Source organism: Triticum dicoccoides, chromosome 3B, assembly GCF_002162155.2.
Source record: "Triticum dicoccoides isolate Atlit2015 ecotype Zavitan chromosome 3B, WEW_v2.0, whole genome shotgun sequence".
NCBI classification, from domain to species: domain Eukaryota; kingdom Viridiplantae; phylum Streptophyta; class Magnoliopsida; order Poales; family Poaceae; genus Triticum; species Triticum dicoccoides.
Genome location: NC_041385.1, coordinates 374,495,343 through 374,566,973, shown reverse-complemented (window position 1 = coordinate 374,566,973; position 71,631 = coordinate 374,495,343). Strand labels below are relative to the sequence as shown.

The 71,631-nt window shown below is 47.1% G+C and overlaps 1 protein-coding gene across 1 annotated transcript; it reads right to left on the bottom strand.

The window, feature by feature from the left end:
* Positions 1-33,957: 33,957 nt before the first annotated feature.
* Positions 33,958-40,073, bottom strand: LOC119276101. The gene is made up of 4 exons (XM_037557088.1): positions 39,684-40,073; positions 39,055-39,160; positions 38,395-38,538; positions 33,958-34,456 (listed from the first exon to the last, which is right to left on the bottom strand). The coding sequence occupies exons 1-4, from the start codon at positions 39,941-39,943 to the stop codon at positions 34,202-34,204; spliced, it is 765 nt and encodes a 254-aa protein (XP_037412985.1). The 5' UTR covers positions 39,944-40,073; the 3' UTR covers positions 33,958-34,201.
* Positions 40,074-71,631: the final 31,558 nt, after the last annotated feature.

Sequence of the window (71,631 nt, the reverse complement as noted above, 5' to 3'; positions counted from 1 at the left end):
TAATTCTTTGCCACATCAGCATGTTTTCTATTCCCGTGTGCATGATACCAGCTAAGATACCACCATTATGGCCAGTCTTAATCATCACATGCAATAATTTAGTGCACCTTGAAATATGAACATGTGTGGGGCGTGTATGTTTTTAATGACTTGAGACTATACCTAGCCCGGCATGCAAGATGACTTATTATGCATGGTTCCTCGTACCTGCAGGAAGCTTGTTCGTCTCCAAATCTTTTCCTCTCCATGTGTGGAAACAATATGCCTGCCAGACTCTCCTTCTCCCTCCGGCAGTCCCACCATTCCACCCCGTGTGGAAAAAATCTGCATGCATGACTCTCCTCCCCCTGCGCTCGTCCAATCCGTTGTGACCAGCAATATTTCCACCCCTTCCCTCCCCCGTAATTTACTCCAACAAATATGCCCACGTAGCTGTTACGTTAATCACGCAACATATCTTACGGGACGCTGCTTCTGTTACTGAACTGCAGGTGCATTGGGTCACTGACATATGGGCCCAACAGGGGTCTGGCCCACATGTCAGTGACGCAACTGGACCTGCAGTTAAGTCCGTGCAGCTCAGTCCATATCTTACGTAGGTGTGCCATTGCTCGCTATAAATACTACGCCTCCCACGACATTCGGAAGAACACTCACGTTCATCGCTATCTCCTCCCCCTCCCTCTCACGTCAACCACCATGGCATCACCCCTCCCAAGCCCTAGGCGCCCCTTGCTGCACCGCCTGGACGGTCACACGTTGCCGTTCCGTTCCTCGCCGCCACTAGTCAAGGAGGACGCATCGGCGTTCCACTCCTTGCCGTGACGCATCAAGGTGGACGCGTCGGTGTTCCCAATCTCGCCAGCGCGCGCGTCGGAGGGCGCGTCGGCTCCTCGCTATGAGGAGAATGCCGCACCGCCCGCCGAGCACCCCAGCCTTGAGGAGCTTTGGAAAGAAATGGATGTCGCCATGTGGGAGGCTTTGCCGCCGGTAGAGCACGCCAAAATATAGGCGGAGAAGAAGGTCGAGGAAGAGAAGCGCGCCACGGGGCAAGCTGGCTGGCAGGTCTATGTCGCGTCCAAGAGAGTTAGGCAATTGGCTCTTTGGAAGAAGGCTCGTGCAAGGGCCGTGAGGGTGGCGGAGGACGCTCATGCGAAAGCCCTGCGTGCAGTCGGGCCCAAGCGCCTCATCTAGGCTTGGCGGTACATGGACTGGGTGCACGCTTCCAGCAAGGAGGAGTACCTGTTGGCGCCGGATCACCACACCAGTGAGATCGCGCTCGCCCGCCGGCAAGCCGCCAATCAGCACCTCGCGAGTTGTGGGGCTGAGGAAGAGGCGTTGTGTCGGCACGCTGGGAAACGGCTGCGCACCAGGGAAACGCTACGAAATGCACGTTTTAACATTACGATGCGGTTTTTGTAAAAGTAGAAAAACAGCACTAGTCAAGCTTGTGAAACGATTCAATGCAAAACAAATGCAAACATGCTCCTTTGATTGTTTACTTTTAGCTTCCCTCTCCGGTTATTTCTCCATCGTACTTTGTACAGAGTATCTCACTGGTCGGACTGGTCGGCAAGGCATGCAAATTCCCAAACTGCTTCCTACACCTTGTATCAATTTTTTTGCCTAACAAGTTGTGCCGTGCAATTGGAATTCCAACTTGAGTACTAGTACTACTAGTAGGAGTACCAGGGACCAGTTCGTTTAGGCTTCTAGTAGGAGTACCAGGGGCCAGTTCGTTTAGCTCCGTCCTGGTTTATTGGTCCCCATTGTAATCTGTGTCAAATTTTGATCATAAATTTAACTAATGAAATGTGTGTGCATGTCACATGCACTAACATTTTATCAGTTAAATTTGTGGTCAAAATTTACCAAAAATTACAATGGTGACAAATAAACCAGGACGGAGGTACTAGTAGTAGTTTAGAAGCCCAAATAAATGAGTGAGGCGCCTTAATGTTACTCTCCACTCTAACTAGTCTTATGGGAAAAGTTGGGGAAGAGATGGCTTATTTTTTAAGCCGCCAAAAGAACTGGCCCTAGGAGTAGTAGCTAGTGATACTAGGAGTAGCATCTAGGGATCGAGTGTGCGAGATGAACCGGAGAAAGTCAATGCAGAGAGATGAAATGCAAAAAAGACGGAGGGATGTGATGGTTGCTTGTCCGTTTATTTTACCAGGCCACTTATTACTGGCAGTGGTTGGGTTTTGTGATATGACGGCTTTACTGCCGCACCACGAGCAGGGTGAGACTCCCATGCAGGGTCGCCCTCTACACTTGTACTACATCGGTCGTGGTTTATTAGTCCCCCATTGAATTTGACTGAAGATTTAACTGACAAAATGTTAGTGCATGTCAACAAAAACTATATCGTTGTATTCGTATTTGAACATAGTTTTCAATGATATAATTTTAGGTGACATGCATCCGCATTTATCCTACTATATATAATATTAGTTCAATTTTTGGTCGTACTAATCTATAGTAATGTGCCCATGCGTTGCATGGAAGAGTGAAATGCATTGGTCGGGGAGTTGTTTATTTTGACAAAGGATGTGGGGGTCATCTCATGTGTAATGGGTATCGATAGGTTTCTTCAAATATTATTTCATCTCTAGAGCTCACAAACATCTGGGTGAAATAGATAAAAAGGTATCTTTTGCAAACAAAAGTGTTCAACGGTTCAACCTGCATCCAAAACTTGTGAAGAAATAAAACTCATTGTGCTTTGCAAGAAATGATCTTTAAGAATTATTTTTTGAGTATCGATTGTTATACATGTTGGCTACAGATGACATGGCACTTTTGTATAGTCAACAGTTGGCTATACTATTAAGTATTAACCATGCCCTTATACACCTAGACGGAGGGATTAAATCAGGATGACCTGGAAGGGGCAGAGGAGATGTAAGAAATGGTTCATAGTAAGTCTTTCACCAGTACTGTAGTAAAAATTCATACATGGAAGATTCTAGACTAAACCATAAACGGATACACTTTTATTCATGCGCGATACTCCAATAGAGCAAGATCATGCCTGGAAGGCTGGAAGTCTCCACATGCTTAAACAGCGGATTACATTGAGCGAAGACTAATGATCAACATTTAACTTGATAATGCACATGTCTGGGTAAACCTCCTTGGAGTCCCCATGCACCGCGTTGGGGAGTAAATAATACCATGCGCCTTCCATGTCCACATTGGTGGGAAGGCCCCAGCTCTGCAGAGTCCTAGTCAGTTTGATGTAGCCGGTGTCCCCTCCCACGTAACTCGGAGGGGTAGTAACAGTGAGCACGCATCCGTACATCAGCCTCGTGTCAGTGTCAGCGTCAGCGGCGTCGCCCCTGACGCACACTACATAGACAGGGTGGCGGCCTGTGCAGTCCTCGCCGGTGCCCACGATCAAGAGGAAGACGATGTCGTCCTCCTCCGAGACTAGTAGGCGGTGATGATCCTCCAGCGACTCCGGCACGGTGAACGGGTAGCACGTCTCGTACTTGATGTTCTCCACCAAGGGCCAGTAGTGACCACTGCACGCATCCGTGAGGTGATGCACGATGTCCGCCGGCAAGCCCTAAAACGGCATCTGGCACTCATAGTAGTAGACGAAGGGCTCCTTGGAGGCATCGACCAGGCCTTCCATGAAACGGGAGTGGCTGTAGGGGACGTTGCGCCAGATGAATATATGAGCAAGTTACTACGAGATATAATCCGAATAAGCACAAAATAAATCATGACGGCTATAAAAAGATTAAACTAATCATGTGGACTAGCATAGTGGATGAACAGATAGAATCTAGTAGGATACAGAGTAGAAACATGAATTCTACCACGATTTCGAATAGGAAGGACAGAAACACATACGGTGCAACGGGAGTAGCACCGTTGGCGTTGAGGTTGTCGCCCATGTCGTTGAGGAAGAGGTTGTCGAGGTCGGGGAAGAAGTCATCATCGGTGAAGTCGTGGCTGACAGCAGTCATGAGAGTGCGCTCCCCAAATTTCAACAATGCCCGCCGAATGGAGCGCAGGAGGGAGTGGCTGTAGGGGATGTTGTGGCCGCCGAATGGAGCACAGGAGTAGCACACGAAACAGTAGATGGTGCTCCTCCCTAAGTCTCTATCTCTACTACTATTCTTTTTTTTATAACAAATCAAATAGTATTGCGTTGTCCGCTGCATGCTCGGCTGAACACGCCTCCTCGCCTCCATCATCACCAACTGAGTCTTTCATAGGAGTAGGAGTAGAGAAAAAAACCGAGTTGGTGATGATGGTGTACCGTGCAATGCACGGGCATCTTGCTAATTTTTTTGCATATAATTCCAAAGACCACGTAGACACAGTCTTTGACCATTTTACAACTATGTTAGTATCATTCTTAGTGGTCAGTCAAAGCAAGTTATAGCCCCGGGTGTTTTAACCTTTTTTTAGTAATGATATCTGGCGATTGTTCGGCACGAGCTCAATCCTGGTGAATCCCACGTAACCGTCAGATTTCCATCTGACGATGGCCTGTTTTTAAGCCATAGTATTTGACAAAACCGCCACCCTTACACATGTACTATAACTGTGTCGTGGGCGTTTGCAACTTCCATGTCTCCCAGTGAACATTTGCTGGGGATTGGAGTTAGCACCGATGGCGGTTCGTAGTCGTTCCATGCTCGGGCATTGAAGTTTGTAACTATTTTAGATTAGAATATACTACTCCTCCGGTGCTAGTAGTAGAGCAGAGTCCTACTCCACTACTACTCTACTCAAGCAAGTTACGGCCTAGTAGTAGGTACTGTAGGGAGTACCAGTACTGTGATCACTCAAACAAGTTGTCTTCCTTTGATATGACCCTACGTTGTTGGTATGTGTCTCGTAAGTCAAGCGGCATGCTATAGTAATCATCACATGTACTCTTACCGCAGCACATATTTGCTTCTCCATCTTTGTCTGCACATAATCTCGTCCAATCTTCCATCCCCGCTAAGGCGCCTCCCCCCCTCGTCCGAAACCCAAGCACTAAAAATGGCAGAACCGAGCAGCGTTTGCCGAAAGAGTGGCTGGAATTTTCTCCCAACGGAGGTAATCAAGCTCATTGTTTCGCGTGTGGACAATCTCAGTACCATGCTGCTCGCCGTGTGCTCGTAGGGGTTGTACCGTTTACTCAAAGCCCTCAGGTTGGAGCTTTTAAGCCAGCTCCTTGGTTGATGATGCCGCCTGATCTTCAGAAATGGCATGTCACACAGCATAACGATCGTAGGGTGGCGAGCATCAACCCTCTTGACAGCGATCCGATCCCCGTCACCCTCAACTACATTAACAGTATGTACTGGGTCGGCATGAACACGTCTTGGATGGTGCTCGTCGATGGTCGTGGCAGCTGGATGCTCGTGGAGGTCTACACCCAGCGATTGATCCCCCTTCTTCGATTAACACTGCACTGCTTTGGCACCGCGGCCCAGAATACTTGGAATCTTACAGTAGCCGACATGATACCAAGTTTTATTTGCTCAAGGTTGTAATCTGCCAAGTGCCCACAAGATCTGCTAATTATAAAGACTTCAGGCTAATTGCGTTCTTCAACCGCGGTCTCGCCTATCTGACAGGTCATTGCGGTAAGTGGATAAATCTGCACGTCCATCGCAGGATCATACATCCTCCATGGTTCTCTGATGCCATTGAATACAAGGGCTTCATTTACGCTGTCGACTCCTTCTATGGTTGGACGTATTGCTAGCCTACTCCAGTCATCGCTACAAATGGTTGTTACAACAGTATGTTACTTTCCTATGATATCATGATTGCTTGCTTATATTACTGTCAACATTTACTGAAAAAATATTCATGCTCATAACATGTTGTTCTTAAGATTGACTACATTAAGAGCCCTTTTTATTTGACTCCAACTTGATATGATGTTGTAGGCCGCCTGGTGTCCCTACCCTTCCTAATCCCAGAACCTTTCAAAGAAAAGCGCCATGGCAGTTGTAGGTGGTTCCTGGCTCGATCATACGACAGCGAATGATTGATGATAGTTCGCATGTACCGGACTTCTTGTTTCGTGGAATACAATCATAGCCACTGTAAGGTCTCTGAGCAGGATCCCAGCTTCTTTGGGCCTTCAGGAATTTTTGACTGGAGGCTGGTAAGTAGCATTGGTACACGCTCTCTGTTTGTCGGACTAAATTATCCGATTAACCAGGAGATAACCAACGGCAAGGATCATGATGGCAGTGCGGTTTCGTTCATCAGGCAAAACTGTGTGTACACAGCGTACCATGCGTCTCTCATGCACCATACCCTGATATGTGCCGCCACGCTCTGCAGCCCAAAGTAGGAGAGAGGGTCACAAGTATCAGACTTTGACCTGCTGGCTGGAGTTTCCACCATCAGGCACCCATCTGGTTCAAGCCGTCAGCCAATCTCCACAGCTTAATAAATAGTAACATCTAACTGAGCCAGTTAGTTAGATGCGTACACTTGGTGTAGTAGGATCTTTATTTAGTTTGATGCATACACTTTTTCTTTTTTGGTAGCCTTTTGTAATGATGGCTGATGTTTGGTTTGGAAGAGAGAGCTGCGTCTTTACTCTTCTGGCCTGCTTACTGCTTCTGTTGCACCCCCGGCCCTGGTTGCTGCTGATGCTGTTTTCAATGTACAATCAGTAGTATATTTCGTCTGTTGGTTGCATAAATGTGTTGTTAGAACGATAAACACAATGTTTTGGAAGTCGTTGCACGGTCTGATCCTTTAGTGCCCCGTATCGTACGTAGCACATACTATTTTTCGTACGGAACACATTTTTCACTTGTTGATAACATGCAGCCCACTCATGAAGGCCCAATAGAGGAGCCCATAATTAACTGGAAGGGAGGCTCTCACATGAATCCAGCCCAGGTACATGTTCATGGTCCCCTAAACATAAATAAGTAAATAAATAAATAAAGCTAAATGTTCATGCACCAGTTCTTTAAATTCATGATTTAACAGGAGGATATTATTTCCTATCATAGTGTCGTTACATGCAGTCGATATTATTCTTAGGCAAAGATAGCGACCAGCCTTATTTCTCCCAGCATTTTCTTCCTGCAACCAGCAGGCCCATGCAAATCATAGTCAACGTCGTAAATAGTTCCAGTCCATTTTTATTTTTCAATAAGAATGTCCAACCCAGCCCAGCACATTGGCGATAGCACTTTATCCTCCACCTTGGTGTGCTCGCCGTGGCGCCGCTGTCCGGCCCTGTCAACATAGTTTTTTTTAAAAACGGTCCCTGTCAACATAGTGAATTGGGAGAGGACTGTAGTTGTGAGTATGACAGTACGGACCCACCAGGTCCACTCCCGAACACAAGCAAGCGCCTCTTTTACTACTCAGATGCACCCCTCGTTTTTTACTCTAATCCACCCTGCTGATATCTGGGACCCACATCATTTTCAACGTATAGTCAATTAGCGACAGAATTGGACAACTTTTTTGAGTAGTAATTTGGAGGAGCAGGCTATAACTGGGTTGTGCGGTCTCTGTGGCCCGTCTAACAACATGACCAGCCCGACAGTTTTTTCTTTGGGAAAATAGGTAGCCCAGTATTTCTTTTTGAAGAATACCCAAGCTAGGCCTATTTGTTTTCTCCGACTTACTAGGTTGCAAATCTTTCAAGACGAGGAGGGATGCATTCCGGCCTGGCCAAAGTGTATGGTCAGTGTCTGTTAAAAGTAATATCAAAGGGGTTGAAAATTCCAAAAAAATTATAGCAAATGGAATATTAGTTTCTTTTTTTGTTTTTGTTCTTCACTGATATTTTATAGTATTTCATTGGATTTAACATGACATAGTACTAATTTATTTTTAAATTTGTTTTAGTATGGCTACTAATTTTTGGATTAAGAATATTTTGTTCCCCAGCAAAATTTGCGAATTTTCAAAATTTCGCACATATTTAGTTAAAAAAATTAACCCTGGTACTGACCAGAAAATGGGCAGCAATTCTAAAAATGGAAAACGGGCTGCAATAAATTCCATATGAATTAGAAAATGAGTAAAAATTATAAAAATAATAGCAAATGGGCTCTACACACCATAGATTTCGAGGCTAACTTGTTTATGCAAGGATTTGTCAGTCAATACACAATTCTAGCAGCACTGACTGTTGCATGTCCATCCAACGGTCGACGTGCTTCTTCAATCTTTGATCTTCCTGCTCCAGCCGCCTAAACTAGCATCGGCGGGACTGCCTGCTCCCTCCTCTTGTGGCCTGCAGTGATGTCGCGCAGGCTTCATCGGCCCACCCTACTCGCTCCGCTGGCCTGGCCGTCCGCAATCAACTTCCTCCTTATTACGCGAAAAAAATGATTCCTCCCACTGACATCTGGGGCGCACCGGTTGGGAGGCTGTACTGTGGGCCTACTAAGTTGACGCGTACGTAGGGCTTGTCAACTTAGTCAACAAATGATTCTAGCAGCAGCAACCGTTGGATTTGAATCAAACGGTCCTGTTGCTTCTTCAATCAATGCTCTTCTTGCACCAGCCGCCCAAACCAGCGCCGGCGAGACCTCCTGCTCCTGCCTCCAGTGGACGGCTATGCTGCCCTTGAGGCCTCACCGCCCCCTACTACTCCCACCGCTAGTCATGCCCTGCAGCGATGGCAGACTCACACCATAGCCGAACCAGTGAACCCTCATACTCCTTTCCGCGTGGGCATCCACTGCCGCGTCTTCCCCGGCTCCGCGTCGTCCCCTTCCTAGGCCTCGCCGTCGTCCACCGCCCTGGTGCTCTCGGCGCGGTGTGGTCAACATGGTCAAGGAACGACTTCCATCGGACGTGGACTGTACGTGGAGAGGCTGACAGCTGGGTCCATGGCCGCAGCAAGGAAGTGCCTCCTTATTACGCGGAAAATAATGATTCTTCCACCTGACAGCAGGGACCCACCAGACGGGCCACCGTATTTCGCAAAAAAATGTTTCCCCCTGATTGTTGGGACCCACCGGATGGGCTACCGTATTTTGCAAAAAAAAACGTTCCCCCCATTATCAGCTCGGACCCACCGGAAGTGCCTCCTTAATACGCACAAAAAATGAATACTCTCCCTGCTAACTGGGACCCACCTTGGTGGGAGGCTGACTTGTGGGCCTACTAAGTTGATGGGGACGGAGGTCTTTGTCAACTTAGTCAATATGAACGATTCTAGCTCCAGTGACCGTATGATGTCCATCCAACGGTCGTAGTGCTTCTTCAACCTCTGGTCTTCCTGCTCCAGCCGCCCAAACCAGCGCCGGTCATGCCGCATGCTCCTACCTCCCGTGGACGGTTGTGATGCCGTGGAGGCCTCACCGCCCCCTACTACTCCCACCGCTGGCCAGGCCATCCCTCTACTCACCCACACCCCCTGTTATTCTGCGGCGACGGCAGCCTCACACCGCAGCCGAACCAGTGAACCCTCATACTCCTCTACGCGTGGGCATCCACTGTGGCGTCTTCCCCGGCTCCACGTCGTCCCCTTCCTACGCCTCGGCATCATCCACTGATACGTCTCCAACGTATCTATAATTTTTTATTGTTACATGCTATTATATTACCTGTTTTGGATGTTTATGGGCTTTACTAAGCACTTTTATATTATTTTTGGGACTAACCTAATAACCGGAGGCCCAGCCCAAATTGCTGTTTTTTTGCCTATTTCAGTGTTTCGCGGAAAAGCAATATCAAACAGAGTCCAAACAGAATGAAACCTTCGGGAGACTTATTTTTGGAACAAACACAATCCAGGAGACTTGGAGTGGACGTTAAGAAGCAATCGAGGAAGCCACGAGGCAGGGAGGCATGCCCTAGGGGGGTGGGCGCGCCCCCCACCCTCATGGGCCCCTCGTGGCTCCCCTAGCCGACTTCCTTTGCCTATATATATCCACATACCCTGAAAACATCCAGGAGCACCACAAAACCCTATTTCCACCTCCGCAACCTTTTGTACCCGTGAGATCCCATCTTGGAGCCTTTTTCGGCGCTTCACCGGAGGGGAAATCAATCACGGAGGGCTTCTACATCAACACCATAGCCTCTCCGATGAGTTGTGAGTAGTTTACCACAGACCTTTGGGTCCATAGTTATTAGCTAGATGGCTTCTTATCTCTCTTTGATTCTCAATACAAAGTTCTCCTCAATCTTCTTGGAGATCTATTCGATGTAACTCTTTTTGCAGTGTGTTTGTTGAGATCCAATGAATTATGGGTTTATGATCAAGTTTATCTATGAGAAATATTTGAATCTCCTATGAACTATTCTATATATGATTGGTTATCTTTGCAAGTCTCTTCGAATTATCAGTGTTATTTGTCCTACTAGATTGATCTTTCTTGCAATGGGAGAAGTGCTTAGCTTCGGGTTCAATCTTGCGGTCTCCTTTCCCAGTGACAGCAAGGGCAGCAAGGCATGTATTGTATTGTTGCCATCGAGGATAAAAAGATGGGGTTTATATCATATTGCTTGAGTTTATCCCTCTACATCATGTCATCTTGCCTAATGTGTTACTCTGTTCTTATGAACTTAATACTCTAGATGCATGCTGGATAGTGGTCGATGTGTGGAGTAATAGTAGTAGATGCAGAATCATTCTTATCTACTTGTCACGGACGTGATGCCTATATACATGATCATGCCTGGATATTCTCATAACTGTGCACTTTTCTATCAATTGCTTGACAGTAATTTGTTCACCCACCGTAATACTTATGCTATCTTGAGAGAAGCCACTAGTGAAACCTATGGCCCCCGGGCCTATTTTCCATTATATAAGTTTCCGATCTACTTTATTTGCAATCTTTACTTTCCAATCTATATCATAAAAATACCAAAACTATTTATCTTATTATTATCTCAATCAGATCTCACTTTCGCAAGTGGTCGTGAAGGGATTGACAACCCCTTTATCGCATTGGTTGCGAGGTTCTTGTTTGTTTGTGTAGGTACGAGGGACTTGCGTGTAGCCTCCTACTGGATTGATACCTTGGTTCTCAAAAACTGAGGGAAATACTTACGCTACTTTGCTGCATCACCCTTTCCTCTTCAAGGGAAAACCAACGCCAGTGCTCAAGAGGTAGCAAGAAGGATTTCTGGCGCCGTTGCCGGGGAGGTCTACGCTCAAGTCAAGACATACCAAGTACCCATCACAAACTCTTATCCCTCGCATTACATTATTTTCCATTTGCCTCTCTTTTTCCTCTCCCCCACTTCACCCTTGCCATTTTATTCGCCCTTTTTCCGTTCATCTTTTCATTAGCCTTGATGTCTTACTTGGTTCATTTGCTCGTTTGGTTGGAATAGTTGTGTATTTATTGCTAAACAGAGAACCTAAGATCTATGGATCCTCATCCTCTTGCTAATCTTTTTTAGGGATCCAATTATGATGAACCAATTTCTAGTTATTTGAGTGCACTACATTATCTTTGTGAGGTTTTGCTTGAAATTCGTGAATCTGAAAATTGTGATGAAGAAATATATGAAGAGATTCATGATAGCTCCTTGAATAAAAAGCATGATTGCAATGATTTTAATATAAATTCTATTAATGTCAACTGTGTTAATGATATGCAAAACCCTAAGCTTGGGGATGCTAGTTTTGCTCTGTCCACTACTTGTTGCAATGATCATGATTGGGGTGATTCTTCTTATAATCTTGAAATTTTATTTAAGCCCCATGATGAATATGAGATTGATAATAATGTTTGCAATAATACTGAAAGTGGGTTTGGAAGAGTGTCAACTTTAGATCCCACATATTTGGATAATGTTCAATCTTATGAAGTTTTTGATAAAAGTGGGTTTGGAGAGGTCGTGACTTTAGTTAATGATAATCCCACTATTTTGGAATAGTGTCAACTTTGCATGCATGTGGATCGTGTTGAAAATATTTTATGTGATAGCTATTTTGTTGAATTTTCTTATGATCCCACATGTAATTATTATGAGAGAGGAAAATATGGTTGTAGAAATTTTCATGTTACTAAATTACCTCTCTTCATGTTGAGATTGCTATTGTCTTGTTCCTTGCATATGCTAGTTTTTGCTTGCCTTGATAATTTGTTTGCTTATAGAAAACCTATGCATAGGAAGTATGTTAGACTTAAGTGTGTTTGTCACATGTTTTATGATGCTCCCTTTATGCTTCAATTCTTGTCTTTCATGTGAGCATCATTGAAATCTCAATGCCTAGCTAAAAGGCTTTAAAGAAAAGCGCTTATTGGGAGACAACCCAATATTTTTCCTTGCTATTTAGTAATAAATAATTCATCTAGCCTCTGGTTAGATGTGGTTTTATGTTTTGATTAGTGTGTGTGCCAAGTATAACCTATAGGATCATCTTGGCTGAAAGTTAATTTGATCTTACTGAAAAACAAAAACTTTTGCGCGCACGATAATAATTTTAATAAATCACAGAATCGTGCTTTCAGATGATTCTTTTTGCAGTTGATTAATATAAAAATTTCCTAGGACATATTTTGGTAGGATTTTTAGAGTTCTAGAAGTATTCGAAAGTTACAGATTGCTACAGACTGTTCTGTTTTTGACAGATTCTGTTTTTCGTGTGTTGTTTGCTTATTTTGATGAATCTATGGCTAGTATCGGGGCGTATGAACCATAGAGAAGTTGGAATACAGTAGGTTTAACACCAATATAAATAAATAATGAGTTCATTACAGTACCTTAAAGTGGTGGTTTGCTTTCTTGCACTAACAGAGCTTACGAGTTTTCTGTTGAGTTTTGTGTTGTGAAGTTTTCAAGTTTTGGGTAAAGATTTGATGGATTATGGAATAAGGAGTGGCAAGAGCCTAAGCTTGGGGATGCCCAATGCACCCCAAGGTAAAATTCAAGGACAACCAAAAGCCTAAGCTTGGGGATGCCCCGGAAGGCATCCCCTCTTTCGTCTTCGTTCATCGGTAACTTTACTTGAGGCTATATTTTTATTCACCACATGATATGTGTTTTCCTTGGAGCGTCTTGTATGATATGAGTCTTTGCTTTTTAGTTTACCACAATCATCCTTGCTGTACACACCTTTTGGGAGAGACACACATGAATCGGAATTTATTAGAATACTCTATGTGCTTCACTTATATCTTTTGAGCTAGATAATTTTGCTCTAGTGCTTCACTTATATCTTTTTAGAGCGCGGCGGTGGTTTTATTTTGTATAAATTATTGATCTCTCATGATTCACTTATATTATGTTGAGATTCTTTTAGAACAGCATGGTATTTGCTTTGGCTATAAAATTAGTCTTAATATGATGGGCATCCAAGATAGGTATAATAAAAACTATATATAGAGTGCATTGAACACTATGATCAATTTGATACTTTATAATTGTTTTGAAATATAAAGGTGGTAATGTTAGAGTCATGCTAGTTGGGTAATTATGAAATTGAGAAATACTTGTGTTAAAGTTGGCAAGTCCTGTAGCATGCACGTATGGTACATGTTGTGTGACAAATTTGTTGCATGGGGTGTTCTTTGATTGCCTTCCTTATGAGTGGAGGTCGGGATCGCACGATGGTTAACTCCTACCAACCCTTCCCCCAGGAGCATGCGTAGTAGTACTTTGATTCGAGGGCTAATAAACTTTTGCAATAAGTATATGAGTTCTTTATGACTAATGTGAGTCCATGGATATACGCACTCTCACCCTTCCACCATTGCTAGCCTCTCTTGTGCCCCGCAACTTTCATCGGTATCATACACCCACCGTATACCTTCCTCAAAATAGCCAACATACCTACCTATTATGGCATTTCCATAGCCATTCCGAGATATATTGCCATGCAAATTTCCACTGTTCTGTTGTAATTCTTGAGTTGTAAATAAATAAAAGTGTGATGATCTTCATTATTAGAGCATTGTCCCAAGTGAGGAAAGGATGATGGAGACTATGATTCCCCCACAAGTCAGGATGAGACTCCGGACTTTATGAAAAAAAAGATGCCAAAGAAGCCCAAATAAAACAAAAGAGGCCAAATAAGCCCACCAAAATAAAAAAAAGGAAAAAATGAGAGAAAAAGAGAGAAGGGACAATGTTACTATCCTTTTTCCATACTTGTGCTTCAAAGTAGCACCATGATCTTCATGATAGAGAGTCTCCTATGTTGTCACTTTCATATACTAGTGGGAATTTTTCATTATAGAACTTGGCTTGTATATTCCAATGATGGCTTCCTCAAAATGCTGTAGGTCTTCGTGAGCAAGCAAGTTGGATGCACACCCACTTAGTTTCTTTTGATGAGCTTTCATACATTTGTAGCTCTAGTGCATCCGTTGCATGGCAATCCCTACTCACTCACATTAATATCTATTAATGGGCATCTCCATAGCCCATTGATACGCCTAGTTGATGTGAGACTTTCTCCTTTTGTTGTCTTCTCCACACAACCTCCACCATCATATTATATTCCACCCATAGTGCTATATCCATGGCTTACGCTCATGTATTGCGTGAGAGTTGAAAAAGCTGAAGCGCGTTAAAAAGTATGAACCATTGCTTGGCTGAAACCGGGGTTGTGCATGATGGGAGTATTTTGTGTGACAAAACTGAAGCATAGCCTAACTATATGATTTTGTAGGGATAAGCTTTCTTTGGTCAATACAAAAATGAAGCATAGCCTAACTTGTTAGTATGCTTGAAGTATTACTATTTTTATGTCAATACTAAACTTTTATCTTGAATCATTGGGATCTGAACATTCATGCCACAATAAAGAAAAATACATTGAGAAATATGCTAGGTAGCATTCCACATCAAAAATTCTGTTTTTATCATTTACCTACTCGAGGACGAGCAGGAACTAAGCTTGGGGATGCTTGATACGTCTCCAACGTATCTATAATTTTTGATTGTTCCATGCTATTATATTACCTGTTTTGGATGTTTATGGGCTTTACTAAGCACTTTTATATTATTTTTGGGACTAACCTATTAACCGGAGGACCAGCCCAAATTGTTGTTTTTTTTGCCTATTTCAGTGTTTTGCAGAAAAGGAATATCAAACGGAGACCAAACGGAATGAAACCTCTGGGAGAGTTATTTTTGAAACAAATGCATTCCAGGAGACTTGGACTGGATGTCAAGAAGCAATCGAGGAAGCCACGAGGCAGGGAGGCGCACCCTAGGGGGGTGGGCGCGCCCCCCACCCTCGTGGGCCCCTCGTGGCTCCCCTGACCGACTTCCTTCGCCTATATATATCCACATACCCTGAAAACATCCAGGAGCACCACAAAACCCTATTTCCACCTCCACAACCTTCTGTACCCATGAGATCCCATCTTGGAGCCTTTTCCGGCGCTCCGTCGGAGGGGGAATCGATCATGGAGGGCTTCTACATCAACACCATAGCCTCTCCGATGAGTTGTGAGTAGTTTACCACATACCTTCGGATCCATAGTTATTAGCTAGATGGCTTCTTCTCTCTCTTTGATTCTCAATACAAAGTTCTCCTCGATCTTCTTGGAGATCTATTCGATGTAACTCTTTTTGTGGTGTGTTTGTCGAGATCTGATGAATTGTGGGTTTATGATCAAGATTATCTATGAGAAATATTTGAATCTCCTCTGAACTATTTTATGTATGATTGGTTATCTTTGCAAGTCTCTTCGAATTATTAGTTTGGTTTGGCCTACTAGATTGATCTTTCTTGCAATGGGAGAAGTGCTTAGCTTTGGGTTCAATCTTGCGGTGTCCTTTCCTAGTGACAGCAGGGGCAGCAAGGCACGTATTGTATTGTTTCCATCGAGGATAAAAAGATGGGGTTTATATCATATTTCTTGAGTTTATCCCTCTACATCATGTCATCTTGCCTAATGTGTAACTCTGTTCTTATGAACTTAATACTCTAGATGCATGCTGGATAGCGGTCAATGTGTGGAGTAATAGTAGTAGATGCAGAATCGTTTTGATCTACTTGTCGCAGACGTGATGCCTATATACATGATCATGCCTAGATATTCTCATAACTATGCACTTTTCTATCAATTGCTTGACAATAATTTGTTCATGCACCATAATACTTATGCTATCTTGAGAGAAGCCACTAGTGAAACCTATGGCCCCGGGGTCTATTTTCCATTATATAAGTTTCTGATCTACTTTATTTTGCAACCTTTACTTTCCAACCTATATCATAAAAATACCAAAAATATTTATATTATTATTATCTCTATCAGATCTCACTTTCGCAAGTGGTCGTGAAGGGATTGACAACCCCTTTATCGCGTTGGTTGTGAGGTTCTTGTTTGTTTGTGTAGGTACGAGGGACTTGCGTGTAGCCTCCTACTAGATTGATACCTTGGTCCTCAAAAACTGAGGGAAATACTTACGCTACTTTGCTACATCACCATTTCCTCTTCAAGGGAAAACCAACGCAGTGCTCAAGAGGTAGCATCCACCGCCCTGGTGCTCTCGGCGCGGCGTGGTCAACGTGGTCAAGGAACGACTTCCATCGGAAGAGTACTGTACATGGAGAGGCTGACAACTGGGTCCACGGCGGCCGCAAGGAAGTGCCTCCTTATTACGCGCAAAATAATTATTCCTCCGCGTGACAGCAGGGACCCACCGGACGGGCCACCGTATTTCACGAAAAAAAATGTTTCCCCCTGACTGCTGGGACCCACCAGCTACATCTTCGCACGCAAGGAAGTACGTCTGGGCAAAAAAACGATTCGCCCCCCTGACTACTGGGACCCACCAGCTACATCTTCGCACGCAAGGAAGTGCCTGACAGTCGGGACCCACCTGGTCGAACCTTATGTAGCATTGTCATTCTGGTCGCGAACGTGTACGTACATACTGGTCGATGTAGACGCGCATGTGTCGTAGTAGAGGCGCGCACGTAGCATGTACACGTACGTACAACGGCCAGGGTGCAAGAAAGTAAATACACCCATGTACGTACATACGGGCGGGGTCTTGAATGCCAACCCGCGCATACATACGGCCAGGGCTCATGTACATGGCTGGGTCGGAACGGAGAAACTGCGTCGTCGTCATGTTCATGGGGAGCCAACAGAATGCGTCGTGTTCATTGGGAGGCAACAGAACGTGTGGGAGCCAACCGGCTTGGACGGAACAGCCCATGGAAACGAGGCCTGGCATACCGCAAAACGGAGGAAACGGCCTTGTGTTCGACTGGACACGTTCAAAACGGGATCATGTTCATCGGGAGGGGCCTGGCGTACCGCAAAACGAAGGAAACGGACTTCTGTTGGACCTCCTACGGTCGAAACTGGGTCTTGTTGATCGGGAGGGGTGTGGCATACCGCAAAACGGAGGAAACGAACTTGTGTTGGAGCGCCACGGTCAAAACGGGGGTCATGTTCATCAGGAGGGGTGTGGCGGACCGCAAAACAGGACTCCACGGGATACTATTCATCTCCATCGTTGACCTCCTCCAGCCTCCACGGGCTATTGTTCATCCACCATCGACCTCCTCTAGCCTCCACCTGTGACTGTTCATCCACGGGCTCATGTTCATCCAGCCTCCACCGCGCGCTACTCCACCTGCTACTGTTTAACCAGCCCTTTCCACGGGCTCCTGTTCAACCACCCCTCCACGGGCTACTATTCAACCAGCCCTCCACCGGCTTCTGTTCGACCATCCCTCCACCGACTATTGTTCAACATTCCCTCCACGGGGTCATGTTCATCCAGCCCTCCATGGGGTCCTGTTCATCCACGCCCAACCGGCTCGACCGATTGGGGTCTTGTTCATCCAGCGGCAACACCACGGGGTCCTGTTCATCCAACCCCCACTGCGAACTGTTCATCCAAACCCCCCAACAACGCTCACTGTTCATCTAGAGGCAGCATCAATCGGCTTCAGTTAGCAGCAGTAGCGAAGGAATCGCTCGATCGGGTTCAGTTAATAGCCATCGATCGATCGCCCGGGTTCAGTAACGCGTAGCCTGTAGTGCAATTGCTCGAGTTCAGTAGGCGAATGCCTCGCTCGGGTTCAGTTAGAGCCCAACGCGTCACACCTACTTGTGTGCGTGTATGAGAGAAACGCGCAAACCTCCATGCATCACTCAGCCCGACCACCCACCTTAACTGGGATCACCCTGATATTTTCCTCGCCCTCGCTTCTACCACGGTTTTTTCCGTCATGGACGGCCCAAATAATGTCATGCAGCTGCGTCTCCGGCCCGCCCAGGACGAAAAGCCCATTTTTTGTCATGATTTTTTGTCATAGAAGTAGGAGCCCACCACATCTATGATGATACCGGATTCTGTCACAATTATCGTCACAGAAGTGTCATAAGTATGACAGGAAAAAAATTCGTTCAGCCCAAAATGTCATGGATGTATCTTTTTTTTTGTAGTGATGATTGCCATGGCCCTCCTTTTATAGATCAAGGGGTCACCACAATGGCAAATCATTCATTGTGTACTAGTTAGATAGCAAATAGTGCTATCATACCTAACTCTGCAGACAAGGCAGAGTCCATTAAATGCGTTGCTTAGTTTCACATCATGGCGTGCCCGGCAAGCCTTGCCGGGCTGTTTGGCCACCTTCTTGTGTGTCTGTTCGACACTTATCTGGACGGGTGTCGTTTGGAGGTGATTTCCTTCGGAAGTGGATGTCATGTGTCAAGAAACAGCCACCTAGTCACTTTGGGGCTTGACACCGCACCGATCAGTGACTTACATCGTTGTGAGGTGGAGCGGTGGAGCCTTGGCGGGGTGGTCCACCCTTGGCGTCCCCAGCAACCTTGTCGGGGCAATCTTGAGACTTGTCTTCGGAGCAACCTCGACCTCGCCAGGCTCGCCTGCCCGGCAAGGGAGGCTTTCCCTTAGTGGTGTCTTGCTTCCTTTGGCTTGACTTAGTCTTCTTGATCCGCCCTCTGATTTCTCAAAGAGCTATCTCTTCTGCTTGGTCTAGTCCTAGACGATGAGGGTTGCTGGACTGGTGGTCTGCTGTCCGGGCACAAGTCAGGGGGAAACATACACCCCTGTTTGTGTACCCTGACAGATGCGTACGATGAAGATGGTCTCTCTCAAACAACCCTGCAACCAAATAACAAAGAGTCTCTTGTGTCCCCTACACACCCAATAAAATGGTAAATTGTATAGGTGCACTAGTTCGGCAAAGAGATGGTGATACAAGTGTAGTAATGATAGTAGATATTGATTTGTGTAATAGTAACAATAAAAAAATCAAGGTAGCAAGTAACAAAAGTGAGCACAAACGGTATTGTGATGCTTGGAAATGGCCTAGGGTCCGTACTTTTGCTAGTGCAATCAATCAACTATGCTATATAACTGGATCATATAACCATCCCTCAACATGCGACAAAGAACCACTCCAAAGTTCCTATCTAGCAGAGAACATAAGAAGAAATTGTTTGTAGGGTATGAAACCACCTCAAAGTTATCCTTTCGGATCGATCTATCAATAGCTCGTACTAAGATAACAGCAAGTTATCCTTTCTGATTGATCTATCTAAGAGTTTGTACTAAAATAACACCATATGATACACCATATGGTTTTTCGTGGCTACAGAGGCTTGTGGCGGCGAAACTTCCGATCTAGGGTTATTTCTGGGGGTTTTCGTATTTATAGGATTTTTGGCGTCGGTCTCACGTCCAGATGGGCTTCAAGTGGCCCACCACCCACCAGCACACTGGCAAGGCCCTTGGGGCGCCCTGGTAGGTGGTGGCCACCTCCTTCACCTTCTGGTCCTCCCATGAAGCTTCTAGTGCCTCTTTTGTTCCAAAAACAATCGTCAAAAAGTTTTGTTGCATTTGGAGAACTTTTATTTCTGCACAAAAAACAACACCACGGTAGTTCTGCTGAAAACAGCGTCAGTCCGGGTTAGTTCCATTCAATACCAAAACCATATAAAATTATTGTAAACATGGCACGATACTTCATAAATTATAGATACGCTGGAGAAGTATCAGCATGACTACCCAAAAGGAAGTAAGGGGCGATAGGAAGTGCCAAGAAAAATCGGAACAAATGAAGGCCTACATGGAGCTCCAAACGAAGAAGCTCGACGTGGAGGAGGCCATCAAGAAGAGGAGGCTCGAGATCGAGGAGGCCATCCAAAGGAAGAAGCTTGATATCGAGGCCCCAATTGCAAACACCAAAGCAAAATATATGGCGCTAATTTTCATGATCGTGGACTTGAGAAAGATGTCCCTGAAAAAATGAAGTTGGTTCAAGAAGAAGCAAAAGGACATGCTCAATCAAGATGATTCAGCCGGCTTCTGTGCCAACATGAACTAGGGAGGCCGCGAGACATGAACTATGGCCATTTTTTCTAGGCTGGCATGTGTGCGGCGGTCGCTGGCTATGTTTCCTAGCGTGAAACTATGGGGGTGTTCATTTTGTAGGTTGGCATGTGTGCTGGCCGCTGGCGCTCTGGCCGGCATGAACTATGGTCGCAGCACCTAAATTCTATAATTTTCATTTTCTTTGTCCAAATTCCAAGCGGGCAGAGGAAATGCGTCTGCACCTTGGCCGCACTGCCAATACAAATGTAGAAACGATCGGATGATGCCCCTTTGTCTGACCCAAGCGAATAGAATCCAGACAAAACAGATGTTCGTTTGGGGTGGCCAACTCCAACCCATCGATGCAAACAGACACAAAATGGGTTCGCTTTTCTCGTTTAGGTTGACTAGGCGGACGCCGATGTCCGTTTTTAGCCGCGGGCACGTAGGTGCGCTCAACACGGCCGACGAGGAAAGTCCACTTACATTAGTTTAAAAGTTGAATCATTAAAATAAAACTAAAAAACAGCCCCTCGGCCCTAGGAGGCATACATCGTCATCGTCCTTGGTCAGGTCAACGAACGTCGGTGCCTCCATCCACGAGAAGGCCTATTGGTAGGCCGCTAGCGCTGCCGCCTGCTGCTACTACACTACATGCGCCTACCACTCAGCCACTATCTCTTGCTCCACAACTTGTCGCTCGGCCTCCAATGCCCGGCGCTCGGCCTCCATGACGCGCAACTCGGCCTTCCCATTGGCGGCGCACAGCCAAACAGGCATGCACGACATGTAGACCGCTACAGTGCTTGTCCACTCCAGGACTGCACACTGGATGCTGGTGGTGGTGTGGGCGTGTTGGCGTCCACGCCATGCGTAGGCAGTGGTGGTGGTGGTGGTGGTGGTGGTGGTGCGTTGGCCTCAATGCCGACCGTTGAATCTACCAGAGCCTCGGCAAGGCCCGACCACCTAGGCAGCTCCTTGAGCTTCGCTTCCTCGTAGGCCCGCCTATTGGCCTCCTCGAGGGTCGCTCGTTAGGCATACTCCTCCTCCTACTCCTAGTCCTCCTCCTTCACCACCACCGGTGATGGTGGATCACACACAACCGGCGGACCTCGTGCTCATTTGCAAACCAAGCGTCCCAGTTGGGCGAGTCCACCGCGTGGCTATGGAGCTCGGGTGGGAGCTCAACACGGTGTCGGCGGATCTCCGCCATCTATGCACGGTCGACTTCAACAACGCCGACACAGGCACCTGCCAGGGTTGAGGTTCCAGTCGTGCGACAAATTAATGTCTGGCCACGGCACCAGGATGTAGTGGACCTAGAAGTAACGAGTGCGATGGACGGGGAGGTAGAGCCGCTGGTGTGCCAGCCGGGGTGCATTTTCCGGCCAGCACCCGGACGACAAGTCGGCCTTGTGGTCGTGCTTGCCATCGTGCTTGATGAAGAACCTCGTGGCAGAGGCTAGGGCTTGGTTGTCGGGCAGGTGGGGGCAAGAGGAGATGAAGATTGGGGGAGAAGTGGACTGGACTAGGCCCCCCCCCCCCACGTCGGCATTAAAAATGAAGGGTGTGAACTACATTGTCTCGCAGACATGCAGGTCCAGATATAGGTATGCATGGGCAGATGCTTCCGATGACAGGTGGTTCGTCGCCATTGTTGCCAAGCCCTTAGGCTCGAGCCGTGGAGATGGGGGCTGATTGTGTTTTTGTATTTTGATTAAAGGGTGTTTATGGAAAATACCAGTGACTATTTCATAAATTTAGATCAAACCTTGCCTAACTATGTCCCCGTGGACCGTTACACCACATCAGCAAATGCAGGACCCACATGTCATAAAAGTGATCAAAATGCCCAAAGCCGCCAATGTTTTCTGCACACACAAAAATCCATGAATCAGGACGTGTTTGGTTGCCATTCCACCCCAGCCTGGCTCAATGAAGCTTGTCTTAGTAGAAACAGCCTAAAACCAACATTTACAACTTGTTTGGTTACCTACATATTGCTTGCCTGCATTAGGTGATAGCTTTGCGCATGTTCTTTGGTTGCCTGCATTGTATGAACTCACACATAAGCACATTGTTTGGTTGCACACAGGGTGCGAGGTGTGCTAACCTTGTACCCTATGTGGTGAGGTTACCTTACACACGATCACAGCTACCACACCAACACCACAGCACTGCAATGGAGATGAACTACACGATGATGATCAAAGTCTTCACCCCAAATTTTGGCGCCGCCTTGCCAACTTCACCCTTGCATGCCTGCTTTCCCACAAAATTGGCATAAGCATCTTCTGCGGCCTGCCTAGTCTTAAACCCTCTATGGTTGTTGTCATTGTACCCTAAAACTTGTTGGTTGCAAGCTTCCCATGAACTATAAACCCCTGGTGCCCTCCGGACGAACACTGCATACCACTTGACCTAGCAGTGCACAAAGAGCAAACAGTTGAAGTAGCAAGCAATGGAGCAATCAAGCAGCAAGCAATGGAGCACATAACAAGCAATGTAGTACTCTCTCCATCTTAAAAAACTTGTCCCTCAAATGAATGTATCTAGAATCAAGTTAATGCTAGATACATCCATTTGAAAGACAAGCTTGAGACAAGCTTTTTCGGATGGAGGGAGTAGTAGATAAATAGTAAGCATGCATGATCATATGGCATAGCAAGTTCAACCTAGCACTACTATGGTGTCATCCTACCACCACCACATCCAAAAGAGGGTGTCGTTCTACCACCGCAAGTTCATGATCACCCTGAGGATCACTGTGAGGGGTTACTATATACCACCTCACCAAAATATACAGACCATCAAATTGTTTTCAAGACCTAGCTACACAAAATATATGTCATCATCGTCGTCCTTGTCGCCATAGCCGTCAAGGATCATGCACGCGGTAACCAGGAGCAAGCTCTAGTAGTAGTGCTTGCCCAGCCACCTCCTGAGCCAGAGCACCCTGTGGGCGTCTGCCATGGCAACAAACCCAACACCCAGGTCATTGTTGTCCAGAAGGTGGCTTAGAGCTACCATGAGAGCCTCATCGCTGAAGCCACCTTACTCCATGATGGTGTTGTACAGGTCAGGGTGGACGTCGATGGACTTGCTCTCCCAAATGGCGGTTGTGACCTCCGTCATGCTGGTGAAGACACTGATCTCCTCCTCCATCAGGCCACCCCTCTTCGTATCGAGCACAGGGACATGCTCAAATGCTTGTCAGTGCCATCAAGAACTGCCTCTACATCCGGGGTGCCTGGGAACTCTGGCATGGGAGAAACGAGAGGCTGACCGGAGCCCATGGCATGCTTGCCGGTTGCCATCCTAAAGGAGAAGATGTGCTGCATCTGGTTGTAGTTCTGGATGGGTGTGTTGAGAAACTCAGCGTCTTTGGGATGGTCCTAAGAAAGAAGCACAAGTGTTGTTAGTTGCGAGTAGGCAATGGTAATCAGTGTGAAAAGCAAGGGGGTAGTGAGCTAACTGCGACATGGCCGGTGTAGTGCCCTGCCTCCAGAACGACCGAGCAAGTGTTCTGATCGCATGAGGCGCCGCTAAGGTCTCTAATCTTGGACACTTGGATCCATCAAAACTCTCCACTTTTTGAGGTGGTTGTACACGTGGGTGGCAGTCACCTCCTGACCACAGAACTCGAACACCTACTTCGCAACGGTGTTCAAGTACACCTCCTTGAAGCCCTTGTCAGTCCTAACCCCACTAGAGATGAGCTCACACATCTTGTTCAGCACGAACATGGAGATGAACGATTGCCACTTCATATTGTTCCCCCTACCATCCTTCTTTGCCTTTGTGGCTGCCGTTAGTGGAGCACAGCAGTAGTAGCAGCAGTTTGCTCGACGAGCACAACTGGCACAAAAAGAGAACCAATGGGTGATACCTCGAACACATCTGAATTAGGAGGCATCTGCCCATCGAGGGGGGCTGGGAGTCCTCGACGTAGGACGCACCGTACTGGCTGTCGGAGAGGACAGGTGCCTGACTAAGATCTTGGGTGTGAGTGGTCATGCCCTGCAATCGTAGCATGCATTGACAGTAAGCATATCACACACAATACCGACGATCTATGAAAGGAGGAGGACGCATTGACAGTAAGTATAGCACACAGAGTACCAGACGATCTATGAAAGGAGGAGCATACATGACAACTAGCTATGAATGTGTTCATCACTATCACACTACTCTACCATGCTACAAATCCACCACCAGTAGCTACCACAGCATCACAATCTACCGCGTTGACAGTAAGCATAGCACACGAATTGCACGAATCAACCCGACCACATGCTTGCACATCAAACCCTACGACCACATGCTCTTAGATCTAGCTACAATGAATAGAGAGAAGAGGGTGATTGAACTCACAGAGGCCATGACTGCAGCTCGAGGTGGATGCGGGAACGGTCCGAGAAGTTAAGGATAGGAGTCGCCGCCGCCGTGAACTGCCCGCCGGTGAAGAAGCGCCACTTACCTCCTCGTCGGTGCCGATGCGCGTCGACGAGAAAGCTCGACATGGGGGAGAAGGGTAGCGGGACTTTGGGTCCTGAGAGGAGAGGGCTAAATAGGGGCGACCGAATCGGCGGGAGGTGAGCCGAAATCCTCCCGCTGATTTCTCGGAGACTCGCGCGAGCTCGCGGCATCTCCCTAGTCGCACGAGCTCAACATCGTGTTTCTCTCCCTTGCTTAGGTCGAGCCTGGCTCTCTAGAAACTGCCGATTCGGGCGTAGCTGTTGGGCCTGGCTAGGAGGTTCTTTAAACTTTGTGTGATGCAGCCGAACAGTATATGCGAGCTACCAAACAGGCCCGATTCTTCCCGCGCGGGCCTGGTTGGGCCAAATGCAGGCAACCAAACAGGCACTCGATGTTTTGACACAAATCGGTAGACCGTTGTTCCCTGCAAACCTAGCCTCCAATGTGGTGATTTTTATTTTTATTTGCAATTAACTCTATTTTGCGTGGTTTTATGCTTACGTTGATGAATACAACCAAGTATTAAGGTGCCAAGAATAAGATGGGAATACGAGGAGTCTCAGTGGGGTTGTATGCACCGCTAAGTACCAACTGCATTGGACATAATTCCATCTATTGTCATCTATTCCCTCCGTAAACTAATATAAAAGCATTTAGATCACTACTTTAACAATCCAAACGCTCTTATATTAATTTACAGAAGGAGTATCACTTATCATATGTAGGTAATCATTCACTGCATATCATGCCAATTTTGTGCCGGTCATTTATATATATAATTGAACTATACAACATGACAATCGAAAACCGGGATAGCGTATGCACGCCGGCTCACATGGCAGGCTTTCCCCTGCTACAGTAACTGATTGGCGATTTGGGCGATTTGAGTCTCTTCTCCCCTGATGGCGGCGGCACCGGAAATTGAGGGCTCTACGGCTCCTCGAGGGGTGGGGATCGAGTACGATGCGGTTGAACTAGTTGACTGGACCTCCTTCAGAAAGCAGGGGTCAGAGTTGCTCAAAGAGGTCCAAAGATCCCCTGAAATGTTTGGGTCGGATGAGAGAAAGCGCTAGGGAATTCCTTGGGCATGATTTTGGAGGGCTGGAAAAGGTTTCTATAGTAAATAAAATCGAATTGATGACATATAAGGTGGGGATTTTGCCCTATCAAGGTGAGGAGCAGATGCAGGATTTCATATCTATGAAAGGGGAGCAGAATTGTGAGGTGAAGGAAAGGCCTTGCATCATTTTCCAAGGGTCAGTCCTGGCCTTTTCGGGAGATCTCGCAACAACCACTACTGAAGGCGCTCAGACCAGGAAGAACTGGGTTACTGATGGCCCGGTGGAGGCGGATGTGATGACACTTTTGCTGGATGGGGATCAGCTTCCTGTTCCTATGGATGATGATTTTGGGAGGAGTTTTCGAATCGAAGCTCAGTCTAATTCTGTAAGATGTACTGAAAGTGAATTTGGGAGAGAATGACGAGGTTGCTGGTGTGTGTGCACATGTTCAGGGACCCATTCATATGTGTGCTAATGTCGATCTTGGAGTTCATCTAATAAAAGAGCAATCTTATTCCGATCATGTCCGTCTTAATTTCAATCCTTTTGAGAAGCCAACTGAACTGAAACGGAACTATGCATCGAAGTTCATGAATAAGGAGATATCTACTGTTCGCTTTGATTATGGAGTCTCAATGGAGGAGGATCCAGATCCAGGGGGTAGTTGGGTACTGCGAAATCATTCAGTACAACTAAAGGAAGAAGTTGGTTCTACTGAGCCAAGAAACATGTCTTCTCTTCAGTACGCATGCTACACTGGTATAAATAAGCATCTATTTTTTTACTGTTGGTACAGCAGTTTACATTGTTAACTTGTCTGATGGAAGCAAGGGTTATAGTCTAGCTGTGCCATACCAGAAAAATACGAACAAGAAGAAAACCGTAGGGGCAGATGGTGAGGCACTGGATAGCTCTGTTTTAGGTCATATACTAGATGAATCGGCGGCATCCCTCGAGGATGACCGCCGGGAACAATGAATATCATGTGTTCGAATTCTTAGGGTTGTGGGCGGCCCGAGACAGTTCATGAGATTAGTAACCTGATTAGGTTGCAACGCCCTGGTCTAGTCTTTCTCTCAGAGACCAAGATGTCTGACAAGAGAGCACGAGGGCTAAATTGGAGATTTGGGTTCACAAATGCCTTTGGAGTTAACTGTGTGGGATTAAGTGTAGGACTTTGCCTATACTGGAATAACAACTCAATCATGACTTTGAAATCTTTTAGCGGGTCACACATTGGTGTCATGGTTCAGGATGATAATGTTGGAGATTTGGAGTGGCGATTCACCGGATTCTATGGTGATCCGAAGAGAACAAAGAGGAAAGATGTTGGGACCTATTGAAGTTCATGAGAAGGGAATATAATAACCCGTGGGTCTGTGCGGGTGACTTTAGTGAAGTTTTGCATGCCTCCGAGCAACTAGGTGGTAATGAGAGGCAGGAGTGGAAGATGGAGGGGATAGCAACATCAAGGTCCGGCTTGGGCTACTTTGGCTACCTTACACTTGGGACAATAGACAACAAGGGGATAGCAACATCAAGGTCCGGCTTGACCGAGCTTTGGGGGATGATAGATTTGCGGAGTGTTTTGATAATACAGTGGTTAACCATGTCCAGTGCGCCGAATCTGACCACTGTGCTCTCCTCATCTCTTAGGAAGTCTGAATGGTTGGAGGAAGCAAGGGAAGGTAGACCTTTTCGATTCGAGAATGCTTGGACTCGACATGATCGGTATACACAAGTAGTAGAGGATTCGTGGCACGTTAATACTAGTAATCTGCAAGGGATAAGTGAAGCTTTGGGTGGGGTGCGGCAGAGACTACAAAATTGGAGCAAATCTAGGTTTGGATCGGTGAAAAGACAGTTGAAATCCCTTCGGGCTCGGCTGGAGTATGTTCGACAAAATTTGCTTCTATCCGGACCGTGCAGAGAGGAGATGGAACTCATGGCCAGAATTGTAGAGTTGCTATCTAGGGAGGAAGCTTTGGAGAAACAGCGTTCAAGAGCCCTTTGGCTAGCTGCTGGAGATTGCAATACGTCTTTTTTCAGGCCAAGGCTAAGGAACGTGCACGTATTAACAAAATTAAGTCACTGAAGAGGGAAGATGGATCAGTTGCTAATTCTCAACCTGAGCTAGAAGCAGAGATTCTCAATTATTATCAGGGACTATTTACTGCTCAAGATGGAACCAACCCAGATCTGGTGACTTCTTGTGTTGATCGGAAGGTGGATGATGCAATGAACAGTAGACTTTGTGCACCGGTTACAAACGATGAAATAGAGCAAGCTCTTTTTATGATGCACCCTGATAGATCACCAGGCCCTGATGGATTTACCGCTGGCTTCTACATCCGTCATTGGAACATTTTAAAAGACACGGTATGTGAGGCAGTGAGGGATTTCCTAGAAGGTGGTCAAATGCCTGAGATGGTTAATTCCACGGTGTTGGTTCTCATACCGAAGGTTAAAAACCCTCAACATCTCAGTCAATATCGACCTATTTCTTTATGTAACGTGCTTTACAAGTTAGCATCGAAGGTGTTAGCCTTGAGATTGAGACCGTTACTGCAAGGATTAATCTTTGAAGAGCAGAGCGCTTTCGTTCCGGGCCGACTGATTGCGGACAACGTACTCTTGGCATATGAGTTTATCCATTTTTTGAAGAGGAAGACAGGAAAAGCCAGGGCTTGTGCGGTGAAGCTTGATATGGCAAAAGCTTATGATCGTGTAGAATGGTCATACTTGACAGATATCATGAGCAAACTTGGCTTTGCAAATGCATGGATTAATAGAGTTATGTCCTGTGTGGAAACAGTTTCTTTTTCAGTTAGGGTTAATGGCAATTACTCTGAAATATTCAAACCTTCGAAGGGTATTAGGCAAGGTGATCCAATTTTTCCGTATCTTTTTCTCCTATTTGCAGAAGGCTTCTCTTGTATGTTGAAGAAGTACGGAGCTGGACATTTATCTCGTGGAGTGAGAGTTGGTATTCACTGTCCATGGATTTCTCACCTTCTTTTTGCAGATGACTGTATGGTATTCACTCAGGCGACAACTGAAAGTGCTAATAGATTAGAAGAAGTTCTGGAAAGATACCGTATTAGATCGGGCCAAATGGTTAACAAACAGACAGCTATACTTTTTAGCAGGAATTCGGATGACAATATGAAGGAGGCTATCCATCAAGGCACGGAGATTACAGTTGAGGCACTAGTTGAGAAATATTTGGGTCTCCCTACAGCTTTGGGAAGGTCCACTGATGAGAATTTTCAACATATTTTGGCTACTATTAAGAGACTTGTGGCGGGATGGGCACCTAAACTTCTTAGTAGAGCTGGACGTGAGGTGCTTATTAAGTCTATATGCCAAGCTATCCCAACTTACTCGATGAGCTGTTTCAAACTTTCCAAGAAGTTATGTAAAAAGATCACTGCAGCAGTGGCTCAGTTCTGGTGGGGAGGAGATGAAACCAAAAGGAAAATGCATTGGTTTAAATGGAAGGATCTCGCTATACCAAAGGTTTGTGGTGGTATGGGGTTCAAAGATCTTGTACTCTTCAATAAAGCTATGTTAGCAAAGCAAGGGTGGCGATTGATTTGTAATCCCGACTCGTTGTGTGCTCAGGTCTTGAGAGGTAAATATTATCATGAAGGTAATCTATTGACAGCCGGAAATAAGAGGAATGCTTCTCATACTTTGAGAGCGATTTTGTATGGTCGTGAAGCTCTAAAGTTGGGTCTAATTAAATGCATTGGTGATGGTGCAAGCACGAGAATTTGGGATGATCCTTGGATACCTTCAAACCCAACTTTAAAACCAATTGTAAGGCTTCCTTCATCGGATGTTACCCTTGTGGAGGAATTGATGAACCCGGTTACGGGAGAATGGGATGAAGAAGTATTGGAAACAAATTTTGTTCCGGTCGATGCCCAGGCTATAATGAGAATTCCAACTGGGCGCCTTGATGGAGACTTGTGGGGATGGCATTTGGAAAGGAACGGTAATTTTTCAGTCCTCTCTGCTTATAGGGCGCTTCTTGTAGCAAACACTACTATCAATCCAGTGATGGGCTCAAGAGGATCTGAACAAGTTTTCTGGAAGAAGCTACGAAAGATGAGAGTGCCTCCTAAGGTTCATAATTTTTGGTGGCGGGTCATCAAGAAGTTTATTCCATGCCGTCAGGTTCTGAAGGATAGACATATTGAGGAAATTTTGTTTTGCCAATCATGTGGGCGAGATGAGACTATTAGGCACGCATTGTTTGAGTGTACATGGGCAAAACTTTTCTGGCAAGAGCTGGAGGCTGTTACTTCATTCAAGCTACCTGACCTTCATCCGGGTACTTGGGCCATAGACCTTATTGACAGTGAGATGATTTATTTAGATGATGCAGTTGTTGTTCTTTGTGGAGGATGGGTTGTATGGTCGGAGAGGAATGCTAGGCACCATGAGGAGCAAGTTAGAACGGTGGCTCAATCTGTTAAGTGGACAACAGATATTGCTATGGATCTCTGCGTTGTTGCTGGAAAGAATAAAGTGTGTGGCCCAAAGGTGCAAGTTAAGTGGCAGCCGTCGCAAGAAGGAAGTCTGAAGATGAATGTGGATGCTAGCTTCCAGGTGAACTCGGATGAGGGAGCTACGGCCTACGTGAGCATTCTGGATCCTTGATCAGAGGCCAAGCTTTATGGTATGAGCAAGCTGAAAATGTTTTGATTATGGAAGCTTTTTCTGTTAGGGATGGAACTAAACTGGCTTGCGATCTAGGCCTCGGCAACATCACAATTTTTTTCGAGGGTACGCCAAAGGCGTACCATAGCTTTATAGAAGGGGGAACATATGTACAAGAGAGGTTTGTAGCTAGTCACGTAGTCACAAGTCGACCCGGACATCGCCTCCACTCCAAACTCAACACTCTATGTGCTACTCAACTACATGCTCCACTCCAGTTGCTCCGGCCTGCATCCGGATGGCCAAACCCTGAAGCGCCTCTTCATGCATGCATGCATGGGACGTAGTCACCTCCGTGCCAGGGCCCACGGGACCCAAACCCTGAAGCGCGTCAGGGCTCGTTTGCCCCCCGTCCTTATCATGTGGCGCGGGATCCACCTTAGGCGCATCGGGATCCGTTCGCTTCCCATCCTTGTCTTGTGGCACAGGATCCACCTCAGGTGCGGCGTGCAGGGGATCCAAGGCTGGGCCCCTCTCATCTGCAGCGCGCAGCACCAATGAATTGGGCACTGCCCGCACCAGTGGCCCCGCCTCCATGGTGGGCACCGGCGCGGCATCTGCACCAACCGCCTCCCCCTGGCCCCGCACAGCTGGCAAGGCGCAACTATCTAGGGCCTGGGTGCCCTCCCCCTGCCCCGCAGAAGGCGGCACCAACGTGCACACCTCGGGATCCCCGGATCCATCTGGAACAGCCCCGAAGATCGTGATAGGCCCCGTCCCGGCTGGCTCCAGAACTGCGTGAACCTCCTGGCACGTGTCGCTCATCTCCTCATACCTGGTTTGAATTAAAGGCGGCTGCGGGCCCAAAACTTGGTCAAAAGGCACCTGGTCGGCAGCAGGCTGCGCCCCATCCTGCACATGTGACCGCGAGGCGGGTCCCACCTGTCTGCTAGGCGCTGGCTCCACCTCCTCCGTCCCAGGCTTGCCTTGCGAACTCCCGGCCACCGTAGTCACCACCGCAGCGCCCGGCGACGGCACCGTGGCCGCCGGAGCAGCAGCACGTGGCCGCGCGATGGTAGCGCCGCCATCCACCATAGGGGGGATGCGCCAGTTGGAGGGCCCGATGCGCCCCAGCAGCGCCTGCCTGTACGAACCTCCATGGTGACCATTGGACGGGCCGCGGTGATCACGCACTCCCCGCGCCCAGGGCAAGGTTCTCCATTCTCCACGGCCAGAGAAGTCGCCTGAATCGTCCGGCATGCCGCTCTGGCCGCTCCCGTCAGGGCTTGGAGGCCATAACCAAGTGCCCAGTCCCTCGTGCTCCCTGATCCGCCCGATATGGATGAGCGCTTTGTACTCCAAGAGCTGCCGTGAAGTCGGCATCCTCGTCGCCGGTCCCTCGTCAACCTCAGGCTCCGGGACCCAAATAAGCTTGTCCGACGGCAGCGCGTCCGAGTCAACACACCAAGCGCGAACCTTAAACAGAGACAAATCCTCCCTGCTTACTGTCTCCGGCGCGAGGTTGTCAACGAGACACGCCGTGCCCAGCAGCTCCATCGTCGTTTCCCTGGTCCAGACATGAGATGGGACTCCCTCAATCATGAGATCAACCTGCGTGCGCATCATCCTCGACACGGCCTGCGCTTGTCGCAGCCATGGCCGAATAAAGAGCTTGAATGGCCCAGGATCGACAGAGCCCGCAGACAGTGCCCTGTTTCGCCAGATCGCCGAAGAGAAGACCACAAGAAAGTCCTCCGGGTGGTACTTGTGTACCGAGAAACAGTGTCGCGGGATGCTCAGCTCCATCGCAATGGCCTCCGCGGCATCCAAGCACGAAACCGGCGGCCGAGGGCCACCGACATAAGCCACCACGGCGAGCTTGAGCCGCGCTTCAAGGTCGTCCATCTCCGGCGAGCGGCGAAGGATGCAAACACCTCCTACAGCAGCATGCGGTGCCAGGCTGAGCCCCACAGGTGCGGTGTCGGCCGGCACTGGCGAGGGCCTCTCCACCGGAGCGGCCTGCCGAGCGACCGGCGATAGCCTGTTCGCAGGCCCAACCGGCAGCATCTGCTGAGAGGAGCGCGCAACCTTGGCCATGGCCTCACGCCGGAGATCTTCCTTGGAGCGAGGGCTCCGCGGCCTCTTACACTCCGGCGAGATGTGGCCTTCGAGCCCGCAGCGAATGCACAGAGGCGGAAAGGTGCAGTCTTCCCTCTGATGCCCCTCTCGAAAACACTTGAAACACAGGCCAAATAGATCTGCCGGCACCTCCCGCTCGCAGGGGAAGAAGAAGGCGAGCGCGAGCGAGGACCCGACCTGCCTGCCGCGGACTGCTTCTGCAGCGCCTTGCGCCGGCGCCACATGGCCTTGAGGGAGGGGCCAGGACGGCGCCAAGGCGCAGTCGCGCCCGCCGCCGGCACCGGCACGGTGCCGCACGCGGCGGCAGGAGCCCGGGCCGACAACCCAGCAGAACCCGGCGATTCGACAGACCCAGGCCCGAGACGATAGGCCGCAGGCGGGACGAGGCCGAAGGGGGGCTGCTGCCACCAGAAGCCATGGCAGACCGCACCGGAGCGAGGAGAAGAGCAGGGGAGGAGGGGACGCCGGGGCCGGGGTGGCCGCCGACGGAGAGAGGTGGACGCCGGGGCCGGGGTGGCCGCCGGCGGGGGGGAGGGGGCGGAAGCAGCTCACCTTGGGGGCGGGAGGGGGGCAACATCACAATAGAAACTGATGCGAGAGAGGTAGTCAACCTCTGGAGGAGTCGAGAGCAGGGAAGATCTGAAATTGCACCGATTCTCTAAGAGATTGAAGAGCTCAGTAGCAACTTGGAATTTTTCCAACTGAACTTCATTGGGCGTGGAGCTAATGAAGGGGCACATCTTTGTGCTAAGCAGGCTTCTTCGACTAGAAGGAGATGTTTATGGATCAACTTTGTTCCTAGGTTTCTAGTTGAATGCCTGCAGAATGATTGTAATGCTACTGTTTAATGATAGCTCTTGTTTCACCAAAAAAAACGCAGTTTGCTTCTAGTAATGACATAGGTTGAAGTCCACGTCAATGGGGCATATCTGATTCTTCATCTTCTTTTTTTTTTGCGCGCGCGCGGTAGATTCTTCATCATTGTTTATGGGCGCAGCAAAAGTGTGGCCTTCTAGTATGATTCAATCCTAAATCCTACAAATAAATTTACAAAAAAAAAAACTTTTCAAACCTACAAACTTCCTACGAAAATCCATTCAATAAAACACCATAAGATTAGCGGTGAAATGGCTCATCCAGAAATTTAGCCAAATTCAAGACTTAAACAGGACCTCGCTTACCACACGGTAGGCGCGGTTGGCAATCTTCAAATCAGGACCTCACTTATTAGCTCCCACAAAGCTACACTAGAACTGGGGAAAAAAATGCCGATATTGGACCAACGACCAGTCCTACTTGTTGAGCCTGGCGCCATAATGCATATCCAAACCCAGCTAGTACTCAGGAGTAATACATCCTTAAAATGAACTGGACAGTTGTAAAACCATAGTTTTCATTCAGCACTGAATTTAGGCTCAATATTGTTCGTACAACTTCCACTCCTAGCAGCAATAGAACTCATCAGTTGCTGCATATTTGCATGATTTACTGCTCAATCACACAAGGGGAAAAAGGGGAGTCCTTGGGAAAGAAGGTCGCTTCACCGCAAACATACATCGACCCTCTTCCCTCGCATTCTGCAATCTTGCTTTCTGAGCAGGCAAAACCTTTGGAATACTTCAATTTTGTGGTTGTTCTTCTTGTATCTCTCCATCTTCAAAAAGATCATCATAAGCAACAGGCACACGAATCCTGTCGGCTACTGGTTTACGAGGTTCAGCTTTATCAACAGAAGGAGGTGCTTCCTCTGCATCGACCAAGTGCTCAGGGTCATCATGTGCTTCAATTTCCTCGTCAACTAGCGCGGTGCCCTGTGAGCTTGCATCTTCATTTCTGCTCATCTGTGGTCTGCCTTTCGTATACATGAACTGCTTCTGAAAGGAGAAAGTAGAAAAATCAATTAGACATAATTAAACATGGTAGTGGTAGCAAAGACCATTCAGATCGAGTAAAAGTGCAGTAAAATGGTACTTCACCGTACCAATCAGCACCATCAGTTGTAATGTTGGTATATAAAAAGAGAATGAGAAAAATGTAGCACAAAGTCCGCCTATGTTGTCTCAACATAGCCGGTCCCAAGCCCGGGTAAAGGAGAAGGGTTGTGATAGGCTTGGCAAGCCAACGTAAAAACTCGGCCACTCTTATGGAGATGAAACCCAAAAGATTTTCGTTGGGGCGTAACCCTCTCAGCGACGCACTACATCGGAACCCAGGTGTGGTGTCAAATGGGCAAGGCCCGGCCGTCACCCCCTGGTGGCGCGCCGTATCTTGATCCGGATACGGTGGCAAGTGAGCGAGGATCGGGTCGTCGCATCCTTAGTGGCGCGCTACATCGGCACCCGGATGGAGTGGAAAATGAGCAAGGGTCTTTGCATTTGACTCGACGAGTGCGAAGGGTAAGGAAGCTAGCCGAGCCTAGGAGGATTCGCTTAGGTAGCTAGAACATAGGGTCTCCGACAGGGAAGCTTCAGGAGCTAGTTGATGCAGCGGTGAGGAGAGGTGTTGATATCCTTTGCGTCAAGGAAACCAAATGTAGGGGACAAAAGGCTTCAAGCTGTGGTACATGGGGACGGCTGCAAACAGTAATGATCAACAAAAGCCTCAAGTATGGAGTGGTAGACGTCAAGAGACGTGGGGACCGGATTATCCTGGTCAAGCTAGTAGTTGGGGATTTAGTTCTCAATGTTATCAGCGCGTATGCCCCGCAAGTAGGCCACAATGAGAACACCAAGAGGGAGTTCTGGGAAGGCTTGGAAGACATGGTTAGGAGTGTACCTGTTGGCGAGAACCTCTTCATAGGAGGAGACCTCAATGGCCACATAGGTACATCTAACACAGGTTTTGAAGGGGTGCCTGGGGCTTTGGCTATGGCATCAGGAATCAAGAAGGAGAAGATGTCTTAAGCTTTGCTCTAGCCTATGACATGATTGTAGCTAACAACCTCTTTAGAAAGAGAATCACATCTGGTGACTTTTAGTAGTGGCCAACACTCTAACCAGATTGATTTCATCCTCTCGAGAAGAGAAGATAGGCGTGCGTGCCTAGACTGTAAGGTGATACTTGGAGAGAGTGTTGTACCTCGGCATAAGCTGGTGGTTGTTGACTTCCGCTTTCGGATTCGTGTCCAGCGGGATAAGCGTACCAAAGTCGCTAGAATGAAGTGGTGGAAGCTTAAGGGGGAGGTAGCTCAGGCATTCAAGGAAAGGGTCATTAAGGAGGGCCCTTGGGAGGGAGGGGATGCAGACAATGTGTGGATGAAGATGGCGACTTGCATTCGTAAGGTGGCCTCGGAGGAGTTTGGAGTGTCCAGGGGAAGGAGAAGCGAAGATAAGGATACCTGGTGGTGGAATGATGATGTCCAGAAGGTGATTAAAGAGAAGAAAGATTGTTTCAGACACCTATACCTAGATAGAGTGCAGACAACATAGAGAAGTACAAGATGGCGAAGAAGGCTGCAAAGCGAGTTGACAGTGAAGCAAGGGGTCGAGCGTGTATGAGGACCTCTACCAACGGTTAGGCACGAAGGAAGGCGAAAGCGACATCTATAAGATGGCCAAGATCCGAGAGAGGAAGACGAGGGATATTGGCCAAGTCAAATGCATCAAGCACAGAGCAGACCAACTCTTGGTGAAGGACGATGAGATTAAGCATAGATGGCGGGAGTACTTCGACAAGCTGTTCAATGGGGAGAATGAGAGTTCTACCATTGAACTGGACAACTCCTTTGATGAGACCAGCATGCGTTTTGTGCGGCGAATCCAGGAGTCTAAGGCCAAGGAGGCTTTAAAAAGGATGAAAGGAGGCAAGGCGATGGGCCCTGATTGTATCCCCATTAAGGTGTGGAAAGGCCTTGGGGACATAGCGATAGTATGGCTAACCAAGCTTTTCAACCTCATTTTTCGGGCAAACAAGATGCCAGAGGAATGGAGATGGAGTATATTAGTACCAATCTTCAAGAACAAGGGGGATGCTCAGAGTTGTACTAATTACCATGGAATTAAACTGATGATCCATACAATGAAGCTATGGGAGAGTCATTGAGCACCGCTTAAGAAGAATGACAAGCGTGGCCAAAAATCAGTTTGGTTTCATGCCTGGGAGGTCAACCATGGAAGCCATTTTCTTGGTACGAAAACTTATGGAGAGATACAAGGAGCAAAAGAAGGACTTGCATATGGTGTTCATTGACTTGGAGAAGGCCTATGATAGGATACCGCGAAATGGCATGTGGTGGGCCTTGGAGAAACACAAAGTCCCAGGAAAGTACATTACCCTCATCAAGGACATCTACGAACAAGTGATGTCGATATTGATGACTTCCCGATTAAGATAGGACTGCATCAAGAGTCAGCTTTGACCTTTGAACCCTTATCTTCTTGCCTTGGTGATGGATGAGGTCACAAGGGATATACAAGGAGATATCCCATGGTGTATGCTCTTTGCGGATGATGTGGTGCTAGTTGACAATAGTCGGACGGGGGTAAATAGGAAGTTAGAGTTATGGAGACAAACCTTGGAATTGAAAGGGTTTAGGCTTAGTAGAACTAAAACCGAGTACATGATGTGCGGTTTTAGTACTACTAGGTGTGAGGAGGAGGTTAGCCTCGATGGGCAGGTGGTGCCTCAGAAGGACACCTTTCGATATTTGGGGTCAATGCTGCAAGAGGATGGGGGTATTGATGCATCGAACCAAAGTCGGATGGATGAAGTGGCGCCAAGCTTCTAGCATTCTCTGTGACAAGAGAGTGCCACAAAAGCTAAAAGGCAAGTTCTATAGGACGGTTGTTCGACCCGCAATGTTGTATGGCGCCGAGTGCTGGCCGACTAAAAGGCGACATGTTCAACAGTTAGGTGTGGCGGAGATGCGTATGCTGAGATGGATGTGTGGCCACACAAGGAAGGATCGAGACCGTGACATACGAGATAGAGTTGGGGTAGCACCAATTGAAGAGAAGCTTGTCCAACATCATCTGAGATGGTTTGGGCATATTCAGCGCAGGCCTCTAGAAGCTTCAGTGCATAGCGGACGGCTAAAGCGTGCGGAGAATGTCAAGAGAGGTCGGGGTAGATGAATTTGACATGGGAGGAGTCCGTTGAGAGACACCAAAGAACTAGCTATGGACAGAGGTGCGTGGAAGCTTGCTATCCATGTGCCAGAGCCATGAGTTGGTCGCGAGATCTTATGGGTTTCTCCTCTAGCCTACCCCAACTTGTTTGGACTAAAGGCTTTGTTGTTGTTGTAGAGAAATGTAGCACATCAGTCTTCAACATAGTGAAATTATTTTGGCATGGTAGCTATTTTACATTTATTACTTGATTTATAACAAAGATTGATTATAATAATTTTCTACATGAATCACAAAGGATCCACTCATGCTGTTAATACTAGTTCACTCAGGCTGGCTCATCTAGACTCAAAATTAACCAAATTATCTTAAGTTCGTCTATTTTTGCCTGCTTTTTGTGACAATGACGTGGCACGTACACAATTTTTTTTCCCTGGTGAATGGGAGTTGTAGGAAATGGCTATTGCACTAACCACTAAACAGCCATAAATGAGGAATGGTCGTGCAAAACATCCACTCATTCTGTTAATACTAGTTCACTCAGGCTGGCTCATCAAGACTCAAGATTAACAAAATTATCTTAAGTTCCTTAATTTTTGCCTGCTTTTTGTGACAACGACATGGCATGTACAAAAAAATCACGTCGCGAAAGGTTGCTGTAGGAAATGGCTATTGCACTAAACAGTCATACATGAGGAATTGTAGTGCGAAAACTAGCACTTTGACAAGTCACATAAATATCTTACCTCAAGCTCCCTTCCCTTCACCATAATTTCCTTGTATGCCTTTGGCTCTCGTGATTTCAAGATGTTCCAGAGGATTCCACCACCTGTCCGGAAACGACTTCCATCAGCAATCGTCTGCCCACCACACTTCTGAATGGCCTCAACCTAGAATAGAATGTACTTAGCAATAGATAACAACTCATGAATACTAAACTTTACAGGTTCTAAAATATTGCTATCTGATTATATAAACAGCAAGAATTATACAAGGCACAGCTTTAAAATAGGAACTTAACTGCAATTGGATTTTTTTCACCAAGCATAGAAGGAAATATTATTCAGTGACTCTTCAGAGAAACTCCAAACTTCTCAATTACTTAAAACAAACTAATCCGTGGAACTGCAAAGAATCAAGGCAGTAATATTTGTAAGAGCAACAGATTTCCTATGAAGGGTTACAAGGGTATGCAAGTCCATTGGGCAAATACCTACCAGTCCACACCACTGAGGCACAAACAAAAACAGAGAGGTCCAGTACAATAGCTTACACTAACAAATTATGACATATTTGTGCTTTAGTAAGAAAATGATCCATCTCAACCAAGACAGTAAACTTTTCAAAAGTACGTCAATTGATAAACTGAACCTCCTTACATACTGTTCAACAAAAGAATTGTATACCTCTCGTACAAGATCGCTGACAGCAGAAACACCAAGGCAGCCAATAGCATTCCAGACAAGGTATGACTTTTTCTCCTTCAAGCGCCTGCACGTGTCAAGTACAAAACTGCAAAAGGTATAAAGGATTGGGCAGTTAGCAACCTAAAATAAATAACACAACGAAGCAAAATAATTTGCCTTGACAGGCTGGTTGGGCAAACCAAAGTAGCGATAGCTTTATACAAGTGTTGGAGTATTGGATTACAAGTCAGTTGGAAAACTAAACTCTGTATAATCCTCTTGTGAAAAGAAGTCTTTGTATTCATGATAGCAATTAACTAATTTCTATTAAAATGTGCAATGTTTGTTGACCATATAGTGCAATTGCTTCGTTGCATTCAGTATCATCAACACGGTGTGAGCATTTTACTTCATATAAAAATTTCACATAGAAGAAACAAACATTTCGAAAGGATGATCAAAACCATTATACGTATAAACCAATTTCCGCAATAGTCTACTCAATACTCCCGATTTGTGAAACAAAAACATATAAAACAAATAGCAGGTGGTATATACACAAACATTAATTTTCTAATTTCGTCTCGGGCATAACCAAAACCCTAAGCGAGTGGTGCGAGGGTTTTTACCGATTAATGTCGCCGATCTTGGTGGGTGGCCCATCAGGCCTCCCCCTGTTCTTACTCCTCCCGGACTTTCTCTTCTTCTTTTTCTTGCCCGCCGGTCCGCCCGCCTGCGCACCACCGCCAGCGGTTCCTGCTCCGGCGGCGGGGGGGTCGGGGATGGGGGTTTCGTCCGCCTCCGCGTCAGCCATCTCGACGTCATCTCCGCCGAAATCTAGGGTTTCCTCGTCGAGCACGGCATCCAGGATGCTCTCGCCCCTCTCCATTGCCGCCGCCACAAGCAGCAGGGGCCCCTCACGCCCTCGCCGCTCTATTCGCCGCTCTTTTGTCGCAACAAAACGAGGAGCGCAGCACAAAGAGGAAAGGGACGCCCAATATGGTGGGCAAGGCTTTTGGTCTCAGGCGCGGTCATGCGTCATGGGCTTCTTGGCCTTGGTTTCTGGCAGACAGAACAAGCGGCTAGAGCAGCACTCTGGGAAACCTAAAAAAAAAGCAGCAGTCTTTTTTTTCCCAGAGTATGCCAATGACATACTCCCTCAAGGCTACAACCCACACCAATACCTAAATCCTAAGCATGCCCTCTCACAAATTTGTGGAGTACTACAACGCCCAAACCAGCTTCTTTCCACGCCTTGATCTCATCAAAGATGTGTCTGTGCAGTTGTGCCACCGTCATAACTTGATCTGCACGGTTGAACACTCTACCATTCATTTGTTTCCAAAATTCCCAAGTAACTGTCGTGACCAAAGTGTTGAACCCTCTCTTGTTTGCGCGTGGAAACTTAGCCCGGAGCCACCAATCAATTAAAGTATCATCCCTGTCGGGTTGTCGCACGGTAATGTTAAGATTCCTTAAGCATAGATTCCAAATGTCTCTCGCGTACCCACATTGAATGTGGATGCGCTCTGCCTTATCCTCATCCTGGAGGCAAGTATAGCACGCCGATGGGGCTTCCTGCAGATCGTGCCTGGCTCTGCGATCCGATGTCCAAATCCGGTGTTGCACTGTCAGCCAAACGTGGATCTTGCACTTGAGTGGGGCCCAGTTCCTCCATATGAAGGTATCAAAGGGGACACAATGCAATCCTAGGCACAATCTATCATAGACCGACCGCGCAGCGTAGGCTCCCGATGCATCACAAGGCCAGGTGAACTAATCCTCCACTGTCGGGTCGCGTTGGACCGTGGTGATCGCCTGCTGCAGATGCAAGAGTTGGATGTGGGCTGTGAATGACAGCTCTCCCTGCACGTCGAACGGGCGGGTCGTACCCATTAAAGCATGTTGAATTGTCCTTCTGTTCATCTATAAAAAAGCATCAATCTCAAGGGTCATTTTGGTGGGTTGGGCTGAGAGCGCGACAAATGGTGCGTCTAGCCGTCATCATGTATCCTGTGTTGGGCGCTCACTCCGTACAAATCCGCTTCTTGTAGAGGCATAGATTTGCTTCCGTGAGACGCACAGTTGTGCCTCTTGGAAAGAAAAAAAATGTGATTTTGGTTACGGGTTTTTCTTTTGGTTTGTCCAGGTTTTTCGTGAAAAAAAGTTCATCAAAACACAAGGGATCTAATTTCAAATATCTCGACACGAGAAATCCAACTGATAAAACGGCTTGAAATTTGGACGCACGGTTCAAGAAATGAAACGTTTTGAATAAACGAATCTAAGAAAAAAAACTCTCAGGTGGCGACAAGTGATGCACATGCAGCGTCACTTGTCAGCGCCTGAGAAGGTAAAAGTGATCTTTGCAATGATACGCCTTAATTAATGATTTCATCAACAAAAAAAGGGGGCGCATATGCCCCGCTTATAACGAGGTTGCGGTAGAATGTAGGCACGAGACATGCATCTTGGATTCTTAAAAAAATCGTTGGTGGGCTTTCTATACGTTTTTGTATACTCCACACAACACATAAATTCAGCCAAGTCCTGCTTGCTTTCGTATCAAGGAAGTGAAACTTTGTCTGCGTTTGATGTGATCTAAAGAGTATGTGAAAGCATAAGTACTTCCTGAATGATGTTGGTAATTAATATCGACATATCTTTTGTTGGACTAATATTTCCACTTAGTATATTTCAGATAAGTTCAACATTGGAGTGGCATGGACATGGACAAGAGGATGTGGAACCCCTTCAAGATGCTAACAAAAAATATTGGCAAAAGCTCAAGACTCTACAATTTCATTTTAGTGATCCAAGATCACATTGAGTCTATAGGAAAGCCAATACTATTAAAAGGGGATGAGGTGTTGCTTAATGGCTTGCTTGCTCAAAATGCTTAATGATATGCTCAATAATCCTCAACCACTTTCTCATTTCCACATGTCCTAAACCTAAAAGTCAAATTCGGCCCCACCTATTTGATCTATCCGGCGCCACCGAGTTTCATTTGACACAGCCACCGCCAAACTCTAATCACTTCGGTCTCACCAATGGGATCTCAGTCTCTCCGAGATGGGCTTGCAAATTCTCTGTGACTTATTGCAACAATTTCGGTCTCACCGAGTTTGTTCAGTCGGTCCCACCGAGTCTGCTTGACCAATACTCAGTTTTCTTATTACCAAATTCGGTCCCACCAAGTTTGAGTAATCGGTCAAACCGAGTTGAGGGTTTACCCTAACCCCTGCACATCGGTCCCACCGAGTTGACCTTGTCGGTCCCACCGAAAACTCTAACGTTCACATTTTGACCCGAATCAGTCTGACCGAGTTTCACTATTCGGTCCCACCGGGTTTGGGAATGTGCCTACACTTCCAGCATTCATTTTCTGAGAGAGAACCACATATTCATATGTTGAGACCAAGATATTCCATTCCAACCACAAGAATCTTGATATCTAGCCTTCCCCAAGTTGCTTTCCACTCAAATCATCCTTCCACCATAGCCAAATCTATGTGAGAGAGTTGAGTGTTGGGGAGACTATCATTTGAAGCACAAGAGCAAGGAGTTCATCATCAACACACCATCTATTACCTTTTGGAGAGTGGTGTCTCCTAGATTGGTTAGGTGTCACTTGGGAGCCTCCGTCAAGATTGTGGAGTTGAACCCAGAAGTTTGTAAGGGCAAAGAGATCGCCTACTTCATGAAGATCTACCCTAGTGAGACAAGTCCTTTGTCGGTGATGGCCATGGTGGGATAGACAAGCTTGCTTCTTCGTGGACCCTTTGCGGGTGGAGCCCTCCGTGGACTTGCGCAACCGTTACCCTTCGTGGGTTGAAGTTTCCACCAACGTGGATGTATAATAGCACCACCTATCAGAACCACGCCAAAAATCTCCGTGTCTCCAATTGCGTTTGCACACTCCAATCTCATCCCTTTACCTTCTTGCAAATTGCATGCTTTACTTTCCGCTGCTCATATACTCTTTGCATGCTCGCTTGAATTGTATCGTGTATGCTTGAAATTGTGTTAATCTACCACCTCAACTTGAAAAACTTAAAAACTGCCAACTTTATTTGTTGAGGGTCTAATCACCCCCTCTAGACACCTCTTCTCCATCCTTTCAATTGGTATCAGAGCATTGGTCTCCCTTGCTTTCATTTAATCACCATTGGAGGAAGATGGATGAGTTTACGTTGGGGAGTCTTAGACGTAGAGTGCCTATGCTTGATGGAGAGTTCTTTAGTGAGTGGAAAATGAGATTCTTGGAAATTTTCATGAATATCACTTGAACAAATACATTACTACTCCTTGGGAACCCCTTGTTGGTCCCTTTCATCCTACCCATGATGAGTCTCTTGACATGATTCGCAATCTTAGAACTATCAAGCTTATCACTTGAGGTTTGCCTAGAAATTTGATTGGTCACTTGCCAACTCTTGATTGTGCTTATACCATATGGAGATTTCTTGAGGAATGATTTCCGGACTATTCCTTGAAAAACTTAGATGAGATTCTTCACAAGTCTATTGATTTGAATAAGATGAATTCCAATGATCCTAAGTTTGGAGATTGTTTATTTGAGGTTACCAATCTTATGCGTGCCAAAGGAGATGTTGGAATCATTAGCAATATTATTTCCGAAGCTATTAGAATTGTTAGAGATGAACATTGTCAAAATCATATATGTAATGAATCACTCTCTCTAGGAAATGATCATTTGCAAGATGATGTTGAACATGGATACTATGATGAGGATGAGGATAATGATTTTGATCTTGAAGAGTCTATGAGACACTTTGGTCTTATGGCTAACCTTCGTGGCTACATGGCTGGAGGAAGGCTGGAGGAAAGGAATGGGTCCTTGATAGTGGATGTACCGATCACATGACCGGAGACAAAGATATGTTTCGTGAGCTTGCTAAAAATGACGGCCCTCGAAAGTATGTCACTTTGGTGATAACTCAAAGGTTAAGGTGGTTGGCCTCAGTAAGGTGGCCATCTCACATGACAGCTCCATATAAAATGTTATGCTCGTTGAATCTCTTGGCTATAATCTACTTTCTACATCTAGACTAGCTGACTTTGGATTCAATATCCTATTTACTGAAGTAGATTGCCAAGTGTTTAGAAGAGATAATCATAAAATGGTCTGTATCGGCATACATAGAGGTGACCTATACATTGTTGATTTCACTAAAAAGGCTCAACCTAGAACTTGCTTAAATACTAAATCTTCCAAAGGCTGGTTGTGGCATAGACGATTAGGTCATGTGGGCATGCGAAACCTTGACAAGCTTATTGATCATATCCTTGGTGTTAAAGATGTCATATTTGATAAGGATAGACTTTGCAGCGCTTGCCAAGCAGGAAAACAGGTTGGAGGAAGCCACCCCGTGAAGAACATAATGACTACAAGGAGACCGCTCAAGCTACTTCACATGGATCTTTTCGGTCCCAACGCCTACAAGAGTCTCGGTGGTAACTCGTTTGGACTAGTCATAGTTGATGATTTTTCAAGATTTACGTGGGTGTTCTTTCTTGATGATAAATCGCAGGTCCAAAAGATCTTCAAAAACTTCGCTAGGAAGGCCCAAAATCAATTTGAAGTGAAGATCAAGAAGGTTCGCAGCGACAACGGAACGGAGTCCAAGAATGCCAATGTGGGCACCTTTCTTGACAAAGAAGGGGTTTCACATGAGTTCTCGGCTACGTACACACCTCAACAAAATGGAGTTGTTGAGAGGAAGAACCGGACACTCATCAAAATGGCGAGAACGATGCTTGATGAGTACAAGACGTCAAAACACTTTTGGGTGGAAGCGGTTGAGATAGCTTGCCATGCAATAAATCGTCTATATCTTCACAAGCTACTCGGCAAGACGGCTTACGAGCTTCTCACCGATAACAAACCCCAAGTTGGATACTTTCGAGTATTCGGCTCAAAGTGTTACATTCTTGATAAGCATCGTCGTTCAAAATTTGCTCCTAAGTCTCATGAAGGTTTCCTACTCAGTTATGGCTCAAATTCTCACACTTACCGTGTCTACAACAATTTCACCCGAAAGGTTGAAGATACCGTAGATGTGAAGTTTGATGAATCTAACGGCTCGCAAGTAGAGAAATTGCCAATTGATGTAGGTGACAAAGATCCTTCAGAAGCAATCCAAGACTTCTCTGTTGGCAAGATTCGCCCAACGGAGGTGAAGGAGAGTACCTCGTCCGTCCAAGTGGAAGCCTCAACTTCACGCCAAGGTGAACCACAAGTTGACTTGGAGGCATCCACGAGTGGACACACCAAGACGATGAAAACGAGGATGTACAACAAGATGAACCTTGACGACCTCCTTCTCCACCTCGACGGGAGAACAACAATGCCAACAACAATGAAGAAAGACAAGAGGAAGAACAAGACAATGAAGAGGATGTTCCACCCCGACCCAAACAAAAGCTCTCACGAGTTCGAGCAAGAGTCTCAAGAGATCATCCCGTCGAACAGAGCTTTGATGACATTCAAACCGGGAGAATTACTCGCTCTAAATCTCGTTTAGCTAACTATTGTGAGCATTACGCATTCATTTCTAGCATTGAACCTATGAAGGTTGAAGAAGCATTGGAAGATCCAGATTGGATAAATGCCATGCATGAAGAGCTACACAACTTTGAGAGGAACCAAATGTGGACGTTGGTTGAAAAGCCCGATGAGAAGCACAACGTCATTGGAACCAAATGGGTGTTTCGGAACAAGCAAGATGAAGATGGACAAGTTGTACGCAACAAAGCTCATCTCGTTGCTCAAGGCTACACTCAAGTCGAAGGTATGGAGTATGGTGAGACTTATGCCCCCGTTGCTAGACTTGAGGCCATTCGCATCTTACTTGCTTATGCCAATCATCATGACATTATTTATATCAAATGGATATCAAAAGTGCTTTTCTTAATGGTGAAATTGAGGAGGAAGTTTATGTTAAACAACCTCCTGGCTTTGTTAATCCTAAGAAACCCGACCATATTTACAAACTCCACAAAGGTCTTTATGGTCTTAAGCAAGCTCCTAGAGCTTGGTATAAATGCTTGACTAAATTCTTTCTTGAAAAAGGGTTTGAAATTGGTAAAATTGATTCTACACTCTTTACTAAAAGGGTTAATGGAGAATTTTTTGTGTGCCAAATTTATGTTGATGATATCATATTTGGTTCAACTAACCCTCATTTTAGTGAAAAGTTTGGAAAGCTTATGTCGGAGAAGTTTGAGATGTCTATGATGAGCGAACTCAAGTTCTTTCTTGGTTTGCAAATCAAGCAAACTAAGGAGGGAACCTTTATCTCTCAAACCAAGTATACCAACGACTTATTCAAGAAGTTCAACATGCAAGAATGCAAAGGTATGAATACCCCCATGCCTACTAGTGGACATCTTGACTTGACAAAGGATGGTGAACCGGTTGACCAAATGGTTTGCCGCTTTATGATTGGTTCATTGTTATATCTATGTGCCTCCCGTCCCGATATCATGCTAAGTCTGTGCATGTGTGCACGATATCAAGCTGCCCCCAAAGAGTGTCATTTTAAGGTTGTGAAAAGGATAGTGAGACCCTTAATACATACACCAAATTTTGGCATTTGGTATCCTAAGAGGGCTTCCTTTAATCTTTTTGGCTACTCCGACTCGGACTATGCTGGTGACAAGGTTGATAGAAAGTCCACTTCGGGTACTTGTCAATTTCTTGGTAGATCTCATGTGTCTTGGTCCTCCAAGAAAAATACTCGGTATCCTTCTCCACCGCCGAAGCGGAATACATTGCCGTTGTTTCATGTTGTGCTCAATTACTTTGGATTACCCAAACTCTTAAAGATTATGGGATATATGTGAAACAAGTTCCATTGCTTTGCGACAATGAAAGTGCTATTAAGATTGCTCATAATCCCGTGCAACATTCTCGAACTAAGCATATTGAAGTTCGTCATCATTTCATTCGAGGTCATGTTGCTAAGGGAGATATCAAACTTAAGCGTGTTCGTACCAATAAGCAATTGGCGGATATATTCACCAAACCACTTGATGAGAAAGTATTTTTTAGGTTGAGAGATGAATTGAACATCATTGATGCTTCAAATTTGGAGTAGAAACTCCATGTGGATGCATGCAAGGCATGAACCTTACTTTGACTAATCCTTGACATTTCTCTTATGATAATGATCATATGTCTTGGAAATTCTTGTACTCTTGCATGCTATCTAACCCTCGTAGGTACTTGGACGAACCCAACTCTATGAGATTGCAACTCAATCATATTCTAAGCAACCTCTACATCTCCAAGTCTCTACAAAATGGTGGATGAAGACAAGGAAGCACGAATCTCTTCAATACATCCTTTGAAAAATTCCTTATATCAACTTTCAATTGGTATCAAATTTCATGATTGTCACTTTGGATACACAAGTGCTCTTCCTTGCAAGACTAACCCATGTAGGAAGATGAACTTCAACTACAAGTGGTGCTCCCAACTCTTGATGATCTACATCAACTTGAGCACCCTACACAAGTTAAACTACATGACCAAGTTCAACACCACCACCTAAGGTATGTCATTCCATCTTAGAGAAGCTTTACCCCAAGACATGGGTCAAGGCAACTCAAAAAGATGTGAATACATCAAAATGCTTAAACGAAAAATGGCAACCCCATTTTGAGCTTAAACGATGAGTATGACCTATGATCAAGTGCCCTCACTTGACTCCGATGCAACATACTCTAACATAGGTGACTTTGTCGCCGACCATTTCTAGATGAAGTTCTCTGTTGTTTCTCTGTGCTCTTGCATTTGTCTCATGCATGCTAGTTCCCCTTTCAAAAAAAAACTTCATCTAGATTTCTTTTCTTTTCTCTGTTATTTTCTGTATTCCCTGCATTCAATTCATTGCAAATCCTTCAGTTAATTCCTTGCATATCCTTGTGAGATCTTAATTGCCTAAGTGAGCTGAGCTGAGAAGTATTTACTCTCTGGGTTGAACTCGGTCTCATTGGATTGATCTTTTCGGCCGAACCGAACCATCTCGGTGTCACCGATAATGACAACTCGGTGCTACCCATTTCAATCCTGAGACAAAAACTGTGGCACTTGCATCCTGCATATTTGTCCCAGCTCCACTCTTTGTAACTTGTCCTCTACCAACATCCTATTACATGTTGCTTTGTAATGTGACTCAAGGACCAAACCTACTTGACTCATGCTCCAGAAGTCCCTTCTTGGAAATTGATGTCAAAGGGAGAGAGAGAGAGAGCACATCAAAGCTTATCACATAAGAGAGAATGCAATCCTAGAGCTTCTCCTGATGCTTCCATTATTAAGAGGAAAGTTGTTTCATGTCTTCAAGAGGGGAAAGACATGATAGTATATGTTATAATTCTATCTCGCTCTGATTATTTTCTTGTTTGCTCTGATTTTCTATTACCCTATCTTCTCCCATTATCCCATGTCAGATTTAGGGGGGGGGAGCGTAGTCCTAAGGGAAGACAATCTTTGGAATTCATTGCATATCTTTATTCTTGGGGACATGTCAATAACCAAATAGAGTACCTAGTACTCACTCTCTACATGTCATCCCAGTCGTGGTATTCTTGTGTTCTTCTGTTCTTGCTCCGTCTAGTAGATGTTCTTGTGTTATCTAACCTTGTTACCCAGGTACATCTTCTTCAAAGCTATATCAAGACCACAAGGTAAGTATATGCATCACACTCATGTGCATGAAGACCTCTTGCTGGTGTACATATTGTTTGCAAGAGAGACTCATGAACATGAAGGTATATTTCCAGCATCTACATCATTTGCTCTGATGCATATAGCCAAGACACATGTAACTCATTGCTTGCTCTGACATGTTTATGCATTCTCATACTCTTATGATCCACCACATGATTGCATACATGTAGGGGGAGTTAATGTATGTTGCATGTCTTTCCAAAGCTTTACTTGCTATTTCCTTATATCTTTATCTATAGCTTTGATGTATGTTGTCATCAGTTACCAAAAAAGGGGAGATTGAAAGCACAAGTGCTCCCTGGGTGATTTTGGTAATTAATGTCAACATATCTCTTGTTGGACTAATATTTACACTGAGTATATTTCAGATAAGTTCAACATTGAAGTGGCATGGACATGGACACGAGGATGTGGAACCCCTTCAAGATGCTAAGGACAAATATTGGCAAAAGCTCAAGACTCTACATTTTCATTTTAGTGATCCAAGATCACATTGAGTCCGTAGGAAAGCCAATAGTACTAAAAGGGGATGAGGTGTTGCTTAATGGCGTGCTTGCTCAAAATGCTTAGTGATATGCTCCAAAATCCTCAACCACTTTCTCATTTCCACATATGTCCTAAACCTAAAAGTCAAATTTGGCCCCACTGATTTGATCTATCCGGCGCCACTGAGTTTCATTTGACACAGCCACTGCCAAACCCTAATCACTTCGGTCTCACCGATGGGATCTCGGTCTCACTGAGATGGGCTTGCAAATTCTCTGTGATCTATTGCAACAATTTCGGTCTCACCGAGTTTGTTCAGTAGGTCCCACCGAGTCTGCTTGACCAATACTCAGTTTTCTTATTACCAAAATTGGTCCCACCGAGTTTGTGTAATTGGTCAACCGAGTTGAGGTTTTACCCTACCCCCTACACATCAATCCAACTGAGTTGACCATGTCGGTCCCACCAAAAACTCTAACGTTCACATTTTGACCCGAATCAGTCTGACCGAGTTTCATCATTCGGTCCCACCGAGTTTGGGAATATGTGTGTAACGGTTAGATTTTTTGTGGAGGCTATATATACCCCTCCAGCCACTCTTCATTCGCTGAGAGAGCCATCCGAACGTGCCTACATTTCCAGCATTCATTTTCTAAGAGAGAACCACATACTCATGTGTTGAGACCAAGATATTCCATTCCAACCACAAGAATCTTGATCTCTAGCCTTCCCCAAGTTGCTTTCCACTCAAATCATCTTTCCTCCATAGCCAAATCTATGAGGGAGAGAGAGAGAGTTGAGTGTTGGGGAGACTATCATTTGAAGCACAAGAGCAAGGAGTTCATCATCAACACACCATCTATTACCTTTCAGAGAGTGGTGTCTCCTAGATTGGTTAGGTGTCACTTGGGATCCTCTGTCAAGATTGTGGAGTTGAACCAAGGAGTTTGTAAGGGCAAGGAGATCGCCTACCTCGTGAAGATCTACCCTAGTGAGGCAAGTCCTTCGTGGGTGATGGCCATGGTGGGATAGACAAGCTTGTTTCTTCATGGACCCTTCATGGGTGGAGCCCTCCGTGGATTCGCGCAACCGTTACCCTTCATGGGTTGAAGTCTCCACCAACGTGGATGTACAATAGCACCACCTATCGAAACCACGCTAAAAATCTCCGTGTCTCCAATTGCGTTTGCACACTCCAATCCCATCCCTTTACCTTCTTGCAAATTGCATGCTTTACTTTTCGCTGCTCATATACTCTTTGCATGCTTGCTTGAATTTGTATTGTGTATGCTTGAGATTGTGTTAATCTACCACCTCAACTTGAAAAACTTAAAAACTGCCAACTTTATTTGTTGAGGGTGTAATCACCCCCCTCTAGACACCTCTTCTCGATCCTTTCAGTATGATTCATCTTCCTAAACATGATTGGAATGTACTGCGGTAACTGAAACTTTGGTTGAAGTTATATTGTTGTTTGCTTTATATGGTATATTACATAGTCACCAATAATTCATTGACAAAAAAATAGTCACAAATAATTTTACGTAGGATAAGTAACGATCTCCCTAGACCAACATCTTCATGAATCAAAACAAGATGAGGAATTGAGTCATAAAGCAAAACTAGAGTCTTAGAATAATACTAGTACATGTGTCCGTGCATTACAACGGGCCAAAAATTTGACCAAACCTGCTTTATGTGCGACTACACTCCACTTTATATTCAAATCTGATAAACGAATAAGCTTTCCCTCATCTCTATAAGGTTCATATGCGGGTGTGTTGCCATGGGTTGAGTTATCCTCATTTGGATCATGCAAGTGTTGATGTGAGAAGCCACCCTAACGCCCTTCACAGGTGCATAATTAAGCTTCACACTTCTGTCGAATGAAAGAGTAGTGGTTCATGGAATAGTCTTTTAGCAGGAGAAACATACAATTTAATTTTTACAAGTGCATGGAAGTCTTTTAGTGGGAGAAACATACAATATGATTCTTAGGGCATCTCCAATGCCGATCCTCAGAACGGGCACTGCTTCCGTCGGTAGACCAGGGGGGTCAGTCTGTGGACACTTATATGGAAGACGACCATCCAAAGCTATCCACATATATTTGGTTGCATTTAGGAAGAAATTTAACGAAAGTGAATAAATTTAATGGGTATTTAAACAAACCGGACGATATTCGTTCATACTAAATTAAATGCTTTTCATCTAGACTGGAGCAAACTAAATAAATTTCGACATATTTGAACTAAATCGTACTCTAGACCTAGTCTAAATGACCGTCGACGCCAGCTCGCCCATTTTTGGCTGGGCATGAGCCCCAAGAACTAAAACTCCAGCTCCGCCTCTATAGCCTCTACCTCCAAGGCCTGCAAGCTGCTAATCGGCCAACGATTTTAAGCCCTCCAAGCTTGACTTCAGCGTGAACGAAAGGGCAGTGGCCTTCCTAGGACCCGAGCGCCGGCGAACTTCCATGCTCTACTCTTCCTTGTTGCCGGCGGCACTCTTGGACGTGCCGACTTAGTGGTTGTGGCGACGGGGCGCAGGTGCGGCGGAGCTGGCAATGTCGTCCTCGTCCTCGGGCATGTGTCGATCTGAACATGTCCTCTCTTCATGTAGAAGAACTAAATATGAATTTGTTTTAGGGCAATAATCGAGCACATGTGATCTATATGTTAGCGAAAATTGAACATTTGATCTTTATTGAACTGAAAGTATTGTATATTCGATCTCTGTTTAACTAAAAAGACTGAACCTTTACTTTCGAACTCTGTTTAAGTTTAAAAATTCAGCTGTTCCATGAACCTTCTATAGTTCAAAAACTGAATCTTTAGATATATCCTATTTTAGTGAAGAAAATGAATTTCAGTGCACAAATTGAATTAACATTAACTGAAAAGACTGAATCTTTACTTTTGTGATATGAGTCGACCAACGCCTCCTGGTCGGCCTGGTTAACGCCCGGCATGATCGCCGTGCCGATGGCAAGTTGGTCCATCGCGTGCTGGTGCTCGTCGAGGAGGCGAAGGTTGTACTCCTGGCCGGCATGCGCCTATCAGAAAAAGGCCTCCCGCTCGACCAACACCATTTCGGTGTAGTGAGCACATGCCTAGCCCATGTTGATACTGACATGGACCTGCGAGGAGGGTGGCGCCGATTCGTCATCGGCCGTGTCCTCCATTGGGACGTTTGTAGTGCCGGCCTCCGTCTGTCGGCAATCCCCGTCTTCTGCTTAGACGAGAGGTTGCACCAAATGACTTTGGAGCTCGAGGAAGCCATGGCGGGCGTGGTGCGAAGAGGAGGAGGATATGTCAAGGCAAGTGACGGGGTGGCTAATGGTGGGCGGCGGACGAACGCACGGGCGACGTCAGAGTAGGTTCCTCGATAACCGTGCATGTTTAATGTAGAGTGGCGGAATGACGGTCTGTAATTTGAACGTGGAGGAGTCGCGTGCACCAGGGAATGATGCGGCGGCGCTCTCAACCGGTGCCGCTTCAATGCCAGAGCATTAGTGAGAGGTCACGTCGCTCTGAGCCGACATGAATGCGACACTAGTTCTCTGGAGCGGTATTGACGGCTTTGGGCGGGAAGGGGCGCGGGCGAGGGAGGGGTTTTTGGGTGGGCCAGGGCAATCAGAATCGAGCGTGGTAATGGTCCGGACGCATGCAAAGCCCCTCCAGTTTGTTTCCGGATTGCGGCAAAAAGCAGGTCTGAACCGGTCGGCTCCCGCTAGATGGCAAAGCATGTCCGGTCTGAATCGCGCGGTCGTTTTGAGGGTCGGCATTGAAGATTCCCTTAAATATTCCTCGAGAGTTTAATAATTTATTTAAAGTATTTTATAAAATTATCGAAAGATTTGAATTCTAATGATTTTGATTATTTAGTTTTATATCGAAGGTTGTTTTATTTGAAAGATTATATTTCATTGCAATGTTTTTTCATCACTAAGGCTTGGCCCAAATGCAAGAAAATACTCGTGTACTAAAAACAACGTTGAGGTCATCCTAAAAAACAGGGTGAAGCGGCCGGCAGATCAAGTCCCTTCCCCTCACCTCGCGCCCGTTCCAGTGGAGTGCGCCGCCACCAGATCCAGTCCCCTCCTGATGTGTTCTCTCTCTAATTTGCCGCTCCCAGATCTAGTCCCCTCCCTGTGTGTGTATGTGTGTGTCTAATTGAGCGCCGCTGCAGGAACCCCCTCCTCGCAGACTCCCGGCGTGAACCGCAACAGCTCGTCGCGCCCTTCGCCTCTGATTCCCCATGTCGCCTTCGCCTCTGATTCTCAATTCTTGGTAGTCTGATTTCTGTATGTTGTTTCTTGAGTAGGCTGGTTGATATTATGGATAATAATCTATAAATGTATATAAATTGCTGAGAATCAGTTGAAGGGAGTGAGGTGGGGCAACAAATCGAACGTAATCAACGCACGGCCGGACAGAGTTTGCGTGTGTGCGTGATGGCTGAACGTACGGGCGAAAATTCTGTTGTTTTTGCCGTAGGACGTGACCGCAGGTTTAATACTACACAATGCAGGTTTTTTTTGTAAAAGAACCAACCGTTTTTTTCTGTGACATGCACTTAAAAACATACCGCGGGTTCAATTATTTGAAAATGGAAGGGTGTTTTTGCAAAAAGTGTGCAACGGTGAACTGACTTACTCAATCCGTGCTTTATTATTAGGGAAAGATAGGGCAATGTTTTGGTTAAGCTAGGTTGAGCTACTTTTGGATTGTGTTACTTCGGTTTTTCTTAATTTTAGGTGTATTGTTCTGTGGACAATGATGGCAAATGCTTTTGTGATCCTTGTTGTAAATGAAACTGAGTTTCACCTATGAAGTGAAGGGAAAATATCACATGAAAACCAACTTTCAAAGAAAACTGATGTGTGGCTCCACGTAAAACAACTCTGGTGTAATGCCAAAAAAATTCAATGACTTTTCAAATTGGTGTGTCTTTTAGGTAAAGCAGAAACACAACAACTTCGACGCATGTTGTGTTTGTAAATAGTTGTCCACATGTGTTATCTAATGCTAGATGCAATTATAGTATAGCTTTTTTTTTTGCGGGGACAATTATAGTATAGCTGGTGTATGGCTCCACGTAAATATGGTGTTTGTAGTGTCATTGTACAAACACTATTTTGATGTGCGTAAAGCCTAACTTTCTCTCGACAAGAATCACAGTGCTATATTTGGCTATGTACTTTTGTTATTTACTTCATTTCTTGTAATTTCGTAGTGTAGCACGGGCATCTTACTAGTAATCTAAAAATTGCTACATCAAATAGTTCATGTCGTGCTATCTTGTAATCTACATCTATTAAGGCCTTCTTTGGTTTTGAGTAATTTTGTAGGATTTCTAAAGGATATGAATTTTGTAGAAAGAAGTCCTTTGGAGCCCTTTGGTTTGTGGGAATGGATTCCTATTCCTATGTAGGATAGGAAACAATCCTTCACATTTCAAAAGAAAAAACATTAGCCTGAACTTAATGGAAAATTTCTTATCATATGAATCAAGTGGCATCTCTTTCCATATAGGAATTGAGGTACATGTCATTTCACTTTCTATAGTTTTCCTGTTCCTATGATGTTCTATCCTATGAACCGAATGAGACTTAAGTAGGATTAATTTCCCCTTTCATCTATTAAAACATCATGCATCTTGTAATCAGAAAATTGTTGCATCTCTTGTTCTTTAATTCTTTCTCCCATATAGTACAATTGGGCATGCAAATGGCTCCTTATCTATTATAAATAGTGAAGGCGTCATCCCCTCTGTCTCTTGTTTCTCCATAGAAAAATTCCTCCTGCCTCAAGGCTGCTCCACCACTCCCTAGTCTGGGGCGATACTAAGTTCTCGATGGCAAAGCGCTACTAGATCGCTGACACCGTATGTGTGCCACACGACGGAGAGATTGTGCTTTCAGACTTATTCGAGGGACTGCCCATTCACCAACTCTTCTTCCGCCATAACTCCGAGTTGGTAATGATCAGTTCTAACCTTGTATGCATCTTCATAGTGATGCTGGGTTTGTACGTTGAATGAGATTTTTTTGTTTTCTACTACATTTCCCAACAGCGAGGGCATGTGAGCCAAAAGAGTTGCATGCCCGATAATAAGGGCGGTGGGGAAGGAAGCGTCGGGTCATGCCGCGGGTAGGAGCAAGCTGATCATAGCTCAACTTAGTCCTTGTCTTGGGCAGAGATGATGTGATAGAGCTGGCAAGGCCTTGTGTGCTAGGGAAGATATAGGGCCAACAGTAAGCGGTAACAAGGAGGCGAGCGTTAGTTCATGCTGCAGGCAAGGGCAAGCTAGTTGGGGGTCGATTTCATCCTAGCCTTAGGTAGGCATTGTTGGAAATATGCCCTAGAGGCAATAATAAAAGGATTATTATTATATTTCTTTGTTCATGATAGTTGTCTTTTATTCATGCTATAATTGTATTATCCGGAAATCGTAATACACGTGTGAATACTTAGACCACAACATGTCCCTGGTGAGCCTCTAGTTGACTAGCTCATTGATCAACAGATAGTCATGATTTCCTGACTATGGACATTGGATGTCATTGATAACGGGATCACATCATTAGGAGAATGATGTGATGGACAAGACCCAATCCTAAGCATAGCACAAGATCGTGTAGTTCGTTTTGCTAGAGCTTTTTCCAATGTCAAGTATCTCTTCCTTAGACCATGAGATCGTGTAACTCCCGGATACCGTAGGAGTGCTTTGGGTGTACCAAACGTCACAACGTAACTGGGTGACTATAAAGGTGCACTACAGGTATCTCCGAAAGTGTCTGTTGGGTTGACACAGATCGAGACTAGGATTTGTCACTCCGTGTTACGGAGAGGTATCACTCGGCCCACTCGGTAGTGCATCATCATAATGAGCTCAACATGACCAAGTGTCTGGTCATGGGATCATGCATTACGGTACGAGTAAAGTGACTTGCCGGTAACGAGACTGAACGAGGTATTGGGATACCGACGATCGAGTCTCGGGCAAGTAACATACCGTCTGACAAAGGGAATAGTATACGGGGTTGCTTGAATCCTCGACATTGTGGTTCATCCGATGAGATCATCGAGGAGTATGTGGGAGTCAACATGGGTATCCAGATCCCGCTGTTGGTTATTGACCGGAGAGCCGTCTCGGTCATGTCTACATGTCTCCCGAACCCGTAGGGTCTACACACTTAAGGTTCGGTGACGCTAGGGTTGTATGAATATGAGTATGCAGCAAACCGAATGTTGTTCAGAGTCCCGGATGAGATCCCGGACGTCACGAGGAGTTTCGGAATGGTCCGGAGGTAAAGAATTATATATAGGAAGTGCTGTTTTGGCCATCGGGAAAGTTTCGTGGTCACCCGGTATTGTACCGGGACCACCGGAAGGGTCCCGGGGGTCCATCGGGTGGGGCCACCTTTCCCGGAGGGCCCCGTGGGCTGAAGTGGGAGGGGAACGAGCCCCTAGTGGGATGGTGCACCCCCCCCTTGGGCCCCCCTGCGCCTAGGGTTGGAAACCCTAGGTGGGGGGGGGGGCGCACTACTTGCCTTGGGGGGCACTCCACCCCCCTGGCCGCCGTCCCCTTGGGAGATTGCATCTCCCAGGGCCGGCGCCCCTCCTGGGGGCCTATATAAAGGAGGGCAGGGGGGAGGGCAGCCGCACCTTGTGCATTGACGCCTCCCTCCCCCTGCTACACCTCGTCCTCCTCCCGCAGCAGCTTGGCGAAGCCCTGCCGGAGTTCTGCTGCATCCACCACCACGCCGTCGTGCTGCTGGATCTTCATCAACCTCTCCTTCCCCTTGCTGGATCAAGACGGAGGAGACGTCATCCGCTCTGTACGTGTGTTGAACGCGGAGGTGCTGTCCGTTCGGCACTTGGTCATCGGTGATTTGAATCACGGCGAGTACGACTCCATCATCACCGTTCTCTCGAACGCTTCCGCACGCGATCTACAAGTGGTATGTAGATGCAATCTCTCTCCCATGACTCGTTGCTTAGATGAACTCATAGATGGATCTTGGTGAAACCGTAAGAATTTTTTTTATTTTCTGCAACGTTCCCCAACAGTGGTATCAGAGCCAGGTTTATGCGTAGTTCTCTATTGCACAAGTAGAAAACAATTTTGTTGTGGGCGTAGATCTTGTCAACTTGCTTGCCGCTACTAGTCTTTTCTTGCTTCAGCGGTATTATGGGATGAAGCGGCCCGGACCGACCTTACACGTACGCTTACGTGAGACAGGTTCCACCGACTGACATGCACTAGTTGCATAAGGTGGCTAGCGGGTGTCTGTCTCTCCTACTTTAGTTGGAGCGGATTAGATGAAAAGGGTCCTTATGAAGGGTAAATAGAAGTTGACAAAAATCACATTGTGGTTATTCGTAGGTAAGAAAACGTTCTTGCTAGAACCCAATTGCAGCCACGTAAAAGATGCAACAACAATTAGAGGACGTCTAACTTGTTTTTGCAGCAATTGTCATGTGATGTGATATGGCCAGGAGTTGTGATGAATGATGAATGATATATTGTGATGTATGAGATCATGTTCTTGTAATAGTAATCACGACTTGCATGTCGATGAGTATGACAACTGGCAGGAGCCATAGGAGTTGTCTTTATTTTTTGTATGACCTGCGTGTCATTGAAGAACGCCATGTAAATTACTTTACTTTATTGCTAAGCGCGTTAGCCATAGAAGTAGAAGTAGTCGTTGGCGTGACAACTTCATGAAGACACGATGATGGAGATCATGATGATGGAGATTATGGTGTCATGCCGGTGACGAAGATGATCATGGAGCCCCGAAGATGGAGAGCGAAGGAGCTATATGATATTGGCCATATCATGTCACTACTTTATATAATTGCATGTGATGTTTATTATGTTTATGCATCTTGTTTACTTAGAACGACGGTAGTAAATAAGATGATCCCTTATAATAATTTTAAGAAAGTGTTCCTCCTAACTGTGCACCGTTGCTAAAGTTCGTCGTTTCGAAGCACCACGTGATGATCGGGTGTGATAGATCCTTACGTTCACATACAACGGGTGTAAGACAGATTTACACATGCAGAACACTTAGGGTTAACTTGACGAGCCTAGCATGTACAGACATGGCCTCGGAACACAAGAGACCGAAAGGTCGAACATGAGTCGTATGGAAGATACGATCAACATGGAGATGTTCACCGATGATGACTAGTCCGTCTCACGTGATGATCGGACATGGCCTAGTCGACTCGGATCGTGTAACACTTAGATGACTAGAGGGATGTCAAATCTGAGTGGGAGTTCATTCAATAATTTGATTAGATGAACTTAATTATCATGAACTTAGTCTAAAACTTTTGCAAAATATGTCTTGTAGATCAAATGGCCAACGCTCATGTCAACATGAACTTCAACGCGTTCCTAGAGAAAACCAATCTCAAAGATGATGGCAACAACTATTCGGACTGGGTCCGGAACCTGAGGATCATCCTCATAGCAGCCAAGAAAGCATATGTCCTAGATGAACCGCTAGGTGAAGCGCCCATCCCAGAGAACCAAGACGTTATGAACGTTTGGCAGTCACGTGCTGATGATTACTCCCTCATTCAGTGCGGCATGCTTTATAGCTTAGAACCGGGGCTCCAAAAGCGTTTTGAGAAACACGGAGCATATGAGATGTTCGAGGAGCTGAAAATGGTTTTTCAAGCTCATGCCCGGGTCGAGAGATATGAAGTCTCCGACAAGTTCTGTAGTTTTAAGATGGAGGAAAACAGTTCTGCCAGTGACCACATACTCAAAATGTCTGGGTTGCACAACCGCCTGTCCCAGCTGGAGATCAACCTCCCGGACGAGGCGGTCATTGACAGAATCCTTCAGTCGCTCCCACCGAGCTACAAGAGCTTTGTGTTGAACTACAATATGCAGGGGATGGTGAAGACCATTCCTGAAGTATTTTCAATGCTGAAGTCAGCAGAGGTTGAAATCAAGAAAGAACATCAAGTGTTGATGGTCAATAAGACCACTAAGTTCAAGAAGGGCAAGGGTAATAAGAACTTCAAGAAGGACGGCAAAGATGTTGCCGCACCCGGTAAGCCAGTTGCCGGGAAGAAGTCAAAGAATGGACCCAAGCCTGAGACTGAGTGCTTTTATTGCAAGGGAAAGGGTCACTGGAAGCGGAACTGCCCCAAATACTTAGCGGACAAGAAGGCCGGCAACACTAAAGGTATATTTGATATACATGTAATTGATGTGTACCTTACCAGTACTCATAGTAACTCCTGGGTATTTGATACCGGTGCCATTGCTCATATTTGTAACTCACAGCAGGAGCTGCGGAATAAGCGGAGACTGGCGAAGGACGAGGTGACAATGCGCGTCGGGAATGGTTCCAAGGTCGATGTGATCACCGTCGGCACGCTACCTCTACATTTACCTACGGGATCAGTTTTAAACCTCAATAATTGTTATTTAGTGCCAAGTTTGAGCATGAACATTGTATCTGAATCTCGTTTGATGCGAGATGGCTACTCATTTAAATCCGAGAATAATGGTTGTTCTATTTATACGAGAGATATGTTTTATGGTCATGCCCCGATGGTCAATGGTTTATTCTTAATGAATCTCGAACGTAATATTACACATATTCATAGTGTGAATACCAAAAGATGTAAAGTTGATAACGATAGTCCCACATACTTGTGGCACTGCCGCCTTGGTCACATTGGTGTCAAGCGCATGAAGAAGCTCCATGCTGATGGACTTTTGGAGTCTCTGGATTATGAATCATTTGACACATGTGAACCATGCCTCATGGGCAAAATGACCAAGACCCCGTTCTCCGGAACAATGGAGCGAGCAACCAACTTATTGGAAATCATACATACTGATGTGTGTGGTCCAATGAGCGTTGAGGATCGCGGAGGATATCGTTATGTTCTCACTCTCACTGATGACTTGAGTAGATATTGGTATGTCTACTTGATGAAACACAAGTCTGAGACCTTTAAAAAGTTCAAGGAATTTCAGAATGAAGTAGAGAATCAACGTGACCGAAAGATAAAATTCTTACGATCGGATCGTGGAGGAGAATATTTAAGTCACGAATTTGGTACACACTTAAGAAAATGTGGAATCGTTTCACAACTCACGCCGCCTGGAAGACCTCAGCGTAATGGTGTGTCCGAACGTCGTAATCGCACTCTATTGGATATGGTGCGATCTATGATGTCTCTTACCGATTTACCGCTATCATTTTGGGGATACGCTCTAGAGACAGCTACATTCACTTTAAATAGGGCACCGTCTAAATCCATTGAGATGACACCGTATGAATTATGGTTTGGGAAGAAACCTAAGCTGTCGTTTCTAAAAGTTTGGGGATGCGATGCTTATGTCAAGAAATTACAACCTGAAAAGCTCGAACCCAAGTCGGAAAAATGCGTCTTCATAGGATACCCTAAGGAAACCATTGGGTATACCTTCTACTTAAGATCCGAGGGCAAGACCTTTGTTGCCAAGAACAGATCCTTTCTGGAAAAAGAGTTTCTCTCGAAAGAAGTAAGTGGGAGGAAAGTAGAACTCGATGAAGTACTACCTCTTGAACCGGAAAGTAGTGCAGCTCAGGAAAATGTTCCTGTGGTGCCTACACCAACTGGAGAGGAAATTAATGATTATGATCAAGGTACTTCGGATCAAGTTGCTACTGAACCTCGTAGGTCCACAAGGACACGTTCCACACCAGAGTGGTATGGCAACCCTGTCCTGGAAATCATGTGGTTAGACAACGGTGAACTTTCGAACTATGAAGAAGCGATGGCGGGCCCAGATTCCAACAAATGGCTTGAAGCCATGCAATCCGAGATAGAATCCATGTATGAAAACAAAGTATGGAGTTTGACAGACTTGCCCGATGATCGGCGAGCGATAGAAAACAAATGGATCTTTAAGAAGAAGACGGACGCGGATGGTACTATTACCATCTATAAAGCTCGACTTGTCACTAAGGGTTATCGGCAAGTTCAAGGGGTTGACTACGATGAGAATTTCTCTCCCGTAGTGAAGCTGAAGTCCGTCCAAATCATGTTAGCAATTGCCGCATACTATGATTATGAGATATGGCAGATGGACGTCAAAACGACATTCCTTAAGGGGCATCTTAAGGAAGAGCTGTATATGATGCAGCCGGAAGGTTTTGTCGATCCTAAGAATGCTAACAAAGTGTGCAAGCTCCAGCGATCCATTTATGGGCTGGTGCAAGCATCTCGGAGTTGGAACATTCGCTTTGATGAGATGATCAAAGCGTTTGGGTTTATGCAGACTTATGGAGAAGCCTGCGTTTACAAGAAAGTGAGTGGGAGCTCTGTAGCATTTCTCATATTATATGTAGATGGCATACTTTTGATGGGAAATGATATAGAATTCTTGGACAACATTAAGGCCTACTTGAATAAGTGTTTTTCAATGAAGGACCTTGGAGAAGCTGCTTACATATTAGGCATCAAGATCTATAGGGATAGATCGAGACACCTCATAGGTCTTTCACAAAGCACATACCTTGATAAGATTTTGAAGAAGTTCAAAATGGATCAGTCCAAGAAAGGGTTCTTGCCTGTACTGCAAGGTGTGAGATTGAGCTCGGCTCAATGCCCGACCACGGAAAAAGATAAAGAAGAGATGAGAGTCATCCCCTATGCCTCAACCATAGGATCTATTATGTATGCCATGCTGTGTACTAGACCTGATGTAAACCTTGCCGTAAGTTTGGTAGGAAGGTACCAAAGCAATCCCGGCAAGGAACACTGGACAACGGTCAAGAATATCCTAAAGTACCTGAAAAGGACAAAGGACATGTTTCTCATTTATGTAGGTGATGAAGAGCTCGTCGTAAAGGGTTACGTCGACGCTAGCTTTGACACAGATCTGGATGACTCTAAGTCACAAACCAGATACGTGTATATGTTGAATGGTGGAGCAGTAAGCTGGTGCAGCTGCAAGCAGAGCGTCGTGGCGGGATCTACATGTGAAGCGTAGTACATGGCAGCCTCGGAGGCAGCGCATGAAGCAATTTGGGTGAAGGAGTTCATCACCGACCTAGGAGTCATACCTAATGCGTCGGGGCCGATCAAACTCTTCTATGACAACACTGGAGCTATTGCCCTTGCCAAGGAGCTCAGGTTTCACAAGAAGACTAGGCACATCAAGCGTCGCTTCAACTCCATCCGTGAAAATGTTCAAGATGGAGACATAGATATTTGCAAAGTACATACGGATCTGAATGTCGCAGATCCGTTGACTAAACCTCTCTCGCGAGCAAAACATGATCAACACCAGAACTCTATGGGTCTTCGATTCATCACAATGTAACAAGATTATTGACTCTAGTGCAAGTGGGAGACTGTTGGAAATATGCCCTAGAGGCAATAATAAAAGGATTATTATTATATTTCTTTGTTCATGATAGTTGTCTTTTATTCATACTATAATTGTATTATCCGGAAATCATAATACACGTGTGAATACTTAGACCACAACATGTCCCTAGTGAGCCTCTAGTTGACTAGCTCGTTGATCAACAGATAGTCATGATTTCCTGACTATGGACATTGGATGTCATTGATAACGGGATCACATCATTAGGAGAATGATGTGATGGACAAGACCCAATCCTAAGCATAGCACAAGATCGTGTAGTTCGTTTTGCTAGAGCTTTTTCCAATGTCAAGTATCTGTTCCTTAGACCATGAGATCGTGTAACTCCCGGATACCGTAGGAGTGCTTTGGGTGTACCAAACGTCACAACGTAACTGGGTGACTATAAAGGTGCACTACAGGTATCTCCGAAAGTGTCTGTTGGGTTGACACAGATCGAGACTAGGATTTGTCACTCCGTGTTACGGAGAGGTATCACTCGGCCCACTCGGTAGTGCATCATCATAATGAGCTCAACGTGACCAAGTGTCTGGTCATGGGATCATGCATTACGGTACGAGTAAAGTGACTTGCCGGTAACGAGACTGAACGAGGTATTGGGATACCGACGATCGAGTCTCGGGCAAGTAACATACCGTCTGACAAAGGGAATAGTATACGGGGTTGCTTGAATCCTCGACATTGTGGTTCATCCGATGAGATCATCGAGGAGTATGTGGGAGCCAACATGGGTATCCAGATCCCGCTGTTGGTTATTGACCGGAGAGCCGTCTCGGTCATGTCTACATGTCTCCCGAACCCGTAGGGTCTACACACTTAAGGTTCGGTGACGCTAGGGTTGTATGAATATGAGTATGCAGCAAACCGAATGTTGTTTAGAGTCCCGGATGAGATCCCGGACGTCACGAGGAGTTTCGGAATGGTCCGGAGGTAAAGAATTATATATAGGAAGTGCTGTTTTGGCCATCGGGAAAGTTTCGTGGTCACCCGGTATTGTACCGGGACCACCGGAAGGGTCCCGGGGGTCCATCGGGTGGGGCCACCTTTCCCGGAGGGCCCCGTGGGCTGAAGTGGGAGGGGAACCAGCCCCTAGTGGGCTGGTGCGCCCCCCTTGCCTTGGGGGGCACTCCACCCTCCCCCTGGCCGCCGCCCCCTTGGGAGATTGCATCTCCCAGGGCCGGCGCCCCCCCTGGGGGCCTATATAAAGGAGGGCAGGGGGAGGGCAGCCGCACCCTGTGCATTGGCGCCTCCCTCCCCTGCTACACCTCGTCCTCCTCCCGCAGCAGCTTGGCGAAGCCCTGCCGGAGTTCTGCTGCATCCACCACCACGCCGTCGTGCTGCTGGATCTTCATCAACCTCTCCTCCCCCTTGCTGGATCAAGACGGAGGAGACGTCATCTGCTCCGTACGTGTATTGAACGCGGAGGTGCTGTCCGTTCGGCACTTGGTCATCGGTGATTTGAATCACGACGAGTACGACTCCATCATCACCGTTCTCTCGAACGCTTCCGCACGCGATCTACAAGTGGTATGTAGATGCAATCTCTCTCCCATGACTCGTTGCTTAGATGAACTCATAGATGGATCTTGGTGAAACCGTAAGAAAAATTTTAATTTTCTGCAACGTTCCCCAACAGGCATAGTGTGGGAGAGGCTCCAGGACCATACGAGCTATGTGAGCTGCAAGCCGAGAAGCTAGGGCGGCAAGAGAGGGAGCATCGGGTTGTGCTGGGAGTGAGGGGCTGCGTGCAGGGATATTGGCCGAGGTTTTTTCAGGCCCCTGAAGATATCGAAAACACTTTGCCAACTCTTGATTGGCTCCACCGTCCGATCTTCATGGAACGATGGTGTAACACTTCACCTGGCCCTTGATCTTTGATTGAACGACCCCTGCCTTCCAACGCGTCAATGTTAGCATTCAACTATTGTCGCTTTACTATTTTGCTTTAGTTCTTTTCCTTTCAACACTCTTACTTGGCTATAAAGCCAGGGATCTGGAGCCTTCAAGCTCATCTCCTCTGTACTCAGTTTAAAACCCTAGACGTCATGTCCTGGTTGGCCTAATATGCGTATCTAAATTCCTCCCAAATCGCTTGCAATCATCACAGATTTCTCGCTACTCTTCACCACTTTCACTGATGATCGTCTTCAGTTAGTTCTAGGACTAGTTGGGTGTAACAACTGGTATCAAAAGCCCGAGATCCTTGGTAGTGGTGGGTTTGGAAGAGCTTGAATTTTGGATCTCTGGTCAAATCCTCTATAATTCTCTCCGAACTCTGGCGGCGACTGGGAGTCAGTTCATTAGGGCACAGTTCAGGTCGGGGACTGGTTTCTAGTGAATACATCTTTAGTGTAAAATCCACCTTCCCACAATGTTCGGTGTACCTTGGTGGCACTCGATGTCGTGGTGCTAAGTGTGACAGTAAGAATAGGGGGTACGTATGAGGAGGCGGGGCCCTAGCTACGACGAGATTGTACACATGAGTTTTATGAGTTCAGGCCCCTCTCGGAGGAGGTAAAAGCCCTACGTCTCGGTTCCCTGAGGCGGTCGACTAAAATATGGGGTGTGTGTGTTACAGGGGGTGCGAACCCTTGTCCCGTAGGAGGGGGGTGGCTTATATAGAGTGCGCCAGGACCCCAGTCACCTCTATTACAGGGGTTCAATGTACATTAAGATGGGGCGTTACTGATAACGCCAGCTATAAAGTGTATTTAATGACCATTAAGACTACGGAGTGAATGTCCGACCGTTGCCGTCCTGAGAGACTCCTGGTCTTCTGTAGGTCGAGTGGTTTCTCATGTAGTCGAATGGCTTCGTCTTGGTCGAGTGATATCAGGAGGGAGTGGTATCCGAGTGAGATGACTGGTCGAGTGGATTGCACTCGACGACTTCAATTGATACTCTCTGTTGTTCTTTGAATGTCTTTGCTTCTAGAGTAGTGATCTTGGGTAGGGCGTATAGGTCAGGCCTATGACCCTACCCTAGGTCTATGGCATCGTCATTAGCCCCCGAATGGATTGAGGTCTGAGTGGAAAGAAGGTTGAAGTTGGTCCTGCCTTGACTCTGGTGCTTCACAAGTACCCATGCTGGATTCCATGCTGAAACTTCGGCTTCGTTTCAGTCGCCTTGATCGATTCAGAAGTCGTCGAGTGCACTCGTCGAGTGTTACTTTGATGCGAAATCTTTGGCACGATTGGTTACTGCGGATCCCGGATCTCACGGGATTCAAAAATTTGGGGAAGCGCGCGAGGTGGAGCACGCCTTAGTAAGCGGGACGAGTAGACAGGGGCACCTCAATTTCCGTGCCACCTTTTTCGCCACATACCCGACGTGCGACTGTTGTGGGATTTGACAGGATTGCTCGGGCCCACGCGTCAGTCACTCGGAAGTGGGTCCTTAAAAGGCGTCGGGGCCAAGGCGTCTGCACTGTGCGCCTTCATTCTCCTTATTCCTTCTCTGCTTCTCCACTGCATCTTTTTCCTCCGCCCTCGACGCTGCCGCCCCGCCAGAGCGCAGCCCACCACCATGGCGAAGGACAAGACGGCAGCGCTGGAGTGCGCGAAGAAGGCGACGGGGGCGGAGAAAGGCAAGAAGACGAATCGGGGGTCATCGTTGAGGTCCGCGCTGCCGCCGGGCTGGATCCAGGGCGATTGGATCCGATCTTCGCTCCGGCCAGAGGATCTGGAGGAGCTGGCTGCCTCCGGTTTGATCACTGCCAGGGCCACGAGGCTGCCGGAAGGGGAGACGGAGCCTCAGCCATGGTCGAGTGGGTGTGTCCTCCTTGCTACCCACGTCGACCGTGGCTTCTCCCTTCCTCCGTATCCTTTTTTCCGGGGCTTTTTGAACTTTTTCGGTGCCCAACTTCACCACTTCTCTCCCAATACCATCACGTATCTCGCCGCATTTGTGTCCATGTGTGAGAACTTTCTAGGCTGTCGACCACACTGGGGTCTTTTCAAACACATCTTCACAATTCACTCCCAGACCATGAAGAAATCAAATTCGAGTGACGAGAGGACGCACGTGATCCAGATGTGCGGGGGTCTAGCGATCCAGATGAGGAAGAGGAGCACTTTCCCTACCATGACACTTCCTGAGTCGGTCAGGGGCTGGCAGTCAACCTGGTTCTACTGCTAGGATGTTGCGACCCCCGGTCAGTCGACCGGTCTCCCCCCTTTCACCCTAGATCATGCCCAACAACCTTCTTCACTGACCGTGACCGCTGCGGAGAAAGTAGAGACGAACATGTTGGTCGAGAGAGTGGTCGAGTTCGTCCTTCAGGGTGTAACTGGCATGGACTTGTTGGAGGTGTTTCTCAGTCGGTGCATCTAGCCACTCCAAGCTCGTGACTGAGGGAGTCCAGGATTAGGGGGTCCTCGGACAGCCGAACTATATGCTTATGCCGGACTGTTGGACTATGAAGATACAAGACTGAAGACTTCGACCCGTGTCCGGGTGGGACTCTCCTTTGCGTGGAAGGCAAGCTTGGCAATTTGGATATGTAGATTTCCTTCTCTGTAACCGACTCTGTGTAACCCTAGCCCCCTCCGGTGTCTACATAAACCGGAGGGTTTAGTCCATAGGATAGGAACAATCATAATCATAGGCTAGCTTCTAGGGTTTAGCCGCTACGATCTCGTGGTAGATCAACTCTTGTAATACTCATATCATCAAGATCAATCAAGCAGGAAGTAGGGTATTTGTCAGATATCGGGTTCCGGCAAAACCCTTAAGGTTCAAACTCTGGGGTGCGCGCGAAGATCTTCCCCCTACCGATCCACGTTCCAACGCCTCGCTGAGAATCTAAGCTAGACGACGAACAACACAAGAGACACAAGGTTTATACTGGTTCGTGCCACCGTTGTGGTGTAATACCCTACTCCAATGTGTGGTGTGGTGGATTGCCTCAGGGGCTGATGGTGAACAGTACAAGGGAAGAACAGCCTCGCGAGAGGTGTTCTTGTGTTGGTGGTTTTGCTTTTGGAGGATTTGATCAGCTCTGGATGAAATGCCCTTGATCCGTCCTTGATGAGATGCCTCTCTACTGTGGTGGCTAGCCCTATTTATACAGGCCCTGGTCCTCTTCCCAAATATTGAGCGGGAAGGGCACCAACAATGACCATTTTGAAGGGGAACATCTAGTACAAGTTATCCTGACTAAAGTTGGTCTTCGACTGCCAAAGGCACCGGCGATGACGCCATCTTGGGCTCCACAGTGACCTCCATCCTGTCGCTCTGCTGGCCTTGGTCTCATTGCACTGAAACAGTAACCTTTGCTTGATGCCTCGGTACTCTGCGCTTGTGCTTGCCCCCTTTGCACCAAAAAGGAAACAAGGACACTGTGCAGGCCGGCGCCCGCCTGGTCTCGATCGTCATGGCTTGCGTCACGAGCACCTCGCGAGGTACCCCTGCCTTGATCTCTTCGCCTCCTCACAAGCCTGCCTGGTGAGGCCGCTCTTGAGGAATCCTTGCATCGTCCGCCCCGCGAGGCTTGGTCCCTCGCGAGGGTCTTGATCTTGAGTTGATGAAGATGGGCCGTACTGGGCCACCACTTGAGCCACGCCGCAGGCCGCAGGCAGGCAAGTCTGGGGACCCCCATTCCTAGAACGCCGATAGTAGCCCCCGGGACCAAGGTGCGCTCGGACTTGGCTTAGCAGAGAAGCGAAGGGGCAAGTGCGGAGCGCCGCGGACCCCAACAGCCTACGGCCTTGGGCGCCGCGTGGCGGTTGATTGGATGTGGGCGTCTCCGCTTCCGCACGCTACCTCGGCAACCACCTGACTTGACAAGTCCCTGCATGCAAAAATGAGTCATGATTACCTGCGATCATGGAGGCCGACGGTTGGCCTCCTCTGGGCTATAAATGCGAGGGGGGCGCGAGCCCCCGCAGTCCTTCTTCCTTGCTCCTCCCCCATCTGCTTGCTGCGCCCCATGGTGCCTACGAATAGGTTCTCGGCCGTAGAGAAGGGGAAGGTTCGCCAGGAAGGGCCTGGCTCTCCTCCGCCCAAGCACAGCCGAGGTCGTCCCTGCAAGCACCCTGCGACTCCCGCTATGGCCGCCCGTGGTCGCGGCGGAGGTCCTTTGCACGGTGAAGGCCGCTCGATTGGTGGGGGAAGACGCGCCGTGGCTGCGCGGCCTCCTCGCCCGCACTTTCACTCGGCAGAGGTGCTGCCGGATTTTGTCGTTTGGTCGGCGGATCCAGCCGGCAACTGGCTTCAGCTTCCCCGCTTCTTCACCGGCGAACTGTCGGCCAGTGCCTCTGGCGGGCTCTGGCTTCAGGCGAACGACTGCTGCAGCGGAGCCTCCTGGGTTGCGGTGGAGGTCTCCGTCGCCGGAAACGTGGCCTTGGCCCGCGGTTGGCAAACGTTTGCCCGCGTGCGTGGCCTGGGCCGGCGGTGCACCCTGCATTTCAAGTTTGATGGCGACGCCACCCTCTATGTGAGGGTGTTCGGAGAGGATGGCCGTTGTGTCGGGTGCTGCCCTGAAGATGATGACGGCGACCGGGTGCTTAGCCTCGGCGACAGCCGTGACGAAGACGAAGGTGGGCCCATGCCTGGCGGCATCTGCAGCTCGCCAAGCTTCAGCGGTTTCCCCCTCTGACAACAGCTCCTCCAGCAGTGGCCGTGATCAACCACCGCGCCGCCGTGCCTGCTTCGAGGGGGGTAGTGAGTCATCCCGCCGTCGCGCCTCGGTGAAGCGTGAGGAGGGGTCTAATTGAGCTCCGGAGGGCGTTGTGAATCCCCCTCCATGAGCCGTCGCCGGGCAAGCCGCGTTTATTTTGTTTTTCTCCTTTTCCTACATAGAGAGAGAGAGAGAAGTATGGAGCCCCGTGGGGGCATGTTGGACTGTTGCCTTTAACTATTGTGCTATTTCTATTATTCCCATGCCGTGTTACGGTATTGCATGCTCACGCGTGGGAACAACTTAGCTCGGGGGGACTCGCTGCAGTCTTCTCCTCTCGAGGCTCCTGCCTGAGGCCTCATCGAGCATGTTGAGGCATGTGAAAGTGAGTCGGAGGGATAGCTTTCAAACCCTAGTCGTGAGGGTGACTGGCTCAGGTCCTGTGTTCGTGTCGCGATGCCCGTGGGGCATGGACCGGGAGGAGTGCTCCCGCTGTGAACTCGAGTAAGGAAGCCTCATGAAATTAGGTTAGAAAATACTCGCGACGGTGCCCATGCAGCCCCCTCGCGAGGCTTGCGAAAGAGAAGACGAGTCAGGCGAGCAACAAAGACAGAGAATCACGGGCCGGGGATGCCAAACAACACTAAAAGCAACTCCAATAAAGTTTCAAACAAGGGTGAACAAGCCAACTGCAGAAAGCAAATGAAAAGCCGCGTCCGGCACCTAATCTAGTCTTCGACGTCTTCTCACCAGCGCGGAGCTAAGTGCTGCCACTGGGCGTGGGCGGGATCCCCCGAGGCCCGAGGACAGCACTCCAGAGACTCCGGGGCATGTACAACCCCAACTCACTATTATGTGAGAGTGTCACAGGCGGTGAGCTTCACAGGCATTGGCCTTCTTCACAGGCACCGGGCCTTTCTTGGGGCAATGAGCTTCACAGGCACTGGCCTTCTCCACAGGCACCGGGCCTTTCTTGGGGCAATGAGCTTCACAGGCACTGGCCTTCTCCACAGGCACCGGGCCTTTTCTTGGGACGACGAGCTTCACATGCACTGGGCCTTCTTTGCAGGCACTGGGCCTTACTTCAAGGGTAAAATCTCCGGAGGTGCTGAATGTTCCACGCGTTCGGGATGGGCACCCCCTCCTGGGTCTCCAAGCGCGTGGCGCCAGGTCTGGAAACATGAACAACCTTGAACGGGCGCTCCCACATGGGCGAGAGCTTGTGCAGCCCTTCCCTGGAGAGCACCCGCCTGAGCACGAGGTCACCTACCTCGAGAGTCCTGGGGCGGATGTTGCGGCAATGGTACCGCCACAGCACCTACTGGTATCTTACCACCCGAAGCGCGGCCTCCCGACGGTGTTCCTCCCACAGCACGAGATCCATCCCCCGCATGGCGTCCTTCTGCGCTTCATCAAACGCCAGGACCCGCGCGGAGCGATGCCTGACCTCGTGAGGGAGGACCGCCTCTGCTCCGTAGACGAGGAAGAACGGGGTTTCGCCGGTTGACTTGGTAGCGGTTGTGCGGATGGACCACAATATGGACTAGAGCTCGTCGTACCAGCCCCTGCCGTAGGCCTCCAGCTTCTTCTCGAAGGTCCTGGTTTTGAGGCCTTTCAGGACCTCTGCGTTGGCACGTTCAGCCTGGCCGTTGCTCCGAGGGTGTGCCACCGAAGCGTAGCATATCTGCGTTCCAAGGTTAGCACAATATGTTTTGAAGAGATTGCTGGTGAACTGCGAACCATTGTCGGTGACGATACGATTAGGCACCCCGAACCGGCTCACGAGGCCCTTGATGAACTTGACTGCTGAACTAGCTGGGATGGTGCTGACAACTTCCACCTCTGCCCACTTGGTGAACTTGTCAATGGCGACGTAGAGGTAGCGATAGCCCCCTGGCACCCGGGGAAACGGGCCCAAAATGTCCAGCCCCCAAACCGCAAATGGCCATGAGAGTGGGATGGTCTGCAGGCCTTGAGCCGGTTGATGAATCTGCTTGACGTGGAACTGATAGGCTTCACAAGCCTTCACCAACTCGATTGCGTCGTTGAGTGCTGTAGGCCAATAGAACCCGCTGCGAAATGCCTTGCCGACGAGGGCCCGTGATGACAAGTGGTGCCCGCAGTCTCCACCGTGAATGTCTGCCAGCAGCTCTTTCCCCTGCTCCTTGGAGATGCAATGTAGGGAAACATCATTTGGCCGCTTCCGGTAGAGCTCTCCGTCTTGGACGTAGTAGGCCGTGGCCTGCCGCGCCACGCTTTCCGCGTCCTCCTCCTTCTCTGA

What these genes read in the sequence shown, in the direction of transcription:
- LOC119276101 (XM_037557088.1), bottom strand. Translation starts at nt 39,943, where the DNA reads ATGGAGAGGGGCGAGAGCATCCTGGATGCCGTGCTCGACGAGGAAACC. An exon ending in AAGATCGGCGACATTAATCG is followed by an intron (nt 39,161 to 39,683) that starts GTAAAAACCCTC and finishes TACCTTTTGCAG; the next exon opens with TTTTGTACTTGACACGTGCA. An exon ending in TCAGCGATCTTGTACGAGAG is followed by an intron (nt 38,539 to 39,054) that starts GTATACAATTCT and finishes ATTCTATTCTAG; the next exon opens with GTTGAGGCCATTCAGAAGTG.